Below are 72,089 nucleotides of genomic sequence, written 5' to 3' on the forward strand. Positions count from 1 at the left end.
AGTCAGACCCAGAATGATGTCATGGCTAGCAGGCACAGAAGGCAGAACTTATACAAGTATTTGGAAGTCTCTTTCTCTCACTTGGAAAAACAACACTGTGGAACTGAGAGAATTCACACTTTTATCATCCACATCTCTTAACCTACAGTGTGGTGCATTCAAGTTCACTGTAGTCAATATACTTTGGCTAGCCACAAATACCTGTAATAATGTATCCAACAACAGCTTACACAATCTCCCTTTATACAGGGTGTCCCATATATCTTGACCACCCCAAATAACTGTTTGTCCAGATTCAAATTACAAAATGTTTCAAGCAAATGTTCTTTAGCTGTCATGGGGACATCAATCAGCATGATTACCTTCAAAGTAGCTTTGTTTTTTACGAAGAAATGAACAGCGGTATGACTTTTTTCAATGGCACCCTGTATTTTTTATTTGGTAATTCATTTCCTCTCCTAAAGACCTACTCGAAAATGTATCACAGTGTACCATTCATGGAAACACAACATTATTAATTACATAACACAACACTGACGTTGATGCTCCCAGTGCTTAGTGCAGGTACTGGGGATAATGGAACACATCCAAGTGCTGACGTTGACAGAGGACAAATGTAAACATAAGCAGAATGCACACCCTTCATTCTGTCAACCATCGTCAGTTGAAGAGTTGTGTGAGTAGAATGTACACCAAAGAAGAGAAGGTAGAAATGCTACTTATCTATGGGGAATGTAAGTTAGCAGAACAGTAATTGCAATACTGTTTTCTTATGCACGGGTACATTTAGTACAGTAGTTTTGTCCTTTTAAACACTGTTGTGTAGAGTAGGCACACAGTAAAGGCTGTCCTTCCTACAAACTGCATTGCCATAAAGTTTCTTTTATTGTTGTTGTTGAAGGTAGACAAAATGCTTTGCAGGCAATGGAATTGTACAGAGAGCGATATCTTGACATGAATCCACCTTCCTGATGGATGTTTTCCCATCTTGTTGTGATGCTTCAGGAAACGGGAAGTTTCAACCCATGACAACACAGTCTTCATAGCACTCGCAAAGATGAAGCTGCCAAAGTTACTGTTCTTGCTTCTGTTGCTATGAATCCACATGTGAACACACGACAGTTTGAACATGAGATTGGCATTCCTAAAACCAGTGTATATCATATTCTTATACTTCACTGGTTCCATCCTTACCATGTACGCCTACATCAAGAATTGCATGAGAATGATTTCCAGAATCGTGTACAGTTCTGTCAGTGGGCACAGCAGCAAATCCTCCCCAACCCAAACTTCTTCTCCAATGTTCTATTTACCAATGAATGTTCCTTCTCAAACAAAGGACAGGTAAATACACAGAACCTGCATTATTGGTCCAGCAACAACCCACAATAGCTTAGACCAGTGGAACATCAGCATCAATGGAGAGTTAACGTCTGGTGTAGGATGCTTGGTACTACAACCCTTATTTATAAATGGGACATCCTGTATAGCTGAATAAACAAACGTATGCCCTTATTTCATCAATATTGGTCTAAATGGCACAGCACATGCCAACTTCCTGAGCCGAATTCTTCCCTGGACAAAGTGCTGCTAAGAACCAGAATACTTAAGTGGTATCAACACGATGGATGTCCAGCACATAATGCCTTGCGTGCACGTCACGTTCTGAACTGAAGGTATCCTGCCAGATGGATTGGTTGATGAGGAACAGTTACTTGACCTGCTAGGTCTCCTGATTTAAATCCTCTGGACTTTTTTCTTTGGGGATGCATTAAAGACGTTGTCTGCCATAATATTCCAACAACTCCAGACGACATGCAGGAAGGTATTGTGCTTGCTTGTAATTCTCTTCAGCAGGCAACACTGGAAGTAGTAAATAATTCTTTCATTCAACGAGTGCACCAGCGTATTGGTGTCCAGGGTCACCACTCTGAGCACCTTTGAATGTTCTACTCCTGGGCAATGGTACAGGAGAGTCAAAGTCAATTTTGTATTATGATTTTACTCGGTTTTCATTTGTTTGCTGACAGCTCCAGCAAGAGGACGAGTTTGTGATCCCGGGCTCAAAGTCAGTGTTGTGTTACGTAATTAATAACTTTGTGTTTCACTCAATGGTACACTGTGATACATTTTTGAATAGGGCTTTAGGAGAGGAAATGAATTACCAAATAAAAAAGTCATACCGCGCTGTTCATACCTTCGTAAGAAAGAAAGCTACAATGAAGGCAATCATGCTGATTGATGTCCCCCTGATGGCTAAAGAACATTTGCTTGAAATATTTTGTAATTTACACCTGGACAAACAGTTATTTAGGGTGGTCAAGATAAATGGGACATCCTGTATAGCTGAATAAACAAACGTATGCCACTGATGTTGCAACAGGGTTTCTCATTTTCAAACTTACTGGGAGCGCTGCATAGTGGTCACACTGCCTCCCATACTGTGTAACGCAGGAACCTAAGTGTTACACTGATTACACCTTCTAAGCTCCTGTGGACATTTTTGAACAGAGTGCTCCATTTTCTTGCACCTCTGACATAATGGCTTAGTACAGAAATGTTGAATGTGGCCCGGAGCACTACACCTGTAACATGTAATATCTGTATTATTATATCTCTATATTATTATATCTGCTTCTCCCTTGGTCTAGTTACAGAATCACATTCAGTCAAATCTACTGCAGTTGCTACTGCTTCGTCCAGGGTTCACAGAAACTCCAAGCATACCTTCCGTGATGTTTCAGAGAGCAGGTTCCACAAAAATGCATCAAGCATGCATTGTTCTGTCTCTTACAAAATGGCTTTATTGGTTCAATCATTGTGCGATCCACAAAGCCTTCTATTGATTCTCCCTGCTTTTGGGCTACATCATTAAACTGTGCTCAATGAAACTTTGAGGTATTCTTCTTCCTGTAATGATCCACTAACACTTCCTGGAAGTCATTGAAGGATTGGCCATCCCACAATTTCTATTGCACATCACATATGTCCTGGCATCCACTATAAATTTTAAATGAGCTACACTTAACAACTGTCCATCACTCTAGTTCCCTAATTTTAAGTCTGTATGCAAGTTATTCATGAGTACAAAAATATCTTCCCCAGATTTACTGGAAAATGGTGCCACCAATGAGGCCATATCAGAATCAAGGATAGATGAAGACATGGCTGAATATGATCCATCCCTTCTTCAACCATCAAGAAGTTTACTTCTCTACACAAAACTTCATTGTCAGCTCTAACCTTAGCTACATCGTTTAGTAAATTCTGAAATGGCTCCTGGGTTTTTGCTTTTTCAGGGACAGCCATCTCACTCGGCACTACCACCACAAGCATATGGTACACCCAAACTAGAAAGGAAAGGACAAACATAATGAGACAGGCCCAAAATAAAACACATGTTCCTGGGATCTACTTGAAAATGTACTGAACACCGCTGCTGCTGTACCTCCTTATCCTCAAGGCTCTGTTGGACAACCATTTCAAGCTCCAGTTTAATGAAGATTAGGAGTGGGCGAGTGATTCTCTGCTGGAGGTTGCCAATGGATTGAGTGAAGATGGCAGCCAATCAGTTGATACAACATTTTATTGATGAACATGAACAGACATACTTCAGCATGTCTTAAAGAGGCAGACGCAAATGAAGGGAGGTGAGCCCCAGCACACCAATATGGGCATGCTGACATAGGTGTTTCCTGTGGACGGTAGTGGCAGCCAGGCTACCATAGCAGCCGATGGCTGCGGGGTGGTAGTGCGGTAGCGAGGCGACACCCCCTGCACCCAGCTTGAACACTCAGGCAGAGATTCATAGCTTGGCAGATGCAGTGTCATTGATGCCGTGATGACTGACACAAGACTGTGTTTAATCAGATGGCACAGCTGTGATGACTCGCCAGCTAGGTGGTCCTGAAAAACCCTGTATTCATGTGCTGACAGTTGTTTATTGAAGACCAGCCACAAAAACCCTCAAGCAGAAGCACCAGCTGTGAGAGCTGTATCTGCTGATGCTGCTAAACTTGCAGGGCATTGACCTGTGCACTGTGGCCTGGTTTGAATTGCAGGGCTGAGAAGCTGGCTGTCGGTGTTTGAACTATTACATCACACAGTGGACACAGTTTCATGGACACCAGTTTTGTGGATGATGCAGGCATTTGTTCCTCTTCTTTAGAAGAGTGAGATGGATGTATGGCATCATCGTAACAGACAAACATGTGTCGCAATTTCCAAATCTTTGACAATGAAAGGATGGCATTGTCCACGGTATTGTGGGTTATGTGGCTGAAGTTCTTTTACGAGAAACTCATGTTTTTGTAGAAAACTTGTGTGGTCACAGGACGACTGAGTTGCATGGAGTGTTGGCATGATAAAGCCACCAGGATCCCATGGCTGGTCACTAAATACCAATGTGCCACCAAGCAAGACAAATCATTCTTTATGGCCATGCATAGACTGAACAGAGCCCATGGCAACAAATCAATCCAAGCATTTTTGTGGCACATGAGAATAGATTTCAGGGAGTGGGGCATGAGCTCCACTGTTCCATTACTGGCAATCAAAGAGCTTGTGCTATGAGTGTTATGACTGTCACAAACATTAAGTAGCTCACTGAACAGAGAACCCTCAAACTGAGGGCCGATGACCATAGGTATTGTAAGAGGAATATCATGGCAAGAAAGCCAGGCACCCACAAGTGCCTTAGCAGTGGGTTCAGCTGCGATATCTGCAAATGGTACAGCCTTTTGCCATCTGGTATAATGATCAAGTATAAGTAAGCAACGGTGACCGTCAATACAGGTAATGGGCCAATGAGATCCACATACATGTATGCAAAACGTGCCATCGGGAGAAGAAAATCACAAACCATTGCATGTAACTTTGGTTTTCTGGCGCAAGATGCAGGAGCATGCCACAAGCAGTAGTCTTTTTTAAGCTCAGGCCAGACCAGCCTGCTTGTCACAAGTTTCATTGTGGGTTTGATGCCAGAGTGAGACAAGTTGTGAATGACATCAAAGACTTCATGGTGATATTTTTGTGGAATTGAAGGTGTTAGATGGCTACCATTGCAGTCACACCACATATCATTTCTAGATCTGTCCATTGACACATCAGTCAAATGAAATGATGAAAATGCAAGTCACAGACAAACTGTTGCAATCTGCAACTTTAGCCCAGTCCACCATTGTAGCACTGGCAATATTACTGGAAAGGCAGGCTTCCTTGCCCTTGATGTGGTGCATGTCTATAGCAAACTGAGCTGCAAATTTGACAAAGTGGCACTAATGGAGTAAATCAGGTTCAGTCAGTTGCCGTAAAATAGCAGTGAGTGGTTGACAGTCTGTAAGACTGGCAAAATGTTGCCCCTCCAAAATGGGATGGAAATGTTTGACAGCCTGGTACATAACGAGCTGCTCCCTTCTACAGTGCTTCATTTAGTTTGTGCCTCAGTAAGATGCCTAGACGAAAATGCCAGGATTTGCCCAGAACCATGTATTTTTCACTGTGAGGCCGTGCCTTCCGTTACCTGGCTGGCCTCGACATAAAGTCCAGTAGGGGTGCTGGGTTTTGAATGTACGAGCAATGTTGCATGTGCCAGTACTTCTTCATCTCCTCAAATGCTTTAGATGATTCCGCAGACTGCACAATTTTTCTGTTCCAGAAGTGTTTTCCCTGGAGAGAAGCAGATCAAGATACTGCTGCACAACTGCAGGAGTGGTAAATAATGGCAGTAAAAATTGACTACACCAATAAAACGTCTAAGGCCCTTGTATGTGGTAGAACATGCCATATTTTGAATGGTTAAAAACTCATCACATAGTGGTGCTAATCCAGTGGAGAAGACCTTATATACCACAAAAGAAATCTCCATTTTTGCAAACACAAGCTTCACTGCATTAATGAGGATATCAAAGTCTTCAAGGAATTCAAAGAGCTAGCACAAATGTTGTAAATGTTCTTGCGAGGATGTATAAAAGATCAGTATCTCATCAAGACGGCAAAAACAAACTGGAGATCACATGACACACTATGCATAAATCTCTGCCACATCTATGCAGTGTTGGGCAAACTATATGGCATAAAATTGTAATGGACTGCACTGAATGGCATTATAATGGCCATTTTCTTTATGGCTTCCTTGGCCATCAGAATTGTGAGAACACTTTTGTGCAATCAATTACACAGAAAACAGATGCCCCACTAATAGCATAGATAAAATCAGCTGTGTCAGGTGCCAGACAGCGATCCAGTGTTGGACAAGCATTCAGTCATTCAATGCATTATAGTTCATGGCATAATCTCCACATACCATTTCTCTCTCTCTCTTTACAATAACATAAAACCTCAATTTATTCAGAAAATTAACTTTGAAAGAAACACTGGCAGCATAAACGAATTACAAAACATAAAAAAAGACCAGGGAGGTAAAGATATCACTTTGCACCAAACTGCATAATGCACTTCGATCAGTCAACCTCATGGTCACATAGAAGGAAATTAAAGCTGCAGTACTGTGATACTGGCATAACAGCAACTAAGAATAAACAAAGCTTGGTATTCTTTGTGTCCGCTGTTTTGAAACTGTTACTAGTCTCACTTAACTGCATAAAGCTGGAGTGATTCATCAGCAGAGTACACAAGTTCCGGATGCCATAAACTTCCACACAACATTTTGGTTCAAATTTCCAAACTGACCCAGAGTTCTAAATAACATGATTTCTCTTAAACTGCTTATAGGATTTCAGATAGTAAAATGTCACTTAAATTTGATAGGCACTTGTATTTTTCAGCTAGTGTAGCATACTCCCTCCTAGACCAAGGTTACACTGGCACATTTCTTGAATTTTCTTGCTGCCATAAACTCAACACTATGCATCATCTTGGTTAAGTTGGGCACATCACATGGGCTAGAGCATGCCATAAGGAATGCAAAGGAACTCAGCAAACAGCTTATTCAGTGGCATAGCCATTCAAGCTGTGACACCGAAAAAAAAATTGTCACTAAATTTGCCTCTTTCACATCTATGGTGCTAGTACCAGAAATTACTAGTTCTATCTGGAGACAGAAAAAAATTGAAGGTGACGCTAACATCACTGTGATTAACACTGCTTTGACGAGACACTAAAAAATCATTTGGTTACAATTTCATCCAGGTGACAATAAAATTACACTTCCTAAACGATTTCAGCAGTATTTAAGGTTAACTGCTCTCGTGATTCATCCACATACAGGACTGTTACCATCAACAGATGATAATTTACCTGTCTGAAGCTCCTTTTGCAGCTGAATATTTGATTTCCCATCTTCCGAGCACCTCACATTCAATGAAACATTGGGAATGGAAGGAATTAGGTTAAGATGAATTTTTCTTGAGTCTAGTGTCACCTGGTATGTTTTTATTAGTATGTTTCAGTTGCAGATGTTGCCGTATGTTTCTTACAATGTGTGGTTCTTACAATTAGCAAGTAGTGGCTTAGATTGTATTGTTTACTAGATCTTTTTAGGTTTAGTACAGATGACAATCCTTTGTGGTGACAGATTACAGAGTAGTATAGCCCATGCCAAGGTCAGTCTGTTTGAGGGTTGGTGGAGTCAAAAAATACACCACGACAATTTTTTTAATATACATCACATATTCCATAGTTACATTTACCTCCCTGTGCAAAACCCAACTTCCCCATTGCGATCTGATGTTTTCAAGTGCTTATATGTTTGAGAGCATTATCGTCCCAAATTTGATTATTTTCAGGGATGTCCCTTTATATTTCTGGATGTCATTTTGAAAATTTTTCTTATTTTGTTTTGACATGAACCATTTGTCGTTTCTCCTCTATCAGTGTGGTTTCATATTCTTAACTAATCTTGTTTTCTCTTGGCAACCTCAGCAATGACTGCACTCCATGAGCTTTCATGTTGCCAATCAGTATATGCCATACTTGACTCGTTTATGTTGAAGTAATGAAAATTTAATTTTGACTTCATTTTTCTTTGTTTCTTTTGCATGTGCACTTCTTCATATGTGCCGCCCCCCCCCCCTCTTTCTTCTTCTTATTATTATTATTTCTTTCCTTTCTCAGATGTTATGTCTGGTTAAAAATGGAAAGTGACGCGGACCTTGATCAAGCGTGACTTCCTTTTAGCTGTACGGTGTATGTTACATTGCATTTAGGAACTTTCGGGTAATTGAGCATGTATCAATAATTACAGATTTCTGTAGTTGTATATATACGTTTGGATGTAGCTGTATTGCGTTGATGTACTGGTGGGTATTGTGTGGTATGACTCCTGTAGTTGATAGTGTAATTGGTATAATGTCAACTTTATCCTGATGCCACATGTCCTAGACCTCTTCAGCCAGTTGGATGTATTTTTCAATTTTTTCTCCTGTTTTCTTCTGTATATTTGTTGTATTGGGTATGGATATGTCGATTAGTTGTGTTAATTTCTTCTTTTTATTGGTGAGTATGATGTCAGGTTTGTTATGTGGTGTTGTTTTATCTGTTATAATGGTTCTGTTCCAGTATAATTTGTATTCATCATTCTCCAGTACATTTTGTGGTGCATACTTGTATGTGGGAATGTGTTGTTTTATTAGTTTATGTTGTATGCCAAATTGTTGATGTATTATTTTTGCTACATTGTCATGTCTTCTGGTGTATTCTGTATTTGCTAGTATTGTACATCCATTTGTGATGTGATCTAGTGTTTCTATTTGTTGTTTGTAAAGTCTGCATTTATCTGTTGTGGTATTGGGATCTTTAATAATATGCTTGCTGTAATATCTGGTGTTTATTGTTTGATCCTGTGTTGCAATCATGAATCCTTCCATCTCACTGTATATATTGCCTTTTCTTAGCCATGTGTTGGATGCGTCTTGATCGATGTGTGGCTGTGTTAGATGATACTTCTGTATTTGCTAGTATTGTACATCCATTTGTGATGTGATCTAGTGTTTCTATTTGTTGTTTGTAAAGTCTGCATTTATCTGTTGTGGTATTGGGATCTTTAATAATATGCTTGCTGTAATATCTGGTGTTTATTGTTTGATCCTGTGTTGCAATCATGAATCCTTCCATCTCACTGTATATATTGCCTTTTCTTAGCCATGTGTTGGATGCGTCTTGATCGATGTGTGGCTGTGTTAGATGCTACAGGTGCTTGCCATGTAGTGTTTTCTTTTTCCAATTTACTTTCTTCGTATCTGTTGATGTTATGTGATCTAAAGGGTTGTAGAAATGGTTATGAAATTGCAATGGTGTAGCCGATGTATTTATATGAGTGATTGCTTTGTGTATTTTGCTAGTTTCTGCTCGTTCTATAAAGAATTTTCTTAAATTGTCTACCTGTCCATAATGTAGGTTTTTTTGTGTCGATAAATCCCCTTCCTCCTTCCTTTCTGCTTAATGTGAATCTTTCTGTTGCTGAATGTATGTGATGTATTCTATATTTGTGGCACTGTGATCGTGTAAGTGTATTGAGTGCTTCTAGTTCTGTGTTACTCCATTTCACTACTCCAAATGAATAGGCCAATATTGGTATAGCATAAGTATTTATAGCTTTTGTCTTGTTTCTTGCTGTCAATTCTGTTTTCAGTATTTTTGTTAGTCTTTGTCTATATTTTTCTTTTAGTTCTTCTTTAATATTTGTATTATCTATTCCTATTTTTTGTCTGTATCCTAGATTTTTATAGGCATCTGTTTTTTCCATCGCTTCTATGCAGTCGCTGTGGTTATCCAATATGTAATCTTCTTGTTTAGTGTGTTTTCCCTTGACTATGCTATTTTTCTTACATTTGTCTGTTCCAAAAGCCATATTTATATCATTGCTGAATACTTCTGTTATCTTTAGTAATTGGTTGAGTTGTTGATCTGTTGCTGCCAGTAGTTTTAGATCATCCATGTGTAGCAAATGTGTGATTTTGTGTTGGAATGTTCCAGTAATATTATATCCATAATTTGTATTATTGTACACTCGCACACACACACATATCCACATTTTGTCTGCTTGTGTCTGTGTATGTGCAGATGGATATGTGTGTGTGTGCGAGTGTATACCTGTCCTTTTTTCTCCCTAAGGTAAATCTTTCTGTTCCCGGGATTAGAATGACTCCTTACCCTCTCCCTTAAAACCCACATCCTTTCGTCTTTCCCTCTCCTTCCCTCTTTCCTGATGAGGCAACAGTTTGTTGCGAAAGCTTGAATTTCGTGTGTATGTTTGTGTTTGTTTGTGTGTCTATCGACCTGCCAGCACTTTCGTTCGGTAAGTCACATCATCTGTGTTTTTAGATATGTTAAATAATTTAGTTAGATGTGAATGTGTTCAGGTGAACTTCTTTAGACAGAAATTTGCTATTTTATCTTTTCCAGGGGTTTTCCAATTGTGCGTAGAATTAATTGCTCGGGTGACTTCATGTTGCCAAATTATCACTTCAGGCATTTGTGGTATCATCTTGTATGTGTCTGTTTCTGCGTGTATCCACCATGCATGTCTGTTATGTTTGGTGGATTGTCTATTTTAATGTGTGTGTTATCTATTGTCTGGTAAAATTTCTTTTGGTTTGTGTTGAATGTTTGGTTTTGTTTCCTTTTATTTTCACTTTTTTTGTATCTTCTAAGTCGTTTGGCCAATGCTTGTAATTTCTGCTTCTTTACATCTAATTGCTCTATCGCTTCTTGTTGTGAGATTTTAGCTAACCTTTTTCGTTTTTTGTCTGATATTTCATTTCTTATAAATTGTGTTAGCTTTCCAATGTCTTTTCTCAGTTTTTCTATTCTGATCTTTAGCCTGTGTTGCCATGCTGGTTTTGTGGGTTTCGTCTGTGTGTTGGTTGGTTCTGATCTCTGCCTAGTGTGTATATTTAGTGTAGTGAATGCTCCTATATAAAACAGTAGTTGTAACTCTTCCATAGTTGTATTTTCATTTATTTTGTTGTGTATGATTGTGTTGATAGTTGTTATTGTTGTTTCGAGTTGTGGGTTATTTGGTGGTCAATGCAAGAATGGTCTAATGTCTGTATTTGTGTCTTTGTATTCTATATATGTCAGCTGAAATTTTTCTTCTATATCTAACATGTGTGTCACTTCGTGTTCTATTTGTGCTTGTTCTGGTGGCTGTCTTAAGATTTCGTTTTCCTCTGATTGTTTAATTGATGCTTGTTGTTCTTTGTTTGTTTGCTCTGGGATGTTTGAGTCCATTGCTGTATTTTCTTCTTCTTCTGATTGCACATTATTTTGTTCCAGTATTTGTTGTACTTGTTGTTTGATGTTTTCTAATTCTGACTGGGGTATCCTGTTATTTTTGATTATTATGCAGATCTGATCAGCTAGTCGTTGTTCTGTTAAAAATTTTAATTCTGGGTATCTGGTAATAAATGTTGTGTACACTTGTGATCTGTATCCAACTGTGTTGGTTCCTAAGTTTGTTGCTTGGTAATAACAGAACATGAGGCGTCGGTTAACTTCATCTGACCATCTCATCCTCTGTCTTTGTTTTCCTTCTAGAGTGGTTGCAGGAAGCATATCCTGCAAAACACCTCTATTTGGATTTAAATCATTTTCCATGTGGCCAGCAGTGTTGTTACCATTGTGGACGGGCATAGGGTTCAAGCGCCGTCCCCGACCACGACGGCACTTGTCCGAGGCTTCATTAGTTCTGTCTTGAACCAACTAATCACACTAAAAGGGTGGTTAGCCCTATTAGTGGTTTGTTCTTTTCGTCACCTTTTACGACTGGCAGAACATACCAGAGGCCTATTCTTTTCACAGGCCTCCACGGGATTTATTATTATTATTATTAGTATAAGCATTTCTCTGTGTGTGGTCGTCCCCCTCTTTCTTCTTCTTATTGTTATTATTATTGTTGTTGTTGTTATTCCCATCTTGCCCCTCCTGTTCTGCATCTTGTCTTCGTGAATGCACATTGGTTGTAATTGTGATAAATAAGAAGTTGATGTTACTTATCTAAATACCTGGTAATTTTAAACAATGGGAAATCCAAGATGGAATAATATAATAATATTAATAAAATGGTGGCTCTGAGCACTATGGGACTCAACTGCTGAGGTCATTAGTCCCCTAGAACTTAGAACTAGTTAAACCTAACTAACCTAAGGACATCACAAACATCCATGCCCGAGGCAGGATTCGAACCTGCGACCGTAGCAGTCTTGCGGTTCCAGCCTGCAGCGCCTTTAACCGCACGGCCACTTCGGCCGGCTAATATTAATAATAATATAATAGTGTTACATTCCTATCTCATACTTTTTTTACATTAACAATATGTTATGGGCCCAGGTGTCAGGTTATACAGTACAATAAATGAAGGTGGAAAACTAATTAATTAATTCAAATCGTAATGCACAGTCATGGCTGTGGCGATGGAGAAGTACTGGATATCACTGTTCGATGACATGAATTTTAGAAACCATAAATTTAAGTGAGAGAGAATTATTGATCTTTTAGAAAAGTCCTACACAGAAATGGTAGAGTGTACTCGGGATGACACAGCTGAACAACATGCTTAGAAGAAAGCTCTTCTAGGAGAACTTAGCAAAAACGATAAGAAGTGTAAGTTACAAATAATCCAAAGAATTTTAGTTACTTGGAGTAAGCCAAGGACAAGAAAACTACATATGACTTGTGGAATTCATTAATTCAAACTTTTGAGTGAAGAGATATGGCTAATCAACTTTTTAAGAAAATGATGATACTCTTTAAAAAAAATTTTCAAAGTTTTTTAAGTTAATACACGATCTGAAAGCATCGGGTGCTAATAATGAAGCAACTGATACACGTGTGGTTTGTTACAAACAATGCCTTCAGAACACAATGTTGTTACTGTCTTGGAAACCTTGTCAAGTGAGTTATTGGGGCCAAATTTTGTAAAGGGTAGACTATTAGACAAAGAAGTAAATTATAATAATTATAAAGGTAGCAAAAGGTCATTAAATGAATTACCTTCGTCGACAGCATTTGTCTCACAGTAAGATCGAAGGAAGTAACAAGTGACAACCAAGTTTCAAGAAATGTATGATGCAACCAAAGTTTGGTCTAAATATAGGTCCATTTGTTACAGATGTGGGAAGCCAGATAATATTAGGGCACAGTACAAAGTTAAATTGTCAAAAAGACATCAAAGTAACAATTTTGTAAATGTAGCATAAAATTTACAAGAAAGAGATGGAAGTGAAAATAATTTTTCTTTCCCAACTGTTACCAGAAGTTATCCAGATGGCAGAGAAGAGTGATTTCTGGACTTGAGAATCGGAGGGGGGAGGGGAGGAGGGGGGTAGAGGGAGGGGGGGAAGCTACGGGCCAGGGGGGGCAGAGGTGGGGTGCAAAACATTTAGTTACTGAATCTACTTTTTTATGTAAAGGAAGTGGAAAGTCCAACAGTAATGGTTACCAAAACAGATACACTTTTGTTCACAGGAAGGTCGGAGGAGTTGATGTTGAAAGCATTGTCCGTGGACAGAAATTTTGAGTTAAAACAAAAGGTGTCCTTGTAGCATCAGGTTTACTAAACACTTTATTGTCATTGTGTAAACCAGAAATGGCCATGTACTTCAAGTCAACAGTACTAAGCTAAAGGAGTAAAGTTTTCATTTACCTCGAAGTAAATTTATTTACTCCATAACTGCTGGAGTGCACCATCAAAGAGCACACTACCACATTAATAATTTGAGGAGGAAATAAGACCAAAATTTACTCCTAAGCAGCAGTAAGAGTAAAGTTAGAGTAAGGTGCGTTCCTTCGTTTCTTCATGTCAGACATTGAATTCTGTGATTACCTGGACTATGAAGAATGTTTGAAAATGAGGAAGAGGCGTACATCACACAAATAGGGGTTTTATTGGAGAGAAGAGACTCCATCTGTGATTATAGCAACAATGATTTAGGTTTCGTAAGGAATTTTTTGAATCGCTGCTTGGTATGCTTGAGCCGTTACTGCATCATTCTGACAACAACAGTGCTTTGTCTCCTAGATTGCAACTTCTTTGTGGACTGCGAATCTTTCACAATGGTTCTTATCAAATCGTAGTAAGGCATGTCAACACAATCTAACATACTATTGCTGAAAAAGCTTTGAAACAGTCTGATAAACAGTTTCATCTACATCGACACTCCCAAGAAATTGTATGGTGCATGGCGGAAAGTACCCTGTACCACTACTTGTCATTTCCCCTCCTGTCCAACTTGCAAATAGAACGAGGGAAAAACAACTGTCTGTGCGCCTCCACACGAACCCTAATTTCTCGCATCTAACCTTCATGCTCCGTACACGCAATGTATGTCGGCAGCAGTAGAATCGTTCAGCAGTCAGCTTCAAATGCTGGTTCTCTAATTGCCTTAAAGCCACTGCATGTTTTCATGCCACAGAACAAAGAAAATATATCAAGGAAAAACCAGGATTTCTATTGAATTAGCAGGGTCCAGAGTGTCATAGAGGTTACAGACTGTGTACAGATTACCTGTACTTTGTCCTTCTGGAGTATAAGCTGAACTATACAGAAACTGCAAGAATTCCTTTTCTATCAGAATTTATTTCATGCCCAATTGCAGGTGTGGTCTGAATTTCTCTTATGTCATGTATATATATGACCCTTGACTCAAAAAATTGTGTCCTTTCACATGTCCTCATCTTGACAGCAAATAGTAATACCTTCAGTGTGGATACACAAACTCTTGTGCGAATTAGGTGAAGCTGCAAGTGATGAGGACAACGGACAGTGGACGCTCTTCGTGTAGTGTATGACAAGTTGAGAATCTGGGCTGGACAGAAAGCATGCCCACATAACTGAAGCATTTAAAACGACCACTCGGGTTAAGCAGGAAATCCAGTTTTAAGTCCTGGTCTAGCACTAATTTTCACTTGTCACCACTGGATTTATTTAAATGCCCTATTGCGGCTTATATATGAATTTCTCTTACATCATGTATATATACAGCTGCAAAGCAGACACAATATGTATTTCACCAATAATAGACAGTGTCAGCTGTAGATGGCAGGGTTAAGGACTGAACAAGTCATCCACAGCATTTAGCTTCTTTGATTTTTAATAATACTTTCCAGCAGAAATTATGTTAACACAACATTATTTTCAAAATGTGCAATAATGTCTGCTGGCAATAAATATTTTCAAACAAAATGGACGTGCCACCATGATGCAGAAATGGCTTCTTCTTTAGTAACAAGGTGTTACTACTTTAGTTACAATTCAACAAGTAAACAGAAGTTGTGCTCTTCAACAGTGTATTACTATGGGGTAACCTGCTAAAGTAGTCCAGACTAAAGTAAGTCACAACAAGAGTAATTTATACTAGTTTGCTGCTCACCACCCCTATAATTCCATGTGTAGTGATCGTGTTTGAGGCAGCGATGTACACTTGGGGCATAAACTCTCAGGATATTCGAACCTCAAATATATGAAGACGCCTCATTATGTAGCAGAGGAACTGGACAAAGCAACATTTTCTGAACTTGTAAATAAATGTTTGGTCTGCATAGAGGGGAAACAAACATGATTACCACATATTCAGTCTCATTTTCAAGCCAAACAACCACTTGAACCGATATACAGGTATAGTGATGTACTTGGTCCCATAACATGTTTCTTTTGATTGAAAGTAATATATAGTGACTTTCACTGAAGCATATACTCACTTTACAACAGCTTATATTCTCCAATCAAACACTGAATTGTTTCATTATTTTGAAGTATATGATCAAAGACTTAAGTGTTTTGTTGTTTTAAAGTATACCATGTAATGGCTACTGCTCATTTTAACATGAACATTAGCTGATTTATATGTGTCAAGTGTCGTGCACACATTTCAAATGAAATTCTTTGAAGAAAAGGGGGTGCAGTTCAATTTTATGAAAAGCTATAAAGCTCAGCAAAATGCAGTTCCAGAATGTCTGCATCATACTATCACTAAAAATTTTCATTGTATGATTCTGGATGCAAGCCTGGAAAACAATTTTGGCCAGAAGCAGTCCTACTTCAGCTTTTGATGGACAAATTCCTGCAACCCTATAGTATGAGAGGAAGCTAAATTTGAAGAAACTATGTGTTTATGGACGTGTCGCATGCATGCACATTTCAAAGCAAAAAATGTCTCAAAAAACTCTAAATTTCAAGTTTTATATTATTTTTGCTACCAGTTTCAGCGATACACTACACCATCTTCAGGTGTAGCAACCTGCGAGTGACGATTGAAGGGATCACTTCTTTAAAAAATAAACCTATGGATACCAACAACTGTATGCTGGCCACCATATCAACTGCACAGGAGGTGGGATTCTTCTCGCGTGTCAGTCAAAGGGCCTGAAGATGACATAGTGTAATGCTGAAACTGGAAGCAGAAATAAAATAAAACTTGAAATTTAGATTTTGAAGGTGTTTCGATTTGAAATTTTATAATGAAAAGCCAGAGATCCTGCAACCATCCTGTGTGAAGAAAGACTTACAGAGTAGTGACATGTATGTTTGACACCATGTCTTTAAAATGTTTCATGACTGGATATTGTCCCAATGGTTACACATTATGGTGCCCCAAACCACAAAAGACTGTATTTTGAAGAGATGTAATTTTTGAAGAAGATAAGTTTTTATTTGAAGGCTGAAGTAGTTATGATTGGATCTTAAGGGAGACTGTTCAAATGGACATTACAACACAAAACACAGCAGAAGATCAAGGACATCAGAATGAAATGAACTTTGAGGAAACTAAACGAACTGTTTACGACAACTCAGAGCCTATGATTTGATATGAAATGTGGGAAGCAGAACCTCTGCAGTAAAGTGATGGAATAACAATAAAATCTAGATATTTGGAGAATTATGCATCATTACCCTTGACTGCAGAAGCATTTGTGAAAACTCACCTCAGAATTTTACAGATGTGAAGGGTCAGGGTAAAGAAGAGGAATGAACAAAAGCAGTAAAGGTACAATTAGACACACTGCTATCTTATGGAATCTGGTCTTATGCACCACTTCCTGCACATAAAGTAAAATGAGCTGCATCTAGAAATACTGAAAGATATAAGGCACATTTAGTTACTAAATGTTATGTTTAGGTATCACGATATGAGATTCGCTCCAGTTGCTCCAATCACAACATTGAGGACTTTTCTTAATAGGGTGAATAAACACAATTTGTTGACAGAAGAAATGGATGTACAAAATGCATTCCTGCGTGCAGAACTACTCAAGAAATTTATACAAATGTTCCTCAAGAGGTTGGAACTCTATGTTTGATAATTTTATAAAGGAAATCGGGTTTTGACAATTTGAAGCAATAGATGTGTCTATGTTCAAAGCACTGATGATTTATAATAATTATTTGCTGCTATACGTAGATGACAATCTAATTGCTGGGAATCACAAAAGCAAAATCACCAATATAAAGATGATGTTAAAAATAAAATTTCAAATGCGAGAACTTGGAGAAAAATTATTTCTTGGAATAAGTACACAGAGGGCCAATCGGAAAATGTTTCTTAGGCAATGTGTTATCCTGAAAAGGGGACTAGTGCAGCAGGGGATACAACCCGTCGGCTTTGAACAATGACGTCACAAGTCGCCAGAGAGCATGTATTACAGAGATGAAAGAGCTGAGGATAATGTTGAGAAACAAAGGAATGCGAGAGAGATAAACATTCATCTTGTCAAAAGCATAAGTGTTTTTTGACTTTTTAAAAAAATATCTCACGAGATAGAATAAACTGATCCTACTTTATTAAGCAATATCTTGTCAAAAGCCGAGAAGCGATTGTTCTTAATGTTCTAGCTCCCTTCAGTACGTAATAAGTGTTTTTTGACTTAAAAAAAAATCTCACGAGATAGAATAAACTGATCCTACTTTATTAAGCAATAGTGTTTTTTTTGGCTTTTAAAAAAAAATCTCACGAGATAGAATAAACTGATCCTACTTTATTAAGCAATATCTTGTCAAAAGCCGAGAAGCGATTCTTCGTAGTGTTGTAGCTGCCTTCAGTAGCTGATAAGTGTTTTTTGGCTTTTTAAAAAAGAAATCTCACGAGATAGAATAAACTGATCCTACTTTATTAAGCAATAGTGTTTTTTTGGCTTTTTTTTTAAAAAAAATCTCACGAGATAGAATAAACTGATCCTACTTTATCAAGCAATATCTTGTCAAAAGCCGAGAAGCGATTCTTCGTAGTGTTGTAGCTGCCTTCAGTAGCTGATAAGTGTTTTTTGGCTTTTTAAAAAAGAAATCTCACGAGATAGAATAAACTGATCCTACTTTATTAAGCAATAGTGTTTTTTTTTGCTTTTAAAAAAAAATCTCACGAGATAGAATAAACTGATCCTACTTTATTAAGCAATCAGTAAAAAAACGAAATTGAAACATAACAGCAAAAGCTTATTAGAACACAGAACTGCTTTATTATCTATGCCTCGAAGTGAAGACATTACGATCTATGACTAAGGAATGACGTCATTGTTCAAAGCCGACGGGTTGTATCCCCTGCTGCACTAGACCCCTGAAAAGTTATTGAAAAGATTCAACATGGAAAACTGTAAATCCTGTAAATGACAATTTAATAATTATGATCTGACTTATTTTCTCTTTGTTTTTTCACCCAAGGAACTATAAAATGTATGTGTAATTTTATAAAAATATCTGTCACAAATGTGAGTTAAAATTATGTCACCATCCCTTTGGCTGAAACAGCCACAAGCAGATCAAAATGTACCACTATGCTTTATCCCTTTCCTAAAACTACTATCAATGTCTCCAACAAATAAGGGAAAGTCCCATTTTGTGGTGACCTGGTTGAAGAAAAAAAAAAAAACGTAATGACAGTTACAACACTAAGCATAAGTACATCAATTAACTATTTTAGTAGCCATCAAAATAAATCAACTGAATTCTACTGGTAAGATTTGAAATGAATTTCTTCAATGTGTTAATGGTACCCTTATGTTGATCTGTGTTACAAAAAGGGAAATTCAAATGTTCTTTTCTGCTAAACTGATTCTGACTGAGGAAGCGTAGAAGACAAAAAAATCCATAAGAGGATTTTGGAAATACTGTTTGTTGGGCAACAAGGAGACAGACATGTGTTTCACTATTAACAAAAGCAGAACATACACCTTTGACAACAGCTACAACAGACACTCCACACCTGAAGGATCTTCTTGAAGAATTTAAAATACTTGTGAAAACACCAACTATTTATGAAGATCAGTAAAGCATATGTATATCACAGAAATGGAACATAGATGACTACGACATGTGGATATTAAATACAGTTTCATATGTAAGCCATATAACAAAGTACGTCTGAATTTTCTATACATTAGCTCCAAGGAACAAGTGGTAGATATTTTAATTAAAGCAACTACGAGTATAGAGTTCCATAGACTGTGCTTGAAGATGGTGATAGTGAAATATGAAAATACTTAATGAAATTATTAAATTGGGGGGGGGGGGTGATGAAGTAATGACAATTTAATAATTATGATCTGACTTATTTTCTCTTTGTTTTTTCACCCAAGGAACTATAAAATGTATGTGTAATTTTATAAAAATCTCTGTCACAAATGTGAGTTAAAATTATGTCACCATCCCTTTGGCTGAAACAGCCACAAGCAGATCAAAATGTACCACTATGCTTTATCCCTTTCCTAAAACTACTATCAATGTCTCCAACAAATAAGGGAAAGTCCCATTTGCACACAACTGTAAATAAATGTCAGTATTTCATTTAAATATAAATAACACAATGGAAAACTTGTATCTTCAAACAACTTTGGGAGGGATCTGAATGTAATTAAAAAGAATATTTCACATAGTTAACACACTCAACAAACACATGAGAATAAAAAAGTAGGGAGCATAAAATATTTGTTTATTAGCGATTTTGTCACAACCACAGGCAAACTCAGTCGGAATCAGAGTAATCATGAACAGTTTGATTAAGTTCTTCTTTATATAGTTCCCGGAAAACCTCAAATTCTTCTACCGTCACTCCTGCAAGTTTTGTTGCAAAATGGATATCATCACTATCTATTATTTGCCTCAAACTCGGATTTTTGTTTGGCAAATGTTCTGCCGTTTTAGGATTTGGAGGAATGTAGTTACCAGTACGTTCTAAGAACATGTGTCTAGTCCTTAATTCAAGTAGTGAACAACTCAATAGATCACACTTGGATATTTGAATTCTGTTTATTTTCATCTCTTCTTCCACATAATTCACTTTAGCCAAGAAGTCATTCCAGTCTACGAACATGTAGTCTGGATAACGTCTCAGGAGTTCTACAACATTGTCCTGTGATGACAGTGTTTTCAAAACAGGAAATCTTCTATAAATTTCGTGGCGTTCGACGAATAACAGCTGCGGACATAACGTGAGCAATGAAATCAGCTTCTGTTCGCCAAGGACAGTGCTTTGCCAGTTTTTCACGCCCGATAATAGAGCATCGGGCTTAGTTTTCAATAACGAAGGTGATGCTATGAACATGCTTAGGCACTCCTTTCCAGAAAAACCACAAGCTCGTAATGCCTTCAAACTATTTTCCCATATTGAGTGGTGTACATCAAGCAATCTCGGTTCCTTACGAAAGGCTTTATTAAATGTTTCTTCATCGATACCAACGTCCTCAACAAGTTTCCGAAGTGTTGATTTGCTGTCATCTGACAAACTGATCTTGTCCTCAGCACTCGCTGTATGTAAAAATTTTGATGAAGAGTTACGGATAATATCCGCCGGTCGCTGCGATTCAGCTTGGTTATGCGCTTTTAAGCCCCATATATTATAGCAGAAGGTATGTCTACACGAGTTCCAGCAGAGGGGCACAATTCGCACGGCCACAATATGACTCACCGGTTGCATTGTCGTTAGTTTTATAGCTGGAATACACTTCTGTAAAAACGGTGCACATTTACATAAGCATACACTTCATCATCCTGCTCAACAGCAGTTAGCCAGTTAGTAACCACTAACCAGTTACTAGTGTAGCTCAAAGCACATAGAACTATCGTCCAAAATTGAATACGAATCACATTCCAAAGTCTCTGACAAGCTTCACGCCAATGTGTCTACAATTGTAACAATTCAAACACAACACAGTCATTCATTTCCGTGACTACAAAATATAAACACGCGTTCCGTCTCCAAAACAACAACGACCTATATAATATACATTATACACCTTTGCAATACTCATTCGACATATATCGAACTTCGCTTCGCCAGAAACAAAGATACATGAAGATTTTAAAATACGCGTTACAATAGAAAGTGTGCTTTCAAACCAAACATCCAAACATTGTTTCAGACAAAATTATTAAATTTAGCTGTAGTGGTCATTAATGAAAGTATAAAGCGTTGCCTCCACCAACCAATATACGGTTTGTCAAAGACTATACATTGTTTGAGCTTTGAATTGTAATGTGTGTCTGTACTGTAGTCTCTGTTGTTCATGTCGGAATATGGTTGTATAAACAGACTATATTTCACTGCCCTTCTCTGCCCGAACGCTTTGGCTGATGTCAAAATATTGTTGTTAATATTGACACGCAATAGAAGAAGCTGTTCTGTGTAGTCAACTGTTAGCACTTTGTACACGGTGAAGTTGATGAAATATAACCTCTCTGTCACATAATGAGTGAAGATCAAAGAACAGTGTTTTGTGGTAATATATCAGAAAAAGTAACGGAAGAAATATTATTTGAATTGTTTCTTCAGGTAAGTAAAGATTGTGGGTTAGAGTGGGTAATATTCAGATATATGTATATTTTTGAAATGACGTATCATGTAATATGATGTCAACGCAGTATCTGCTTGGTTTTGGTTTCTGCTCGTTTCATTTAAATACGCAAGCCTTTCTGTTTTACTCAACTATGATTATCACACTGGGTCATCTGAGTGAGAAAATTTTTGTAGTGAAGAAAAGTACGACGAACCTATTGAAACATTACCGTTAAATGATGATGCAACTATATAAAGAAGTGCCTGAGGAAGCCATATGCAAGAACTGATAGTTTTTAATGCTGCAGCAGATTTTATTTCTCTACTCATATCTGATGATTCTCTTTCACGGTATTCATGATATTCCTTTTTTGTTTGTTTTGCTAAACTGAACATCATTTTTTATGTTTCTTTTATGAAACAGCACTTGCAAACACTATGTTTTAAAAGAAAGTTATCAACAAAATAGTATTGTATTTGTGAAGTATTTAATAAATGATTGTGCTTGAAGTACAGTAAGTCTACGTAATGGCTTGGCACAGTTATTAGTAATAAATAGGTGAAACTGCAGTGAAACCAAAATTTTTTACCGGAAAATGAAGTCCGCTTGCCATATTTTATACAGGTTTTTTTTCTTTTCCAGTTTAGCTATATCAATAGCACTATTCGACTGTGTTCAGAAACAATCATCATTTTGAAGAGTGGGATACAGAGGAGATACATTTTTCATTAGATGAACGTCACAGTTTAAGCTAGATAGTGTAATGGAAATCTTTCACATTATTGTATTATTTCTGTATCTAGCTGTTATACACTCAAAATCTTTGTAAGAAGTCAAGAGTTGTCAAGCATGAACTGTTTTTAGTGTCTATCGGTGTATCGAATTTGTTGATGATTATGCATGTTTTTTCGGGTCGACAGAAGCGTCCGATCCCACGCGTCGGCTTTGACCCGTGACATAAGGGTGTTGTGTGTGACGTCAAGACGGCGCGGAGTTTGGTTTGAGTGTGGCTGTCTCCAGTTCTGTTTTATTTTATTTTATTTACTTTTCTTGTCTGTTCATTCTATCTTGTGAGATTTTTTTTTTTTTTTTAATTTAAAAACACTTATTACTTATTTTAGTCATCTGTTTCCTCGAATTTCTGTTTTAGTTTATTATATTTATCTTTCTGATCTGTTCGTTCTATCCCGTGAGATTTTTTTTTTAAGGCAAAAAACACTAATCAGCTACTGAAGCATCTTTATCTTCTATGGGTTGCAGGGGTTACGACCCCTGGGGAGGTGGGTGGATATTCATGCATGGCTGTCTTCACTTACAAGTTGTAGCTACGCAAGGCGTCTAAATTTGTTTATATTTAGTTTGCCCCCCACCCAAAACACCCCATTTCCCGCGCTTGTCCCGTTAGTGTCATTAGGCTTCTTGTGGAAAGTGTGTGTGTTTGTTTTTGTTTCCACCATATTTGTGACGTCATGGGTCAAAGCAGACGGGTGGGATCGGACGCTTCCGTATTTCCGTTTTTTCCTCCAGGTGTCAGAGCAACTTTGAGTTTTTATTAGGAGAAGTTATTTTTATTCTTATAGTATCTTTATAAATACAATACTGATTTTCAAGTTTATACCAGTTGTTCAAATCTCATAAGGTTGGTTGATGTACTGAGAATCTGTTGCTGGTGTGTGTGGTTATTTAGTTTGCTGTAGGCTGGTGCACATACGCTAAACACATTATATTATCATACACGTGTTATTGGAATAATATTTTATAATGATGTTGAATTGCCATAGAATATTATTGTGATTACGCTAGTCTTGGTGTTAATCAATGAAAATACACCATGATTTTCACATCCTGTCAGATTAAAACTGTTTGTGCCGGACCAAGAATTCGAACTCAGGACCTTTGCCTTTCGTGGCCAAGTGCTCTACCAACTGAGCTACCCAAGCATGACCCACGACCCAATATCACTTCCTGTCAGATTAAAACTGCAGATTAATTTGCCACGAAGTTTCATACCAGTGCACACTACACTGCAGAGTGAAAATTTGATTCCAGAAACATCCCCCAAAGCCATGTCTTCACAGTATCCTTTCTTCCAGGAGTGCTAGTACTGTAAGTTTCATACGAGAGTTTCTGTGAAGTTAGAAGGTAGGAGATGAGGCACTGGCAGAAGTGAAGCTGTGAGGACAGGTGATGAGTCATGCTGGGGTATTTCAGTTGGTAGAGCACTTGCCCGCGAAAGGCCAATGTCCCAAGTTCAAGTCTCGGTCTGGCACACAGTTTTAATCTGCCAGGAAGTATCGTACCAGCATGCACTCCGCTGCAGAGTGAAAATTTCATTCATTATGATTTTCATAGTTTTATTTCCCATATCATCAATCACTTCATAAAACTTCTATATGGATGTGTGCACCCCGATATTTCAAGTAAGTTTTCTGTAGTCAAGTGAGTGTAGAAAGTCGCTGTCAGTTTGCAGTGGTATCGCCAGTTTTGAGCTGCATAGCAGTAGCATCTATAGGCGAAAATTTTCTAAACAGCTGCAGCAACACTGAGGCATTGTAATAGACATATTTACAAAAAACTTTTCATGGTTTGTTTGAGGTTGGCATGTGGAGCTGCTGCATGCAGCCCACTGCAGCTGTCAGGGATTTTCTTACACTGACTCAACTGTAGTCTATCTGTTGTCTTTCCCCTTGCCCTGTAATTGATGATGTAACAACCCCTTTCATTTGGTTGATGTGCTATTCTCTAAGGTAAATAAACCTACCTCTGCAGCTGAGGTCACTCAATTTGTACCTGTGCAGTGCAGCTTGACTTCGATGTAGTGGTTCAAATCCTGAGGTTGGAAGAAATTTTCACTACCTGTATTTGGCTAGCAAGAAGAGGTGAAGTACCTAGTTATCAGAGTTAACATCAGTGCCGTGTATTAAATTCAAAAACATCTTGACGCCATCAAGGATGATGTGTTCTTTGGATGATAATGTTAAACTTGGCAGCTCCTTGGTGCTGTTCACGAGGAGTAGGCTATATACTGTCGTTGGATTTCACCATCTGTCTTCTGTCATGTTACATCACAAATATGACACTACACTGTGCATACATCCATTATGGGTCGACCGAAGCGTCCAATCCCATCCGTCGGCTTTGACCCGTGACGTAAGGCTGTTGTGGTGTGTGACGTCACGACGGCGCGGAATTTAGTTTGTGAGAGTGGCGTGTCTGTAGGTGTCGTTTTGATGCAATCGGTGGTGCTCTCTGGTGGTGTGTTAGGTGATGTTTTTGGTTTAGTTTGCGAGTGTGGCGTCGTGTGTGAATTTTGGTAAATTGCTTTCTTTATGTCTTTGGTAGGTATGGATATGACTGACAGGATCAACAGTTTTCGGTTGTCGGCTATGATGGGGGACAGTGCGTTGTCTCTAAAAAAAATTTCTTCAACTATTCGGATTTTTGGATGAAGTCGTGAAGTGTTCAGTATGTTGTGAAGAAATCAGGCATCTCTGACCAGGGACGGCTGTATGTGGAGATGTAAGGATAACAGGTCAAGGGAAGTGTTCGATCCCAATGTGTGGCTATTGGTATTGGGAGATGTTTTTGAGCTATATAGGTCAAGGGAAGTGTTCGATTCCAGATGATATTGTGTTTAGTGGTGTTTAGGGAGTTTGTGATGTCGGTTTTTTTCGTCGTTTTGCGTGGTTTTGTATGGGGGTGGGTGTCTAAATTTGTTTATATTTGGTTTGTCCCCACCCAAAAAAAACCCTATTTCCCGCGCTTGTCCCGTTAGTGTCATTAGGCTTTTTGTGGAACGTGTGTGTGTTTGTTTTTCGATGTATTTTCGTCCTCATAATGTGTAAGTAACGACTTTATATGTGCCATATTGGAATCGCGGTTTATGGTCGTTTCCGCCATATTTGTGACGTCTTGGGTCAAAGCAGACGGGCAGGATCGGACGCTTCTGTATTTCCTCCATTATTACAGATACCTACATTCATCAGATACACATAGAACGCAATTCCCACACAAGCAAGGAAAGAGCTGTAATGTGCGGAGGTAAAAATTCCTTTCCAATTAGGCACTTAAACCTTCTCCTCAAGAACCGGAGCAGAATTGTAACTTTTATAGTTTTGTTTTCACCCATGCATATTTCAGCACTTTTATGTACTATCTTCCACACAATTTTTGTTTATTTTCTTTCTGGAGAATTATTGTTACATATTAATCTGTTGTGTCGGTTATATAAACTTTTGTCTCTAAAGTATCTACATTTTCAGATGGAACGATTATGAAATGTAAATACTTCTAAGCCAAATATTCATGTAAACTACACGAGATGTTAATATGCAACAATAAGTTTTCAGAAAGAAAATAAACAAAAATCCCACTGAAAATGGCACAGGATGTGCTGAAATGTGCCTGGGTAAAAATAAAACTAGAAAATGGTTTCTTGCATAATGTGAATTCCTCTCCAGTTTTTATTAGTAAGCATAGAAGTAAGAAGAGCTACAGCACCCGAAAGTTTACTACCCCCCACATATTCATTTACTTCATCAATCAATTTGACTGTGTGTCATCAGGAAGATGGGAGGCTAAAAATAAACTGCAGTGGGTCCAGTGTAAAAAGCTGTGACATCCCAGTAATCCTAGCCGGAAGATGATCACTGTTGGGAACTTATGGCTGCCACATCTTTATTGTCACTCTGGTGCTCATCACATTCATGAACATCCTATATCACAGACTATGCTTGGCTAATCTGTTTCTCTCCAATACCCTTTTTTTGGGGGGGGGGGGGGGGGAGGGGGGAGTGTTAGGTCAGCAATTTAATCAAGAAAGCTTCTGTGAACTTAGGGAAGTAGAAGAAGGATAATAGCAGAAGCAGATTTCTGGATAGGTTAGTCAGTAAGAGCATTGCATACAAAAAATAAGGTTCTGTGTTAGAGTCTCAGTCCAACGCACTGGCTTTAACATGCAACGAAGTTTCAAGGACACTCTCCACTGCAGAGTGAAAGATTCATTCTGGTAACAGGCAATGTTTTATGATGTCTTCTTTAACACTTCTGCTTGTACAGCTCAATTTTAAACTCTAAAGTTTCTTTTTATAAACTGTGTAGTTGGTTTTAGGATATGAATACTTATCGTGCCTTTTAGGAAGAAAGGTAGTCATGTACTAGGAAGACATTTGTGAAAAGGGCTTCATATTTACAAGTTTTAAATTTTCATTTCTATATAATTTTTGATCAGTGTTTGAAGTAAGTGGCTATAATGTTTTTGTGAATCAATCCATTAAGCCAATACTGTATGTATGTAATTGGTGGTGAATTCCATGAATGAAACTAATTTCACCCAACAACCAAAACTGGCACATTTGGAAAAATGTCACAAATTCTTTGGTTGCATTTTCGTATGCAGCGTAGTGTTGTCCATAATTAGTTACGTGGGCTGTTTCATAGTTGAATCATACATCATACATAAATGATCTTCATTGTGAGCTCCTACTCTTTAAGTGTGTGGATCAAGAGGAATGTTCATTATCAATAATCATCTTTGCCCACTGACATAAAGTTAATGGCTGCTGTCACGTCACCTTTGGTGCATATATTCACAGTTTTATTGTTAGTTGGTGAAGATATTTGAATTTGAAAGCACAAAAATGAATAAATAAAGGAAACTGGTTGTGGCAACAGATTGCCCTGTAGCTCAGCCTGAGATAAGATTAAGTTGGATGGTGACAGTTTGATGGTGAGTTGGCAAAGCCAACAAATGTGATACTAAAAAACCCTGATTGTTGTAACATACTGATATGTAGCTTTGCCCAAGATCTAGGTTAGGTTGGAAGATGGCAGTTTGGTTGAGAGTTGGTGAACCGATTGTTGCATGTTTCTTATGCCACTGGTCAAACCTGACAACTCTTATTGAACATTCTTCCATATCAAAATTTTTCCTTAATCCACCAGTCTCTACACATATTCTGTCTTTGTGGCAGCCCTTGACGCTTGGTCATGAGGTGTAACATTGAATCCTCAAATGACGGCTCAGCCATGGCAGTCACATTCATAGGCAACTGGGATTTGTGAATCCATTAGATTTTTGTGTGTTGGATTGTTAGGACTTGTCTGTTATGTAAATGTTCATATATTAAATTAATTAGTGTCTCATATAAAAAAATATTACTTTAATGAAAAAATGACTATAGTCCGTTTAACGTTACATGATAGTTAGCACTTCAAAATCAGTGTTGCCCAAACCATTCACCGTTGCCAAACTGCCACAACACTAGGTCAGTTCACTACCAGTTTCTTGTTCAGCTTTCTTTCTTGATTTGTTTGGATCCTAAATCTTGGGTCTGGCACTTTTGTTTTGTGTATCACCACACACACACACACACACACACACACACACACACACACACACACACACACACACACACACACAAAATAGATTCTAATAAAATACACACATTCCATAAACAGCACTAACCGAACACTGCTGGATACTTCTGCACAAGATGCGATTCACCGTCACATATACAATTGTCATAATCACAGAGATCAGCTTACATTAGATAAGCTTCACATGACTTTGAATGAAGCCACATTTTTGAAGGCTGCAGTTCATCTTTGTGATAGTTATAAATGTAAATATAACTATTTAATTCAGAGTTGTGATGTAGCGCAATGGTTAGCGTATAAACATCGTGTGTAGAAGGTCATAGTTCAAATCTCGCCAAACTTAGCAGTTTCTTTTTTTTTTATCTAATCAAGAGTTTGATTATTATTTGTATTCAGTTAATTGATGTAAATGTAATTTTTTTATTTCTTATATTTTACTACGTCATTTTCATTATCACATTATCTTTCTTATTTGCTTTTATTTTTCTTCCTATCATTCCTTTTTCCTTTGGTATCTGCAGCCAAGTGCAAACAAGGACTGCTCAACAGTTGATAACATGGCAGCTCATGTAGAGTATAGTTCCAGGTAACCAGTGATAGTTAGAAATTAGTTTGCTTTTTGTGCTGAAATTGAATTTTTCATGTCTTGAGTTTGCTCATAGAGGTTAGCTTTAATTGCCATGGACAAAGCAATCATGATTTTAGTTTTGTCGCAGATTATTGACTACCATTTTATCAGTTACATTGTCCATCAAGAGGTTGTGGTCAGCTTAGGACATGTGTTTTCAATTCAGGGCTACAAAACATGTCATTTGCTACAGTTTAGTCATTGGTCACTTAAAATCGGCTGTCGACAGAGCATATCACGTTTCCAAAATACCTCTGGTTGCCCCTTCCAGCATTGCTCTGCATTACACATTTGTTGTGTCTGTCACCTATAAACGAGCAGTAGCTAACAGCCCGTATCACAACACTGTTGTGGCAAGTGACAGATGTCAACTATCAAGTAATTTTCATTGGACTTCAGTCAGTATCAAGCATTTTTATTACTGCTAACAGAACTCAAATGCAGTGAACCTTATGGTGGATGTTGGAAAATTTATTGTAAAATGTTAAAAATTGTTGTTACTATAATTTAATTAAGTTTCTTTTGTGATTGCTTATTTAGTTGTATATAGCTGCTTCTGTGCTTGGCAACCAAACATCATGAAATGCATAGTTATTGTAAAACAAATTTTTTTTAGTTAAAATTATTGATACTTGTAGGCTTACGCATGAATGGGATTAGTAAACAGCGTCACACTGTGCCAATAGACCAAAGAAAACAGTATCATGTCAGAGATATGAGCCTCAACACTATGATATAAGCCACTAACAACACACAAACTAATGAGATCACCTAGTCAGATGGCAGGAAAGGAGTGGATGAGGGCAGTTATTTTTGTTATTAACTCTTACAAATATGGCAGAAACTTGAAAAATCAGTAGGATTTTTCATGAGGGATGTAAATGCAACTGTCGAAAGCATGATGTAATTGAAAAAAGATTGTCACAACACATTTCGTGTTGCCAAACTCAAACCAATCCTTCCCACCTAACAAACATGAATAAAACTTTGTCACCACAACTGTGGGGGAAAGGGGGTGGGAGGTGTGTGGAATACAACACAATCCAAACCTTCGTTGTCCTCGGTTTACTGCTTGACCAGACTAAATAATACAGTGTATAATTGGGCATTACATCAGGCAATATGTATGTACTGTACAAAGCAACAGAAAAAAGTGATTTTTACACAAACACTGTCATGGGAAATTGGCTGAAGCACACTATAGGAAAAAAATAAAGAAAATAAGGTTTAAATTACATTTATTTAATTATGATGGGGGTTGGAACTTGATAGTGGGGAAAGGAAAAGAAAGAAAAGTAGTACGAGAACATGAATTGAGGGAACAAATTAAGAGGAAGCCAGCTAGAAAAATTTTGCCAGGAGCATTATTTAATCGTCAACAGTGCTTGGTTAAAGAATCATGAAAGAAGGTTGTACACAGGTACGAGACCAGAGGCAATGGAAGGTATCAGATTGATTATATAATGATAAGGAAGGAATTTTGAAACCAGATTTTAAGCTTTAAGACATTTCCAGAGGCAGATGTGGACATTGTCCATAATTTATATTTCAGGAGATGGTGCCTCACAGTTCATAAATATTTGAAAAGTGTCATTTTACTGCCTTGATCTGCTGATAAAATTCTTTGTAGAGGCAACTAGTTTTGGTAGACTGATCATTGGGTTGATAGAAGAATTCACTGCATCATGTTAAGCGAAATAGAAAGTTCTCAGATGATAAAGCCATGAATTAGACACTGTTATATTGTAATATAAATTACTTCATCAATTTGTAAAAACTGTGCATTCACGTTGTAACTGCAATCAATGTTAACGTTGTGAACTGACTCTTACTACAAGTAGTATGTGCACTCATTCACTAAAAAGTGGTGTGAATCTGTTCACAGCAGTAATGCCAATTGAATTTATAATATCAGTGAGTGCACTGCTTAGCACAGACTTTATAGATTATGATGTAGGGCCTAATTTATATTACGATATGATAACAGTGTCTTAATTTATGGCTTTATCAGCTGACATTAATGATTCTATATTTTGGTTTACATGACGCTGTGAATACTTTTATGAACCTGTTGATGATTAGTCAGTTGAAACTGATTGTGTAAATAAAGAATTTTTTCAGCTGCTCAAGGCTTCATTTTTAGTAATTATTCAGTTATGAACTGCAGAGTAAAATTGAAGAAATTGCAAAAATGTAAGAAATTAAGGACATGAGACCCAAATAAACTGAAAGCACTAAAGATTATTGAGAGCTTCAGTGGACCACTAAGCAAAGATTGTCTGAAACAGGGCAAAGAAATACAATACATGAGTGGGTGCAATTTAGAGATGGTATGGTGAAGGAAATGGATGATCAAATAGGTAAAAAGATAAAGCCTACTAGGAATCTTAGATAACACAAGAGATATCAGATTTAATTGATGAAAGGACAAAATATAAACATGCAACCCATGATGCATGTTGAAAGAAACATATACATTTAAAAATTGAGATTGGGCAGAAAGTGCAAAATGGGCACACAAGCGTGTCTAAAGGAGAAATATAAGGCTGTAGAAGCAAGCATATCTGGGGTATATTTGATGATAGAAAAATTAAAGAAACCTTTGGAAATAATATGAAGAGCTCAGATGAAGAACCAATGCCAAGCAAAGGAGAAGAAACAGACAAGGGTGGGGGGGGGGGGGTTGTTGTTGTTGTTGTTGTTGTTGTGGTCTTCAGTCCTGAGACTGGTTTGATGCAGCTCTCCATGCTACTCTATCCTGTGCAAGCTTCATCATCTCCCAGTACCTACTGCAGCCTACATCCATCTGAATCTGCTTAGTGTGCTCATCTCTTGGTCTCCCTCTACAATTTTTACCCTCCACACCGCCCTCCAGTACTAAATTGGTGATCCCTTGATGCCTCAGAACACGTCCTACCAACCGATCCCTTCTTCTAGTCAAGTTGTGCCACAAACTCCTCTTCTGCCCAATTCTATTCAATACCTCCTCATTACTTAAGTGATCTACCCATCTAATTTTCAGCATTCTTCTGTAGCACCACATTTCGGAAGCTTCTATTCTCTTCTTGTCTAAACTATTTATCGTCCACGTTTCACTTCCATACATGGCTACACTCCATACAAATACTTTCAGAAACAACTTCCTAACACACACACACACACACACACACACACACACACACACACACACACACACACACACACACACACACACACACACACACAGATTATATATATATATATATATATAAAAAAAACAAAGATGATGTGACTTACCAAACGAAAGCGCTGGCAGGTCGATAGACACACAAAATTGAAGCTTTTGCAACCAACTGTTGCTTCATCAGGATAGAGGGAAGGAGAGGGAAAGACGAAAGGATGTGGGTTTTAAGGGAGAGGGTAAGGAGTCATTCCAATCCCGGGAGCGGAAAGACTTACCTTAGGGGGAAAAAAGTACAGGTATACACTCGCGCACACGCACCCCATATCCATCCACACATACACAGACACTGGATATGGGTGTGTGTGCGAGTGTATACCTGTACTTTTTTCCCCTTAAGGTAAGTCTTTCCGCTCCTGGGATTGGAATGACTCCTTACCCTCTCCCTTAAAACCCACATCCTTTCGTCTTTCCTTTTCCTTCCCTCTTTCCTGATGAAGCAACCGTTGGTTGCGAAAGCTTGAATTTTGTGTATGTTTGTGTTTGTTTGTGTGACTATTGACCTGCCAGCACTTTCGTTTGGTAAGTCACATCATCTTTGTTTTTAGATATATGTTTCCCATGTGGAATGTTTCCCTCTATTATATATGGAATACAAAACAGTATTATGAAAAAGATAGAGTGCTACTCAACACATGGAAGAGACGTTGAGTCACAGACAGGCACAACAAAAAGATTGCTATACATTCTAGCTTTTGGCTAGAAGTCCTTCTGAAGTAGAAAGTACACCCATTCACCCAAGCACAATTCATGCACTCATGACTACTGTTTGGTTGCTGCAGCCCCTCTGTGTTGTAACAGCACATGTGGGAGCAGACGTCCAGTGGTGGGGGCAAGGAGGTGGCATGGGACGTTGAGGGAGGGGGGGGGAGGGGGGTGGAATGAGTAGTTCAGCTTATGAGAGTGTACAGAATGTGCTGAGAACAGTTTAGAGCTGCTAGATGCAGTTAGATGGTTTTGGGGGAGGGAGGGGGGAGGGCAAGGTGAGATATTGAAGGGGAAAAGGACTAGTGGGTGTGTTGGAGGAATGGAAGACTATGTCGTGCCAGAGTGGGAGCAGGGAAGGGGACCGGTGAGTGAAAGACAGACTAGCAAATGTTAAGTCCAAGGGGGTAAGGGAATGTAGGATATATTGCCAGGAGAGTGCCCACCTGTGCAATTCCTAAAAGCTGATGTTGGTAGGAAAGATCCAGATGGCACACCATGTGAAACAAATGTGAAGTCTAGCACATGATGATGTGCAGCATGTTCAGCAAGTGGATGATGCAGCTGTCTGTTGACCACATTTTAACGGTGGCCATTCATGCGGACAGACAGCTTATTAGCTGTCAAGCTCACATAGTATGCAGCAAAATTGTTGCAGTTTAGTTTTCACATCACATGATTACTTTCACAGGTAGCCCTTCCTTTGATAGGATAGGAGATTCCTGTGAGGGGTTGGTGAGATGGTGGTGGTGGTGGTGGTGATGGGAGCCTTGAGGCAAGGGGGTTGGGGGCAGGGTTGGAGTAAGGATGGACAAGGATATTGTGTAGGTTTGGTGAGCAGTGGCATACTATTGTGAGATGGGTGGGAAGAATATTCCTCATTTCAGGGCACGGCAAGAAGTAGTTGAAATGCTTGTGGAGAATGCGATTCATTTGCTCCAGTCTGGATGGTACTGAGTCAGAGGGGATTGCTCCTTTGTGGTGAGATGGTGATTATGTGCTAGGTGACGGGAGAGGCAAGGCACAGGAGATCTGGTTTTGTACAAGATTGACTGGATAATTTTGATCTGTGAAGGCCTCAGTGTACCCTTTCTATATTTGAGAGGGACTGCTACTCAATGCAGATGTGATGGCCACGGGTGTCCAGGTTGTATGGAAGAGAGTTCATGGTGTATAGTGTGATTGTGGCAGCTGTCGAAGTGGAGGTACTGCTGGTGGTTGGTAGGTTTTAAGAGGTACCTATGCAGCCATCCTTACAGAGGGAGGTTCTAGGAAGGTGGCTCAGATTGAGGACCAGATGAAGGGAATGGGGGAGAAGGTTTTGAGGTTCTGCAGGAATGTAGATAAATGTGTTCAATTGTGTTAAGATCTGGCGAGTTGGGCAACAGCGCTTCAATTCAAACTTGCCATTGTGTTCCTCGAACAACTTTATCAACCTACTGGCACTGTGACATGATGCATTACCTTGTTGAAAAATGCCACTGCCGTTGGTAAACAGGATCATCATAAAGCTGTGTACCTGGTCTGCAACCACTGTATGATACTCCTTGTCCATCATGATACCTTGCATTACCAGTCTCCCCAACCTACGACATCCAACACCTGTAATGAGGTGTGCCCACCCAACACCACGACTTCTGGATATGGTTCTGGTTTCACCACGTGTGGAAGACACCCATCACAGCACTCCTCGAACACATTCCAAGTTGTGCAGTTTCCAAAATGCTTGTGCCGAGCCTCCGGGCGATCACACTCTGTTATTGGTCGAACTCGGTTAAATCACATGCCGTCCCCATTCTACACAGACAGCACACTCACTGATACTATGTGCTGACTAGCAGTCATTGCTCGCCAGGTGATACTGCTATTGCCTGGACAGATTTATATTGATAGTGGGTCGATGGTTATAATGTTCTGGCTGATCTGTGTAGTGTCCAATAGCAGCAAGGCCATAGGCATTGGGGATGTTAGTGTAGAGGGAGGTGACATGAATAGTGACAAGCAGGGCACTATGTGGTAAAGAAACGAAATCTGTGAATAGTTGGTAGAGGATGTGGGTGGTATATTTTACTTAGGAATGTAGATTACAGTTAATAAGCTGAAGGTGTTGCTCCATGAGACCAGAGATTCTTTCTATGAGGGCACAGTTGCTGACCACAATGGGCCATCCTGGGTGGATGGGTTTATGGACTTCAGGAAGCATGTATAAGATAGGAGTGTGGGAAGTTATAGAGGTGCGAAGAGAGAGGGTCTCAGGGGAGATGTTCTGGGATGGGCCTAAGGATTTGAGGAGGTGTTAGAGGATCCTGTTCTATTTCTGCAATGGGGTCACTGTGGCAGGGTTTTGTAGGTGAATGAATCTTACAGCTGGTGGAGATCCTCCAGTTCAAAACCACACTGTTGCCAACCGCTAGACTCATGGCTCGTATCCCTACAGTAGATTGAGATGCAAGATCTGTCCCATACATCCTCCCACCACCACCTACTCCAGTCCGGTCATAGGCATTTCCTACCCCATCAGAGGCAGGTCTACCTGTGAAAGTGGTTATGTGATCCACAAACTAAGCTGCAACACTGTGCTGCTTTCCACTTGGGCATGATGACTAACACACTGTCAGTCCACAAACACCGACAAACTGTGGTCAAGAGGCAGCTGGACCACCCTGTTGCTGAATATCCTGCCCAACACAATGTACTTCACTTCAACAACTGCTTCACAGCCTGAGCCATTTGGATCCTTCATATAAACACCAGCTTTTCTGAATTGCATAGGTGGGAATTCTCTCTGCGGTATATCCTATGTTCCTGTAAATCCCCCTGGCCTGAACCTTCCCTTGTCCATGTCCTCCACTTCCCTATACCCTACTCTGCTCCCACTCCAGTATAACATAGCCTTCCACTCCACCAACGCACCCACTAGTTTTTTTCCCCTTCAATATCTCTCCTTTCCCTCCTTTCCGTCTCCCTACCCCAAATCCTCCCACCTGCATCGAGCAGCCCTATTGTGTCACCACCCTGCATGCCCCCAGAATCTGCACTAAAAGTTCTCCCACCCTACCCTGCTATTCCCCTCTCCTTCCCACCCCAAGCCAAGCCTCCCTCCACCACCAGACTGCTGCTTCCATCATGTTCTGGGACAACTCATTCTCCCATCCCCCCCCCCTCCCCCCACCCTCGTGAATCAGCATCTCCTCTATATGGTGAGTAGCAATCTATCTTTGTCATAAGATACTGTTATTCCATCCTGAACCTTTCATTGTTTGATTTTGCCTGAAAGGGGAGAGGAAGTAGATGAATATGAGATGAAAGATGCGATACTGCATGTAGAACACAGCGCAGAAATATCTAAGTCAAAACAAGGCGCCTGGGGTAAACGACATTCCCTCAGAATTATTGAGATAGTCTTGATGTGCAAGATAGGAGACAGGAGAAATACCCTCAGATTTCGAGAACAAAGTAGTAATCCAATTCCAAAGAAGGCAGGTGTTGACATTTGTGAATATTATCAAACCTTCAGTTTCGTAAGTCATGGCTGCGAAGTGCTAACATGAACTATTTACTAAAGAATGGAAAAGCTGGTAGAAGTCACCTCGGGGAAGATTAGTTTGTGTTCCAGAGACATTTAGAAACATGTGAGGCAAATCTAACCCAAAGACTTATCTTAGAAGATAGGCTAAAGAAAGGCAAACTTGTATTTATTGCATTTGTAGATTTAGAGAAGTCTTTTGATAATGTTGACTGGACTACATTATTTGAAACTCTGAAAGGTAGAGGTGTGTGTATGTGTGTGTGTGTGTGTGTGTGTGTGTGTGTGTGTGTGTGTGTGTGTGTGGGCGGGCGGGCGGGCGCGCGGGCGCGTGTGTGGGGAAGGGGGGAGATAAACTACAGGGAACAAAATTTATTTGTTCGGGGAAGGGGGGGATAAACTACAGGGAACAAAAGTTATTTTCAACTTGTACAGAAACTAGACTGCAATTTGGGGGTGGAGTGAGTGAAAAATAAGGAGTGGTTGAGAAGGGAACGAGACAGAGTTGTAGCCCATCCACAATGTTATTTAATGTTTACATTGAGCAAGCAATCAAGGAAACTAATGTGAAATTTGGGAAGGGAATCAAAAGTTCAGGGAGAAGAAATAAAAACTTGAGGTTTCCAAATGTAATTCAACCACTCGCTTTGAATATGACCCTTAGAGTTGCAGACAGGCACAACGAAAAAACTGTTACACATGCAGCTATCAGCCACACTGGCAGAGTTGGCCCCCAGGGGGATGAGGGAATGTGAGAAGGGAAAAGGGAAATGGGGCGGAAATGGTTGGGTGGAGGGTGCGAAGGCAGTAGGTTACTGTAGGTTGAGGCCAGGATAATTTCAGGAGCAGAGACAGTATTGTCAGGATAACTACCATCTTTGCAGTTCAGAAAAGCTGGTGATGGAGGGGAGGATCCAGATGGCCCGGGTTGTGAAGCAGCCATTGAAGTCAAGCATTTTGTGCCGCAGCATGGCCTATGTTGCTTTTGGCCACAGTTTGGCTTGGTCATTCGTCCTGGTGGACAGCTAGTTGCTAAGCATACCAATACAAAAGGCTGTGCAATAGTTCTAGCAGAGCTGGTACACAATATGGCTATCTTCACAGGTGGCCTGGCCTTTGATGGGGTCAGATAAACCTGTGACAGGACTGGAATGGGAAGTGCAGGGTGGTGGATTGGACAGGTCTTGCACCTAGGTCTTCCTTAGGGATATGATTTGTGTCACAAAGTATTGGCATGGGGAGTGGCATAGGGATGGACTAGGATGTTGTTGTGGTTGGGTGGGTGACGGAGGAATGGGAAAGATCTTGGGTAGAATGTCCCTTATTTCAGATCATGATGATAGATAATCAAAGCCCTGATGAATGATGTGGTTCAGTTTTTCCAGTCCGGAGTGGTATTTGGTGAAGAAGGGAGCAGTCTTTTGTTGCTGGCTCTTTGGAGCGGTGGGAAGATTGGGGGTTTGTGAGGAACGGGCAAGGGAAATCTGTTTGCGGACTGGGTCTGAGGGATAGTGACTGTTTGTGAAGGCCTTGGTGAGACCTTTGTTACACTGGGAAACAGAGTCATTATCAGCGCAGATACACCGCACCTGGGGAACAGGGCTGCATTGAAGGGACTTTTTGATGTGGAAGGGACAGCAGCTATCAAAATGTAGGTACTGTAGGTTGGTGAGTTTAATGTGGGTGGAGGTGTGGATGGAACCATCTGAGATGAGGAGATCAACATCTAGGAAGGTGGCATGCTGGGTTGAGGAGGACCAGATGATGTGGATGGGAGATAAGGTGTTGAGGTTATGAAGGAATGAGGACATTGTGCCATGGCCTTGAGCCCAGATCATGAAGATATCATCAGTGACCCTGAATCAGGCTAGGGGGTTTGGGGTTCTGGGAAGATAGGAAGGTTTCCCCCAGATAGTCCATAAAGAGGTTGGCATAGGAGGGTGCCATGCAGGTGTCCATGGCTATGCTGTGGATTTGTTTGTATATAATCTGTTCAGAACTCTGAAAGATGTTGCAATTGAACACTACCTCTCCCAACAAGACCATGGGCATGAGGGATGTAGGGAAGTGGTGTCAACAGTGACCAGTAGGGAACTAGGAGGTAAAGAGGTGGGGTGTTGGAGAGTGTTTCACAACCCCCCCCCCCCCCCTCACACACACACACCACCTTGTGATGCTGCACCTCGCAGTCTCCAGACCCTCCTCCCTCTGCCGACAGCACTGTTCGCTCCTTCCACATGTACCCTGCTCTCTCTCTCTCTCTCTCTCTCTCTCTCTCTCTCTCTCTCCCCCCCAGACTGCAGATTGCTATTCATGTAGCAGCCGAATTTGGATCGGAGTTACTGCTGGTGGCAGCCAAGTGTGAGTGAGATGTGCTTGCTTGTGTATGTTCTCTTTACTGAGGAAGGCTTTGGCCGATAGCTGCATGTGTAACAGTTGTTTCATTGTGCCTGTCTGCAACTTGGCAGTTCATCTTTACAGCGAGTAGCAATCTGTCCTGTTCCTAAAATTGTAATTTTGTCAGACAGCAAAGGACGTGGAGGAGCAGTTAAGTGGATTGAATACTATCTTAAAACTAGTTACAAGATGAACATAAAAAAAAGGATAACGGAATACAGCCAAATTAAGTCAGGTGACGCTGAGGAAATTAGTCTGGGATGTAGGACACTAAAAGTAGTTAATGAGTTTTGCTGTTTGGGTAGCAAAATAACTGATGATGGCAGGACTAAACAAGATATAAGATGCAGACTGGCTATAGCAAGAACAGCATTTCTGAAGAAGAGAAATCTGTGAACATATAATTTAAACTTAAATGTTATGAAGTCCTTTCTGAACGTATTTGTCAGGAGTGTAGCCTCACATGGAAGTGAAAGTCAGACGATAAGCAGTTTGGATAAGAATGGAATACAAACTTTTGAAATGTGTTACCGTAAAAGAATGTGAAAGATTAGGTGTGTAGATTGAATAACTAATGAAGAGATGTTGACTTATGATAACAAATGATGTTAAGGAACAACATGACCAAAAGAAGGGATAGGTTGATAGGGCACATCCTGAGGTATCAGGGAGTCATCAATTCGATAATGAAAGCAAGTGTGATGGGTAAAAATTATATATGGAATCCAGGTGTAGACTACAGCAAGCAGATCCAAATGGCTGTAGGTTGCAGTAATTACTTGCAGATGAAGAGACTTACACTGCTTAGACTAGTGAAAAGAGCTGCATCAGACCAGTCTTTGGACTGAAGACCACAACAACACTTCTTTCTGCACTCTATCCTTGCAAAATGACCTCTGGGATACCAGTATAAAAGAGTAAATTAAAACTACTGATAATACCCTCCATAAAAATGTTAACTTGTGTCCCATATCTTGTGTTGTACCAAGTTACATGTTTGTGTAGAACACGTCGTCATTATAAACATTTGCCATAGTGTTGTGATTGTCATTGTGGCTAAACAGCCTACTAGTATAAACCATCAGCAAGAAATCCATCTTCCCTACATAATGTATATGGTATTATTTTATTTTTATTTATTTGTTTTTGGAAGAAGTCTTGGCTGTTATTTTACTAACTAAACAACTATCTGCAGAACACAGGGTGAAATATGCAACTAAATTAAAAAAATGCTTGTATATGAACAAGTTTTTGCAGGGTAATGATTTTTGTGTGTGACATGCTCTCAGGAGTGCAGTGAAACTGTTATACTAGTATGAATATACAGTACTGTAGACAGTTTTGGTAGCTCTCTTTTCCTGTTACAGAAAATTACATTTGTATATATTATGGTTGAAGTTCAACAGTGCACGATTTGTGGTGCCTATTCTCAGATAGTTACTGAATATGCAGTATCTGTTGGTCAGAAAAACCGATGGTAAGGAAGAAGCCAACAGTAGAATTTCAGTCCATGACATGTAGTTAGTATCACAGCCACCTCTTCTGAGAGATGGTAATAAAGGTCGTAATGCATCAGGCCATATGGTTTGAAATTATCACAGGTTACACAAGGATTAAAGTGAGGTAAGAGAGAAACACATGGAAGTGTGCTCACAGTGGTGCCTTTCACAACCACAAATGACACAATAGAAAGGAAGATAATCGATGATGGCATGGCAGAACCTACCTCATACACTGTACGATGACTTGCATACTCTAAATGCATGTGTGTGTGACAGTTTTCTCTTGGACTGGATCTCCATTTCCAGTGATAACTTGATAAAGCAACTTTGTGCTTTTCAAATTATTTACTGTTTCCCGAAGTTTGACAAGGTTAAAATGTACTAAAGTGACTGGTTCTATTGGTGGTTTTATGTGAATTCACACTCGTGGCAGGTGTATGTAAGTTGACTAAAGACTACTAATAACAAATACTGAGCTTTCTTTACATTTGTATTTCATATTTTAATTAAGAGATCAACATAATTCATAAGATAAAATTTGCTTCCTTTCTCACCAATAATTTTGAAGAAAACATTGATTTTTGAACCTATATTAAATACTCTCCAAACTGTGGAATGGTAATGTCAAATCTGCTTTATATATAAAGCTGTGTGTGTCTGAGATCTCCCAAACACCTGGATCAGTGTCAATAAAATTTGCCTCAAAAACAGCAGGCCTCATGGGTATCAACACTGTTGGGTTTATAATCTCCTAGCTCCAATAGGAGTGGAGATATGGGCAAAAACATGTTTTTCCAACCCCTGGCTTATTGGCTGCCCTCCACAAAAGGCATGTTGTGTGGGAACAGTATTGGCCTGCCAAGTCAACCTGCTTTGCAGGGCAGCATACTTGTCAAGGGCACGAAACTTGTTTTCCAGGCCCCAACATGTAAGCCGCCCTGCATGACAGGCATGTTGTATTGAAGTAGTATCGGCTGCTGCATCGACATGCTTTGTGTGGTGGCCTGTATGTTATGGTGTATGTTATGGGCAGTTAAATGATTGACAAGCCCCTGATGTGTAGCCTGCCCTGCATAATAAACATGTTGTGGTAGTAGCATCAGCCTGCTTTATTGAACTGTGTTGCAGAAGCTACACATGCCAACGAACGTGGCTGGGGCAGGTTGAGATGGGTAGAGGAGAAATGGACAGGTGAGGGAAGAGGAAATTGACAGAGAGGGGGGAGGAGGGGGGAGATGCATGAGGCAAGTGGAAGGTGTAGAGCGGCAGTTGGCATGTGGGAAAGGAAGGAGGAGGTGGAAATGGGAAAAGATAGGAGTTAGAGGATATGATCAGAGAAAGGGGAGGGGAGGAGAAAGTGACAGAGAGAGTGGGGAGGAGGAGATAGACATATAGAGTTCGAAGGATGAGGTGGAAACAGAGAGAGGGAAGAGATGTGTTAAACACTTAGGAGGGTGAATCTGCAGGGCAAAAGACTAATAGACTATAAATGCTACTACTGATTTATTTCTAAGTAGAGCTTCCACTGTTGTCTTCCAGAATTTAAAGATGATGCATAATCAAGTACTCCAAACAAATCCTATATTGTCCGATCCAACACTCGGAAGCTGTTGTAGGGGCCTACAAATGTGTGGGACTCTAATCTGCCATCTGTTCGCAAGTCATTCGGGTTCTGTAACAAGAAAATGGAAAGAACAGTACTCAGCGCTCCTGCTCCCAACCAGTATTGTTTGTTAATTGTGAAAGGTTAAAATGAAGAAAAATCATCTTTTACATGTGTTTGTGTAACTTCCCCATACAACTACTTTCATGCCATATACTCAGTAATAACAAATGTATGGGTTGAAGTAATTAAATAAATTTAATTAAAATTTGATGTATCCCCCATTCTTCGGTTCAGGAGTAAAACTTCATACAAGCACACACGTCAAATATGAACTGGAATTTAAATCTGGCAGCTGTGATAGTAGACAGAAATGGACTTGACCTTTACAGGATGTTGTTGGGGATGTCTGGAATAGCATTGTGATGCTGCAGTTAGTATGCCATAACCACTAAAGTCAAGCCGCCATGTAAAGCTATAGGTACAAAAGTCGGTTGCACAACACATAGTCATCAAGTTTTCTGTGAAGGAATGTACCAAGTCTGTGGAAATTTTGAGGAGGCACCATGGGGAAGAAACCCTTTTCAAAACATTTGTAGCAGGATGAGTAGCTGTGAAAAACATACATTGCCAAAGACAACTGTGGACAAGCATCATAACAAAAACATTTGTGCAGAAAATTGGTGCGTAAATCTTTTGAAAATTTATCGGCAGTAGGAATGAGCTATGGAAGCGCTCTAGCCAATGTCACTGGTGAACTCAACTACTGGAATTTGTTTGCTACACATTCTGCTGTTTCAACGAGGAGAGACTGGAAAAAATTCATTGGGCAAATCTGAACATCCACCTTAGAATCCCAGTTCATCGCCCTGTGACTATCACGTTTTTAGACCGTGGAAAGAACATCTTGGAGGACAATGGTTTGGTGACAGTCCAGTGGAAGAGGAGTGTATGCACAAGTGGCTTTGCCTTCTTCTTTCTTCGAGGATAACAGCAAAAAGTTGTCATTTTTTTCGGAAATTGTGTGTAGCAGAGCCAGGAGCAGGGTGAATTTTTGTTTTGGTTGATTCAGTCAAGTTTGCAAAGAACAATTCCAGTTTATATAATGGCCTCTCCACATACTTCATAAACCTCAGCCAAAGCTTGAAGTGTTAGGTAGAGATTTTTTTCCTCACTGCTCAAGGTCCATGGTGTGTGTATAAAAAAGGAGACCTGCAACAAAGCAAAAGCCTTTTTTTTTTTTTTTTTTTTTTTTTTTTTTTTTTTTTTTTTTTTTTTTTAAATAAAAAAAATATACAACATTATAGGCTTAACTCATATTAAGGTTCTTAGTCTGATAGGATAATTACTCCTATCAATCATCAAAATGAGAATAAACTATGAAGGTGAGACTCTGGTTGTTAACGCAAATTAAAAATTGTGTATCTAGATTTAGTGACTTTTAAGCAGACCCTTCCTCAACAGAAATACGGCAAGCAGTACAGTATGCTAATGAGAGAGAAATTTTCTTCCATCACCTGTAAAATTTACTCTTTGTTATTACACAGGGTGTCCCAGAAATACTGTGACAAACTTAGAGGGGTAGTAGAGGGTGTCTTAAACAAACCGGGGATAGGAATCTATGTCTGGAAACTTCATTCAGCAATGCTACAGAGTGCCGAAGTTACAGGTGCCGGTACCTGCCACTAGGTCACCCCTTCAGCAGCAAACGTGACTTGGTACACCATCAGACTGTGGGCAGAATGTCTCGCAGTGTTGTTTGTTATTCAGTGATTGCAACTGATTGCCACAGATACTGGTGGAGAAGATGGAGTTAGCTGCTGTGTAGAAAAGGCTTTGTCTGCTATGAATGCGGTGCTCTGTTGTCTCAGTGGATGATAGTTTCGACACAGGTTTCCATCCACAATTTTTTTTTCTCCTGGAACCCCCTAAAATCATTAAACTTTTTCAGTACACAAGAGAAAAACAACCTGCAAATGAAAACCCATGTCTGAAACAATAATCCCTCAAGGCAACAAAGCAATACATTCATAGAATATGGCCTGTCTACACAGCATACAGCTCAATCTTCTCCAGGGGCAGTCACTCGCAATCGCTGTATAACAAACAACATTGTGAGACAATATGCCTGTGGTCTGTCCGCATATAATCTCGTGTTTGCTGCCAAATGGATGGCCTAGGCCCTACTGGCAGGCACCATCACCTGATATTTAACACTCTGTAGCATGAATGGAAGACATTTCTGCACACTGGTTCCTATCCTCAATTTGTTCTTCAAGACATCCTCTACAACCCCTTAAAATTTTAATAAACATTTTTGGAACAGCAATCAAAAAAAAAATTTTTTTTTTAATTTTTGTTTTTAAAATTCAGTCTTGATCACACAAGAACAGCTGCTGAGAAGAGTGCTCCACCTACCATCTTCGAAGGATGCCATGGGTCTGATGATGGTCATGTGATATGACCGAAACCGGTCATCTATGTTCTTGTACCGTGGTGCGATCAAGACTGAATTTTAAAAACCCTTAAAATTTGTCACATCTTTTCTGGTACACCCTGTAGATAGATCCATTTATCTCAGTGAAGGTAGTCTGTTTTTTGTGTGTGTGTGTGTGTGTGTGTGTGTGTGTGTGTTTTGTGTCCATCCATATTTCTTCATTTGTTCAGTTTTTGCAATTAGTAACTAGACATTACTATTCTAAAGTTGTTTCACCAAGATGTATCAGAAGAATCACTAAATATCATGTGGCAGAAGAATCAATAAATATCATTACTTTTCTGCTTCAGAGAGTGTAAGAGGCATATTAACATCATTTATTTTGAATTGTGTTTTCTTATTATTTTCTACAGTTATTTACTACTATGCTGCATTTTTGATAGTCAAATAATGTCTTTTAAATTTATGATGTAATCTGTCCCTCTCATCATCAGAAATACTTTTTTTTCTCCATGTTCTGAGATCAGATTAATGTCAATTTTATTGTGTCACTATTGGTAATTGGTGAAATATAATGATTACACAGGAAATACATACTTTTTGTCACTGTTTCTCTGATTATTTGTTATTACTTGCGTATGTGATCTAAGTTTCAGGTTACTAGGCCATGAAATGTTACTAGTCTGTTGTAATATCCTTGATGTATTTAGTTTCCACTTGTCAAACAATGGAAGGTCAAGGAAGGAAAACAATAACATGGAAAGGATATATTGCTACTCACTGTACAGAAGAGGCTTTGAGTCGCAGACAGGCACAGTGAAAAAGACTACTAACTTATTAAGCTCTTCCAAAACAGCACTGAGAGACAGTGTACATGTGTGTGTAAGTTGTGTCCCCCCCCCCCCCCCCCCCCCACCACCACCACCACCACAAGAAGAAGATCTTTATGCAAAAGCTTAATATTTTAGCAGTCTTTTTCGTAGTGCCTGTCTGCTACTCAGTGCCTCCTCCTTCTGGTGAGTAGCAATCTGTCCTTTTTCATATTGTAGTTTCCATGTGTGCTGAATTTAAATTGCTTACCCATTCCTTTGATATTTGTTATTGAAATTAAAGTAGCAAACCATCTGTTGAATACGAGAATTTGTGTGAAAGTCGTATAATGTTTCCCCTATGTTTACACTGTTGAAATAACCCAGTGTTAGTAGTGAATGTTTGCTAAACTTGTTTTATGTGGTGCAGATATAGGTTATTCCTATCATCAGGTATGTGAGTGTTAGTGCAGTGATTTGATTCAATATCAGCAATGCATTGTAATACTAATAGAAGTAATTGTTGTACCAGAGCTCAAAAATAAATTGAAAAGTCAACAGATTGTCATGTGTGGCACAGAGTATGGTTGATAATATTCTCTATTCTTAATGTTCAAATATATTGTTGTCTAAATTGGCATTTAACACCAGTAAAGTGACAGTGGACATGAAACATAAATTTTAAATTAAATTTGCATAACAATTTTAGGAATTTTATAGACAGCATTTTATCATGGACATTTGAGTTCGTTTCAGTTGATTATTCTGACTGCGGATTATGTAAGGAGTTTTTTCAGCATTCAGTCTGAATTTTACAATCTGAAGTTTAGTAACGAGACTAATAGTTTTGTACATAATTACAAAGTATTGTTCTCTCTAGGAACAAGAAATTGTTTGGTGTCACCACTAGAAATTATGTAGATTTTATTAAATGGCTCACCTATGTAATTGATAAATAATCTGAAAAGACTGCTACACAATTAACTCTTCTTGTTAAACCCTGAAAACAAATAAATTGATGCCATGTTAGAAGTTTTTATTGTTTTGATGATTTCTGCTGCAGGTAATCTCATAGCTTAGGCTGGCTTTTCTGACCACACACTACTTTCAAATTTTTTAATGAATTTGCCTGCTGATGTAGACTGCAAGTACATGAGCTTTTTTTTGTTTCATTCGCCATCATTTATAACTGAACCTTTCTCTACTTACTTGAAAATAAAAAAAATGAAAGGAATATATCAACTGAATCAAAGATATACTATTCTCAACCTACAAGCATTGAGGTACTCTGAAATTAATCAACAATGTTTACATTATTGGGTTATGCAATGAACTTAAAATGGATGTGTCATTTAATATGAAATAGGGGGTGTGTTAATATTTGCAGCAACTGCCCAGAGTTCCTAACTTCAGTTACGTTTTATCATATGAATAATAAAAATAGGCAATAAAAATTCTGTCTTTTGTCACTGAATTTGTTCAGTTGCAAAAGATGATATTTTTCTTATCTTTGTGACAGAACATAATGAAATAGTGAACTTATTTTCGTTTGGTGCATATGTTGTTCATGGTTGATTGTATGAATTTTCTTTTGTATATATGCATACTAGATTAGACATCATTTTACAAAGGAGGTTTGTTCAGAGTTTTGTTGAAACAATCAAGTTATTACTGAATAAGATGTGACGGTTTTGGGACATGGTGATATGTTGCATACGAAATCTTTTACGGTTGTACCGTGTATATCCCCCCACACACACCTATTCAGTTACTTTGTACTGGCTGGCAATTGTTAATTTCAAATTTGTACTTATTCGTTTGCATAAATTTTGAGTGTTATATGTTGTGACAGAGGTAACCAAACTTTACCTAATAAACAAAAGAATATATATTTTCAAAAAAATATTTATTTTTATGCAAATCGCAGCATAAATAGCATTTAAACTGTGCTAAAAATGGTAAGTTATACTTTTTGAGAAAATTGCCTCTTGGACTATCTGGGTCACTTTAATCAGTTGTGAATAAGAAATTTTGATAAAACACACCATAACTGCTTTCACATTCTGTAATGTTTTCCCAATTTTTTTCCTACCTGTCTGTGTAACAGATGGAAATTGATTTTCGGGTTTTTTACATTATGCTAAATCCTGGCTGTAATTGATTGGAATCAGTCTCCAGACTTCTCAGACAATTTATGTTGAAATGACTTTTCAATCATTTTCCAGTGACTGTTACCCATATAGACTTGTTGATCCATTGTGTATTAATACATTTTCTGTCTAACCTGCACGGATGACCTTAACCTAATGTGTGTACCACCACTGTTTCATACTGTCACCCAAATTATTGAATAAAAGAGATAAGTCAGATGAAACAGATATGGGCTGGCCACACAGTCTAACTAGTCACAATTTTAAAAACATAATGTTACTCTGTCGTAGTGTCTTTGTAAAAGTTTGGCATTTTGATGAAAGCCTATATTGGGCAGAAAGTGCAACATTCAAGTCATTTCACAAATTTAAGTGGTGAGGAAATCACCAAGTACCCTTTGAATAGCTAATAAACAGGTTTCTATTATTATCATCAAAGTTTATTCAACAACTGCATATTTATGACACATTATTGACAAACAAGTAACAGCTTCAAAACACAGCAGAGTAATAAGAAGAGAATTGTCTCGTTATCAACTGTCTCATATCATTTTAGAACATGATTTAGAGAGAGAGAGAGAGAGAGAGAGAGAGAGATGCACCATGAAGAAGATATGCAAATTGGTTACAAATTGATATTGATACAGGTATCAACAGTATTCAGCATTGTTGGTAGAAGTCAGTGATCCATGACCAAACACAATGTCAATAAGAAACCGGTTGATGTCTGAGCAGTGATGAGAGAGGCACTCAGAGCCCTTGGATTCATTATTATCGTCAATCCAGTTGGTGCTTCAGTGATCAGAAGGGTCATTAATAGGCAGCTCACAGAAAGAGGCTGAGTTCATGGTGCCCTTATGCCAACTGCCATTTACCTTTGAAGCCAAAAAACTTGTTTGCTCATTGACTGGAGCAGAATTGTGTTCAGTGATGAGTCTTTGTTTCAGATTGAGCCCCAATCTGATTATTCTACACCCAGTTTTACTGTCCTTAATGGCAACATGGCTTATATTTCAGCAGGGTAATGCCTAGGTGCACAGAGAGAGCTTCTACTACTTGTCTTCCTGCTTAGCTAATCCTGTCTTGGCCAGCAAGTTCATCGAATCTCTCCCCAATTGAGAATATTTGGAGCATTATGGACAGGTCCCTCCAACCAGCTCAGGATTTTGATGATCTGATGTGCTAATTGGGCAGAATTTGGCACAGTATCCCTCAAGAGGACATGTAAAAACTCTGTTAATCAGTGCTAAGCTGAATAGCTGCTTGCATAAATGCCAGAGATGGTCCAAAGCAATCTTCACATCTACCAATTTCCATACCATTTGGATAATTCCTTCATGGCGCATTCTTTTTTTCTGTCTTAGAGTATATAAGAGAGCTCTTGCAGTTTCAGAACAACACCTAAGAATTTATTGATGTTCAGTACAATCCTCAGGCTACAACCCAGTGTATATTTCCAAACCAACATGTACAGCAGTCTTGAATCCACTAGACGAAGATGTCAATGCTTTTTTTGTTTTGCTTGATGGGACCATTTCGAAAGCTGACTTTTCAATAACATTGTTCCAGTTTTGACATCTTCAAACAATAGAAATCATAGAACAAAATCTCTCATCCCACAGCAACCTCACCACAGATGCAATAAAAGAAATAACAGATATGCTCAGACTGACAACTGAACAATACTACTTTCAGTTTGAGAAAGAATATTACTTACAAAAAGATGGACTGCCCATGGGATCCCCAATATCAGGAACACTAGCAAACATTTTCATCAGTCACCTAGAAAATCAGATCTTTGAAAAGATAACCACTAATGAAAATTTCAAAATCATATATTGGTACAGATACATGGATGACATTAGTTGTCTGGTAGATGAGCCAAGTGAAAAAATAGATGAACTCCATTCAGAAATAAACAAAGCTCATCAGAACATAAAATTCACACTTCAAAAAGAAAAAGAAAATCAAATAAATTTTCTTACAGTAAAAAAATAAAATGGCAAACATACATTTAACATCTTTAGAAAACCAACAGCCACAGACACAATAATACATTCCACATCCAACCACCCCCACAGCCAGAAACTTGCAGCACTAAGACACATGTTACATAGATTAAACAGAATCCCACTCAGCAAGAGAAACTATGAACAAGAAATGAGTACAATCATACAAATAGCTAGGAACAACAGGTATGACACACATGTGGTAAACAGGCTCAATCAAAAAATAAAAACACAAATACAAAACAAACACAACATTTCCAGAATACAAAAGAACTCACAAACTGAAAACTTACAAACACACACAATGACAACACCACACAGAAAAGAACCAGATGGTACACCATGACCTACACACATAAATTAACACACAGAGTTGCAAACATCCTAAAGAGACAGGGCTTCAAAATAGCATATAAGCCTGGGTAAACCCTCCAATCACACCTAAGCCAGCCAGCTACCAAGAGGGACAAATTCCAACTATCAGGAATATATAAACTTTAATGTCAAAGTTGTGGTGCAGTACACATAGGCATGACATGCAGGAATTTTAAACAAGATACAAAGAACATATCAGATGTTGGAAGTATGAAACAAACCATTCCACATTTGCAGAGCACTTAAAACACAATAACCATCATCCTACAAACATAGAACAAGAAATGAAAATAATGAGAATAAGCAACCATGACAAACATCTTATACAAACGCAAGAAAACTTCCACATCCAGAAAGCCATAGCAGAAAACAAACATGTGATAAATGAACACACACACATCAGCACAGGCTTCCTACTACACCTAATAAAGGAAATGATGACAAAACAAAAAAAAAACTCTTCCCCACACACACACACACACACACACACACACACACACACACACACACACACACACACACACACACACACACAGCGCCACAAAAAAAAATACACACAAACACAAACAGGTATATAGACACACACATCACAGATACTTCAATAATTACACTCAAAAGTTTGGCAGTAACATTCGATCTTTGGTAAAAACATTTGACAGTCGGCAACAGAAACCAAAACATTGCATTGAAACAAGCGTTCAGTTCATAGTGCTGTGGTATGTGGGAAAAAACTGCAAATTGGCATTCATAAGAAGAACAACAACACCAAAAATGCAACAGGAGCGTAATATGTAAGAAATTGTCCACACAACCTGTAAGTATAGTTCAAAACATTACTACTTAATAGGAAATACCAACCACCAGAACTGTTTATAGCCTATAGGCACAGTGACAAAAATGTAAATTAAATAGCTAACATATGTACATATTCCAGGCCACTGATGATGCCTTGCAGAAAATAAAGGCGAAACGCGTATGGCACTAAAATTGTGTTTTATTCAGTTGCTGTCAGACGGTCCATAAGTAAAAATTATCAATATACCGTAAAATTGTTCCAGTTCCTTGTCTGCTGTAACATGTTGTTGTGCAATATACAACTGGACAATTCCATACAAACAAGTAAAATATGTCTCTGTAACCTTGTACATTTCTCTTCTTTTTTGATGAATGCCAAGATTATCAAATTGGAGGCATTGCATGATGAATCTGAAGCACTTTATGTCCATCACAAGGATGAATTTTTCAGTTCCTTTCCTCATTGATTCCCCACAGAGCTTCGAGTTTTGTGTTTCTTTTGCTTACCTCAATTAAAACTAAAGGACTAATTAATGCCTTTAGTTCAGTGATATGTATTGTTGTTGCACCACAGTCATGTTGAAATGAATCAGTTATGCTCTGAATATACTGATTTGTATACTGAACAGTGAGATTCAACAAATAATTATCTGTAAGACTTGCCATTTTTGCAGTGCATCAACTTTCCAAAAACGTTGTAAGATTTGAAGCATATTCTCTGTGTTGTCAGCATATACAGTAATTAATTTTTTCCCCTCACAGGTGCTTGCATGTCATTCTCACTGTCTTCTTTGTCCATTTCTGAATCTCCCTGGGGAATCACAATCCGTATGTCCTCCATGTTCATACTCTTCTTCACATTTGGGAGGACAAAGGTGCAAACTCATGTCCGGCCATCCTGAGTTAGGTTTTTCATGATTTCCCTAAATCACTCAGGCAAATGCTGGGATTCTTCCTCTAAAAAGGCATGACTGACTTCCTTCATCATCCTTCCCTAATCCAATGGGACTGATGACCTCATTGTTTGGTCCCCTCCCCCAAATCAACCTACCAACCATTGCATTGTTACCATCGAAATGCAACACTCTTTTTAAAATTTCCTTAATGCCTTTTGAGGTCAGGGGATTATATGTCAACACATTGTCTGTCATGATAAACTGTGCCGTACATAAAATATGACAGCGGGTCACTTTGAAGCCTGTACATTAAAAATGTTCAAACAACAAAAAAAATGCCTGCAGAACTAGTGCTGTATTACTTATGATGGGGGTTTAGATAAGCTAAGTGTAATGTTGAAAAATAAAAAGAAAGTAACGCCAGGAACAGGTGTGGTACATAAAGTTTAACATTCAGCCAATCTCTGTGTGAAAAGTGGTCACTGGGGCAGTAAAACTTGTAACAGCAGAGGAGACTGGGATACAGGAACTTTTTAGGAAGAAGAATAAATAAAGAACCTAGAACTTATATATGTATCATTATGAACATCAGTGTCAAATGGGATGATAAATTTATTGCACATAGAGTTGACCAATAGAATGGTATAAATAGTTCACAGGTGTGATAAAACAGCATATATCTTCCACCATGCACTAGTGAATGCAGAGAATCATAGGAATTATTTTAGCCTCGACCATCTAAATTAAGATTATTTAATTTGTAGTTAGCATTTTGAATGTTTTAAGGTCGCCTGTAACCTTTCATCTGTTTATACAGTATGCACAATCCCATACTCCATTTTGTATTGCAAACTCAGAGAGAGAGAGAGAGAGAGAGAGAGAGAATTTAGGTACTAGAAATCCATATACGCGTAGACACGTTCAGTGTACCAGGTAGAAGGACTGGTGGCGAGCGTAAACACATTCAGAGAATACAGGGACAGGTGCAAAGGCACATGAGTTAACACGTCCAGAGCAGTTAAAGGGTTAACAGAACTTTCCAGTTTGGAATGACATAGCACCAATTATCCAACAGAATGTCACCAAAATGCTGTGACTAATTCACTTAAAGTGGACTGAAATAAAGGGAGTAAAGCTTGCACCAGTACAACTTCTGTATATGGCACTGTGACAACAGCTTGTAGATCTACCCTAATGGTGAAACAAAATTATGACAGTTCTATACATAACTTAGACTGCTCTGTCTTATCCAAGCTCTTTATTTTGAAATCTGGCATTACACATTCTGAAACAGTTGTAAAATGAACTTCTGTAGACTTCAGGTCGGCATATCATCAAACAGTACTACGTTCATTAGCATTGTAGTAGCCATTGTTGTATTATAAGTTTATTATGTATCGTCTTTTAATTACCAGTACAAATACGTTTTGAGAATCGATCCATAATTTGTAGCAATACATAAATTTATTGAAATGTCACTGTATTAAGAGATTTTAGCTTTAATCACATGAAAGATTTAGGCATTTCCTTATTGTGTAGTCTTCTAGTTTATAGACACCTGGACTTGCTACAGAGCACAAGTATGGTGCTTGCTTTTGTGAAAAGGTAGAGCACTTTTCCTGGACACCATTTCTTTCCCTTGTCTCTGTATGTGGGGGCCAGGAGTTGCTTCCATTGTTTCCAGACTCACCTTCCCAAAGTTATCAGAGTTAAAGTGACAGATAACTTCAAACTCATTTTCGTGCAAGTCATATTTTGGTTGCTTGCTCTTGTGGACGTAACTAAAGATTAAATCCAACCTCCTGAATAAGTGCATGCCACGCTGGCATCTATTTCTTTTTTTGGTGTACCACTTAATTGCGTGTCCCGTGGATCATAATTGAGACCCCTCTATATGATGTGAAACGGGTCAGTTCTACAATTATAATACACTCCCTCAGTGAAAATTACAGCAAAATGCTTATAATTTACAAGAGATTTAATTTTAACAACATACTGTGATTTATTCCTGTCTGTCGTAAAATCTCTCTCTTATAAATAAAAAAGTATTATTACACTTTCAAAAATAGTTACATGGTTTAATTGAAGTTTTCAAGCAAATGGCAATACACAGAACATTGTTACGGAGCTGCCATTATGGTAGATATGTAATAGGGCATAAATACATAAAATGATAAGTTAGGATTGTCAGGTTACAGGATGGTTAATATATATTATATTTCACGATTGTCCTGTAGCCTCTCAGTTTTTCCTTATCATTTTAAAAATGTTCTCTTTATTTCATTTCTTCCAAGTGGTTTTTTCAGATATTGACTGTCATGGTGATCTTCCTCGATTGCACATAAAGACTTACCTTTCCTAATAACATGACTGACTGCCTGCCTGCACTATCTTTCCTGCTTCTACTCTGCTAATATTACAGACATCAATACCATAGACAAACATTAACTCACTTTTAACAAGGACCACGATGGCGTGAAACAAGTTGTTATATGCTGAATCTTGCAACTGCTTTCTCCTGAAGGATTTCTTTTGTCTGTGCACTTATGTTTTGGTCACGACTTAGTCAGTCGCTGCGATCAATAGTCATTTCGTTAATAGCATACTTTTGTTGCTGATATTTATATTTTTGTTGCCACAACTGTTAAAAAGATGCACTAGTTGAATGCTTGCAGCTCAGTTGGCATTATAACATATTGTTTAAAACACTTCATTACAGTACAGTATATTATGCATACACAACAGCTTCTAAATTAAACAGCCATCTGTTTAAAAACTACGGTATATATAACTGTTCCATATGAGTGTGCTAAGTGCCCTGTTTCAACAGGTATGCGTGTTTCTTAAAGTGTACTTTTATTCAAATTTACCATAGTTGATGACTTTCAGTATCAAAGCTGACATACTCTCATGAGCAATTGAATCAGAAAGACATACTTTATAGTGTGTAGCATCTCTTTACACCCTGACAACGGCAGTAATGTATCGTGATGGATTCCACAAAACACTGAAAGCAAGAGGGAGTCATCCACATCAATGACCACTCAAACTATAGCTTGGTGTCTATGGTGCACACATCTTGCTCAATGGAATCACAAGTGTGCTGAGAGTGATTGGGGTCAGGTAATCTGGGGAAGGGTGCACAATCACCTCCATGGCTTTGGGGGTGGGGGGTGAGTTACAATTTTCATACAATTTGAGAGTGATAGAGAGGTAAATTAGCTTGCTTTAAAGGTATATGTCCCCGCAGGATGCTGTAGATGAGCAGATGGATGCATGTGATCATACAATGAGTACCCATTTCATTCTTTTGTGAGAGACAATGACCGATCCATCAAGGCTCAATTTCATACCATGTAAACATCATCCACACAAGAATATTTACAGTATCTGGCAAGCATGACACATTGTCATACATGGTTTTCTATATATATGTGCTGTGCCATAGATGTGTACCAATGTGTGTGACTCATCAGTCCCAGTGCCCTTTCTCCATGCGCTGATCATGCACAGATGATTTTCCTTTGCCGGTACAAATCTGTGTGCCTTATAAGGTGTGAGCAGACACACTTGTGACACATAGTGGCTTCTGCATTCCACAGTGAGAATGTGATACTGATGTTATGGGCAGTCACTGGTTGAAATTTGTCAGCCACTGAATTTGTAAGTTTTGGCCAATTTGTTCACTCCTACTGTCAACCACAAGACAGTTAGCCATAACAGCAACACAGCCCATAACAATTCTCTCTTCGTGCTGGCAGTTTTCCCTGAATCAATGTCATCATGGTACATTGTTGACTTGGTAGCATGTGAAAAACTCAGTGCCTGCAAAACCTGAGAGATGAAGTGTCCCATCCGTTGGCCATCTCGAATTTGGCCCCAATCAGAATTGCTGATAACTTGACTCTCAGTCATCCTGCACTCATCTGCCTTGGCAGTGCAAGATCTGATGACATCCCAATCATTCGACATTTTCCATGGCAACAGGAGTGGATTACAGGAACTATCACAATTGCTCATGAGTGTACATAGTATTGGATAAATTATTGTGCCCCTCTGCCACTATAAGCTAAATATCTGACTGTTAATGTTGAAATATAAAAGAGTGAGCTTGGTACATTGATCGTAAAGAATGAGTGTTAAGTATCATGTACATACTTACTTTCTAAACTAGTTTTCACACAGATATGTTTACAAAAAAATTGAGCAATGTATTTAAATGTCTGATTGCCATCGTTTACAGATATATTCTTGTACACATGATGGTTAGTATTCACACCTTTCTGCTGTAAATGCAGAAATTCCAAGTATTCAAACTGTTGAAACTGTCTGTAAAATTGACGCACCATCAACATTGTCATAATCTTTCTCATCATTGTCCTCCTTCACATTTTGAATGCCCAGAAAGGAAAAGTAGGATATTGTTACATGCCAGGAAGACTGATCACTGAATGAATGCTACTTAAACACATTCATTGTTCATTCTTTGGCATAGAAGTCTATATGTTTCTCTCTTCTTATGTATTCCATCTTTTCAAATGAATTTCACTGACTACAGATAGTTTACTATATAATTTGACTTTATTCTTATTCTTGCAACTGAAATGAACACAATGTTTTGTCTTTTTTACATGTAGGCTGGTCCATTGGAGGCAGTGAGGATTCCTAAAGATAAAGATGGCAGGCAGCGTTCATTTGCGTTTGTTGTCTTTAAACACGAAAGTTCTGTACCTTACGCGATAGCATTATTTGACGGGACTGCATTGTATAATAAGGTTTTACAACTCAAATCAAGGCAGGTACCAAACGAGAAAAATTTTGGAAACATGTCCCATCAACGTGCATACTCTGCTCCAGTCAATTCAAATTCGAAACCAAGTGCTTCACCGGACTTTCACCATTTGCTTCAGTTTGGACAACAGATGCTAAGCCCAGGAATGAGACCTTCAGATCCAGTTACAGGTCTAAGGAACTTATATGAAAGTCAGAGGGGAACTTCAAATTATCTTGGTGCACCTTTTCATTTAAACAGCCTTCAGGGAAATTGGTCCAGTAGAAATCATCCTTATAGTGTGCATGGAAATGGACAGAAACGAAAAAGTTCTGATCGTGACCGAAATTACCGGAGAGAACATAGGAACAGTGACAGAAAAGGGTTTAGTCGTTATTAAGGAATCAGTTGTTGCATTGTGCAGTTGGTCATTGATTAATTGTAAGGAATGAATGTACAAATATTTTTACCATTTTTTAGGATTGTAATGTAGACAATTTTCATACGTCCAGAAATGTCTTCACTAATTTAAGATGTGTGAATTTTCACCTTCTCACTGAGGGATGCATGCAAATGGACACAAGATTTTAAAAATCAGCAGTGCGATCACAGTTTATTTTGTCACAATCTGAATTTATAACTTTGTCTGTACTAAAATTGTATATTTTATTTTAATACAAAAATAAATTGTGGAAGAGACATAACTTTGTTATTTATATGTATTGCTCAAGATTGGAAAACTAAAGAAGTCTCATACAGCAAACACAATGCTTAGTGAAAGTTTCCATTTAGTACATATTTGTTAGCAAAGGAAACATCAGTAAACCGATATTTTGTTTCCTTTAACAAAAGTAATAAATGTGTTCTACTTCCCTTTAATAGTTTAACTGTTCACTCTCTTTTTGTTTTTTGCTAAAAATACAGGGAGTCAGTTTTCCATGTAGAAAGGAAGATAGCTGATAATAGGAAACTATCCAATAGTATGGAAATGTAAGGCAACACACAGTGCTATAGTAACTGTAACTGAATTCTCTCCAAATGTATTTTTGTGTTTAGTTTGTTCCTTGGTCAACTTTTTGTTTTGAATGTCCAGTTTCTTCAAGCATCTGGCAATCACTTTAACATTGTTTTTGTCTGATAGATTGACTACACATTGTCGCACTGTTAATAATTCCTTGCCTCTTCTTCTTTGTTGTCTTTTATTTTTTTTAACAAAAAGAGATTTATAAGCAATGATAGACAGTCTGCAGATAATTGTACTGTGATTACATCAGTGTCTTTATGTGTATCATAATAAGTTGCTTATATTCACGCAGTATGCATATGTGCAGTTAAGAGAAATACTGTCCTCATATCCACTGCATCCACAAGTCTTGTATCCACATCCGTGGATATTAAAATTTTGTAAACTAGTTTAATTTCCAAAATGGAGACTACGTTATTCAGGAAGAAAAGACAAGGCAAGGCTGGAGGCTTTTGAAATGTGGTTGTGACGAGCATGGGAAGAATAAATTGCATGGGTAGAGTGAAAAATGAAGAGGTACTGAGAAGATTGGGAAGACAAAGAGAGTTGCTGGATGTAATTAATTGGACGACACGATATTGGATTGAACATATTAAGATTGAAGAAGGAGGTTATAAAAACAGTCTTAGAAGGGTATGTGGAAGGAATGTGGAGATGAGGGAGGAAGAAATATCAGATCCTGGATGATATAATGGATGGCAGCACAGACACCGTCATTAAGAAGGAAGCAGTGGATCACATGAAATGGAGACAGAAAGGACCTGCTGCTATAGCAGAAAACTTATTATGATGATGATGATGATGATGATGATGATGATGATAATTATGATTATGATGATGAGTACCCCTTATGATATGCCAAAGCCGAAATGATAGGCTTGCACTAGCCGGAATTTTTTTGCTGATGTCGGTCCTCATAATATACATCCCACTGAGTAGAAACATAGAGGCTGATAATGACTACATTTTAATGCAAGATAGCCCATTTATTCTTGATATGTTCTATAAGTTACAGTTTTCTGTCATAACTGCCCAAAATGATTTTGTGATTATTGACAGAATATTTTCACAACATGCGGAAGTCAGATGAAGTTGTTACCACTCATTGCTTACTGCCAAGTGTTTGTAATGTAGTTTGTTTATTAAAAATATGTTAATTCACAATAATATTAAATTATGTAAATATGCCACACTTCTAATGTAATAAGTATTGCGATTTATGTTGTACTTGAAACACAAACAGGAGTTAAATATGGAGCAAAGGTTTCGAGTGGAGTGTCCTAGAATAGCCTTCTGTCGCTTTGTACAGCTTTTGGTAATTGCGTAAGCGACAGCTGCTAACGTAAATGAAACAGATCTAAGACTGCTCTGAAAACAGAAAGAGGATGTGCAAGTAATTGTGCAGAAAAGCAGGAAGAATGTCATGTCACCAACTTCATCCCTTGCAGATGTACCAACAGTGCATTAACTCTTTCCAGGTTACTGCATTCCAGCCAACAAAGTTGCACTCCATCCCAAATGGGTGATAAGAGTGACAATAATAATTATTACTGTTGATCATACATAAATATTGACACTTTCCTTTAACTTTGAACTATAAATTAATCATTAGTAAGGGTAACCACAGATGTATCCAAGGGCAGAATAATGAACTCAGTGGCTACACCTTACTGTTTATGGCATTGGTTGCACGGATTCAAATAAATCAATAAAAACAAGAATGTTTCTGCATTTGGTAGGACTGGCAGCCCACTGGAATTATAAATTACATAAACATGGGTGTGAAGTGGAACATGCAGAGGTGGAGCTTTCATTCACTTGGTTTACTTGGTTAACAGAGCCCTGTACTGGTGCAGATTAGAGGACACGACAAGTTTACAAATGATATGAAGGCAGTGGAAAGGAAATGAAAACTATCGAATAATACATGGGAAAAATTTACCCGAAACATATGTAACTGGCTGTTGTATCATCTATAGTTATTATTTTAAAACCGTGCATGTGGATTTGCTGTGAGGTTATTAATTAGGCAACCGTGACTGGCCAGTTGATCACATTGTTGATTGTCAGGTGAACCCTCGAGTAAGCACACCTGTATATAAAGTGTGCTGAACACAAATAAAATTGTTTTGCAACTTTCCTTATTTGCTTCACAACTGCAAAACTATACCTGTTCCTTTATCATTGCTTCAACTAACATAGCGATAAATTGTGTTGCCATACATCCAAGTGAGCAGCTAATATAAAATAACTAGCGAGCTTTGTCAGAAAAAAAAATTATGATTGGTGCTGGAAAATTACCCACATTATAAGTTAGCAGGACAGTTTCACAATGAGGTAGCTGTCTACAAATTAATATGCAATCAGATGAGCAGTTGACTGGGATCTGATGCAACTGTGCTGTTTAATTCTTCTAGTGGGGGTAACACCTGTCCATGGCAACAGTCATATAATGGAAGTTTTATTTCATTATTATTTAGGTAAACAGTGCTTTAGTGCATATTATGTAAGTTTATTTTAACTTTGTTCAATTAAACTATGATTTGCCACCTACATATGTACTTGATAACATAAAGACAGCTATTCTTTACATGTGTAGAAAGAAACCCGCGCACCCATTCGTGTTATGAAAATCGGCATGCCCGCTCAAGGGTTAAATTAAAAACACAGTTATGCTGTCCAGTTGTCTGCCACTGTAGGGATGAACAAGTAGAATATCAATAACACCATACTGTAATAAAAAACAACATGACTAATTTGGCAGCATGCATAAATGGCAGTTCGTTGTTTATAGAATATTTCATTGCTTCAGTAAATGCAACTGTGCTATATTTCCAATATCTGTTGGGAATCGGTAGAGATGTGGTCAGCACTCAAAATTTGTAAGCTCATTTTCTCACAGCTGCAATACCAGTCTCTCAAAGTTTGAAGAATAGTTTTGTTCCTGACAGCCATGACAGTTACTACATCTTTCATATTTGTGCTTGATATTACAAAAATAAGTGATCAGTCTATGGGTACCTTACGTCCTTTGTTGATCGGATACAGTTTCCAACTGCAGCTGTGCAGGTTAATTTCAGCAGATAGAATTTGGATAGGCAGGCATCACCATTCAGAGAAAAAACTTGTCTATATTCATTACAGGCTGACAATAATATTGTAATGCTAGCTGCTAAATAACAAAATACCGTGCTAATAAAGTGGCACTCAAAGCCTAGTCTCATCTGTATATGATTATAAGTTGGCATGATGCTTACTCATTGGCATTTTAGGAAAATATTGGTTTCAGGTGTCAAGATATGTAGTGCTCTGCACCCCTTTCTCCCCAATAATCTTACCCAATACAGACTGACTTGTGACCTTTTTTTATGATCCATCATACTTGGATATAATGTTAAGCAGGTTAAATAAAGTTACAATTGCAGTCTACTTCAAATACAATACATATGTTTGCAAAGACGTGGCAAATATACAGGCCAAAGAGCATCTGTTCTTGAGACCTCTATATCAACACACTGCCAGCAGTTTACTCTATAACTACTGAAGCAACACGCTTGTTTCAAAATTGTAAGTGTATATGCAGTAACCACAAATTGTCAGAAAGCTTTTAAAGATAAAAATTTTCTCCCCGTCTAATGATGATAGGTCATAACTCCAGTATATTCACATGTCTTGGATTCAAGCAAAATCCTCCTTTGTCCATCTATCAACTGGCCACATACTCACATGTCCGACTATCTTCATAATCATATTTCCAGTATAATCTGTTTCCTGATCCTACAGTTTGTTTTTCTGTCTTCCTAGTAATTCCCACCGTATGCCAGTTGCTGAGAAACACAGTTTTTTAAATTACAAATTAATTTCTTAATGCAAAACAAGTAACACACAGTGATTGTAAACTTTCAGGCACATATAAAAATAGTTTTGGAAATTTTGTTTAGTGTACTTCAGGTCATTTAGTCATGTGAGAGTCACAGGAACATATCTGCAAAAATGCTGTTACCGGATTTTTTAGCACATATTCTCACGGTAATCAGATGGATGTTGTGTCAAAACGATGTGTCTCTAGCTCTTCTCCTGGCGAGAACCAAGTGCTATGTATCTCAAAGTTGTGAGTTTATTTGTTTATTTTAGTGACAGGTAGCTGTAGTGGCACTCCTGTTATTTTGTCTGGAAGGGGTGCATCTCAGTTTTGGGATCAGCAAAATTCTTTCCTACTGTTCCGTTGCTTTACTGCCGACAGAGCACTGTGCGACAGTTCTTACCAGGAGATCTGAATGTACAAATAATGCACTAAACGTATAAAAAACTGTGCGAAGAGCAACAGGTTACTGCTCAAAAATGCTAACTCTACAGAGAAACACTCAATACAGAGTTTAACCTCATCTTTCCCTTGTGCCTAGAAAAGATTAATGTGACCAATGCTATCGCTTTCAAAATCTCTCCATAGAAAATCATTTAGCAGAGAAAGACAAGGACTCGGAACACCTAAAGAGAAAAGAGGCAGCTAGAAAAAAATGGAAGAGTGGGCCAAGCAGGAGAATGCCATTTACTGGAATTTAAGCTAGAAGAAGTAAGATGCTGCCCAAACATAATAACTAAGGCCATTTTCTACAAAAGAATAGTAGCTGTTTTAAATCTCACAGTATACAGTACTGGTACCAGGAAAGACAGAAAATATGTATGTCATAAAGGTGCAGCTAGACTTTGATCAATTAAAATAGCTCAACATATACTTTAAGAATTCCTGAAAGCCATCCAGTCATTTTGTTCTCAGACAGCTGTGGAGGACAAAATCAAAATGTTAATGTGAGCGCCATGTTTCTCTATGCAATACAAATATGAATGATCCTATGATACAGCAATGCTTCTCTGAGCCTGGCCACTCTTTAATGGAGTGTGGTTCAGTCCATGCCAGTACGGAGAGGGCTGAAAACAAATACTGTATGAACTCACTGAAATGGACCAGAATGAGTTCCTGGATCTTGGTGCTATGCAGAAAGAACAGTGGAAAAATACTAAAATTGACAGTAAAGGAAATCAGATACAACCTAAGGTGACACAGCTTCAATATTACAAAAGCTATGTCGATCAAATGTTTTTTCAGAAATTTCCAAGATCAAGAATTCAAAAGTTTGTCAGTTTCCAGATAATTCTGAAATTCCAATACTGTCTTCCAGCTGGAACCAAAATACCATGGAACACGAAAACTTCAAGGAGAGAAAATAACAGACCTCATGAAACTTTGCCACACCAGCATTATCTAGGAACTGTATCATACATTTTGCAAAAGTCTTCAGAGGAAGCTGGAGATTCAGACAGCAGTGGCAATGTTTGTGATGGAATTAGTGAGAAAGTGAACAATCAAAGGTGACATTGGTACAAAAATCCACTAATGTGCTTTTAATTTAACTGGAATTGCTCTGTTTTAATTTGAAGTTAACTTTTTATACTATATTTTCTCAGCCAACTTCATATATCCAAATGTAAAACCTCTATATTGATTCACTTAGAATCATAATGACATGTCTACTCACCACTATATTAAACAATAAATAAAGGTGAACCAATGATGACCATTAAAGATCTATCACCATCTGACAGCTTTTTAAGGGTATTCTTTAGTGATGTAGAGATTATGTCACTGAAACACAAAATTTACGTGTTAAAATACCTTCTTTCATCTCTCCTGTAAAATAGCTAAAATGGAGTTATGTTCTGTGATCCTCACACAGCGAATTATACTCTCTGTTTCTTTGTTACCTTCAACAGCCCTTAATAAAGAACTTATCAAATTGTTGTAGCACTTTTTTAGTGGTTAGTATGAAGTTTCTACAGCTGATTACACATTACTTTAGACTTATTAGGACTGATTTTCAGGCTTTTCAAAATTGTTCTTAAAATAAATAGTGACACTTGGCTTGTAATGTGTTTACAATCTTTTTGTAGTTTCATACAGTGAGCATATTGAAGTTCATCACATTCAGCACCTGGGCAAGGAGAATGGGCTACTAGTTAATGCATACCAGGAAAAATGGAGCCAGTAACCTCTCTAGCCACTTAAAAACTGGTCTTTTAATAAAGGAATGTACATGTGATTTCTTTCAAGCATATGAATTTTCATCTCCGAACAGATTTAGTCAGTAAATATTTTTTGTGCGTTTGTACCTCTAAATTTATTTCCTGCAGTAAAATTGAAAAACAAGAGTACTGAACATAAGATCTTGAACATAACATGAATCTTGAAATGATTAAATGGACTCACAGCTGAGAGATACATTTTACAGGAGCAATAGGTGATTTAGACCGAACTAACGTAGTCTGAACAAAGGTGTTTTAGTTTTTGTTGTGATTTGGAATTATTGTATTAAGCAATCATTTAAAGCCTTTTTTTTAATACCTATTTTGAGAATGTACACTGACCTGACAGGTACTGGCATAGTAACAGTGAAGGGACTTCATCACCTGCGAGCACGTTTTTTACTTGTCTTCCATGAAGTGAGACCTGCTTATGGCAATGAGACAGTGACCAGAGCCTCTGACATCCACTTTTCAAGTTGAGAAAAGACATGAAAATTATTGTTGTTGGGCAGATGGGCTATTGCACTTTGTAATTTCTGAGTTCATTAATTAGTACCATCAAGCCATCCATGTATCAAAAATACTGCAAAATGCATTAGCACCCATTTCATCACTGCAGCAATTGACCATAAATACCTAACAATTGTAACAACAAAATGCAAAAATATAAAACTGCCGAAACTGAAGCACACAAAAGGGAATACAGACATCTAAAAAATTAGATTAATGGAAAATGCAAAATGACTAGATGACAAATGCAAGGGGGTGCAAGCATGAATTGTGGCCAAGCCCCAATTTTATTCAATCCAAACATTGAGGAAGCAGAAAGAGAGACAAAGGAGCAATTTTGAAAGGAAATTAAAGTTCAGCAATAAGAAATTAAAACAAGTTTGCCCATGACATAGTAATTCTCTGAGACTGCAAAGGAGTTTCAAGAGCAGTTGAACAGAATGGACAGTGTCTTGAGTTGAGAGGAGATGCACATCGACAAAGTGAAACAAGGATAACGCATTGTAGTCAAATTAAATCAGGCGAGGGTATTAGACTTAGAAATGATGCACTAAAAAGTTGATGAATTTTGTTATTTGGGTAGCAAAACATCTGATGATGGCTATAGTAGAGAGAATATATAATGCAGATTGGCAGTAACTGGAAAAGTATTTTCAAAAAAGGGAAATTTGTTAGCAGTGATTATAAATTTAAGTGTGAAGAAGTCGTTTTGAAGGGAATTTGGCTGTGTGTAATCTTGCACAGAAGTGAAACATGTACGTCAAGACTGTGTCTTATCAGTATTAGTGTGATGGCACAAATTGCAAGTAATTGATTTCTTCCCAACACTTTAAAGAATGATGCAGAGCAATAGATGATAAGGAAGGCAACTATTTGAGAGTGTAAAATGTCAACCACTAAAGAAGCAATGGCAGGTACTGTCATTTCGTGGTTGTTGAACTTAGTGTTGATGCTATAGAGGAATTGTGGAACTGAAAAAGATTGGAAAAAGAACACTAACAGGCAACCTTTTTTTTTTTATTAATTTAAGGTTACTGATCAGCTTCATTATTTCCAGCTATTAAATTTGGAAACAGTTAAAAGAGGTAAGTTCATAGTGAACAAATAATAACTGATTGATATTTAAGGTATTTACTTTTTTCTCCATTGTTCTAAAGCAATTAGTAAACAAGACTACATCAGATCAGTTTACTATTTATTTATGTACCAAATGCATGCAGCTGAAAGATTAGTTTTTTTAGATTGAAAATCTGGAGAAATTAACCACTTAACATGGGGTTGCATTTCAAATATGCTGCTTTCAATTACTCTGGTTAATAGTTGTTATACATGCTGCAGAATTAGGTGCACTGTCATTTTTTCATTAGCAGGCTGTCCCTCTTGTTCCTAAGGTGAAGTATGTGTCACTTCAACAGTAAGAACAGCAGCTGTAGGGGTGCACTGAAAAGTAGGTACAGTATCCAAAACTGAACAAAATGTAAATGTTACAATCTAATTAGTAGAATATGCTTAGTCTTGTGACCCTTATCTCACTTGTATTGTGTATGCCCAGTTCCTTAAATTCTTGAGCCTTTACCTAAAGTAGTTGAAAGGAGCTTTTTTTCACCTAATGACAATACAAAAAATCTAAATAAGTAATTTAGAGTGTTAGTGTCAAAATGATGAACATGATGTAGACAGGACACTATTCAATTGTGGTGATGATAAAATGTGCAAACATAATTGTTCTAGATTTTGGTTAAATTCTCAGTCACTCTTAAGAAGTAAAACTGGAACAACTATTGTGGATAATAACTAGGACAAAAATCTACTCTTGGTCAAAAGCTTCATGAAGCCTGTCGTTCATACTTGCTGAGAATTTCCCCCACATTATGTTATTGTAACTTACAAGCAGCTTTGTGGAATTTACAATTGGAGGGGGGCATGTAGGGAAATAAATATGTACTCAGTTTAAATACAAGGGCGGGACAAAAAACAGAAACACTGAAAACACATCCCCATACCTGATATGGTGTAGGAAACTAGTTGGAATTCAAAACGGGTCCTGTAGGGTTTTAAAGGAAATCTTATACTGTTCGTCCCGCAAAAGAGTAGCAAGTTCAGGTAATGATGATGGAGGTTAATAGTGATCACACAGCTTTCTCTCCAAATAGACCACAAAGGCTCAATAGTATTGAGCTCTACATGGCCAGGGGAGATGTGATAATTCATTCTCGTGCTCACAAAACCAGTCCTGGTTTGTGCAAGCTATGTGAACAGCTGTTGACTTGGAATACAGCATCACCATTGGGACAAACACTGTACAATGCGATGGACCTGATCCGACAAAATTGTCACATAAACCTTAGCAGTAATGCCTTCTTGCAGAGCAACAATGGTGCCCATGGAATACCCCAATACCACTGCCCAAATCACCACCAAACTCCCCATCCCCATGTTTCAGTCTTGAGATGCAAACTCAGCCAGAAGTTGAAAACAGTGTAAAACAAGACTCATACAACCAAATTATTTTCTTCCATTGCTTCCACAGTTCAAGGTTATGGCTTAGGCACCACATTTTCACGTTTAAGGCATTTGCAGGACTTACAAGTGGTTTTGGAATTCCTGCTCTCCCTGCAGTCAGTTGCTTATGGAGCTACCTTTGTATTGTTTGGTGTTGAATGGGTTCACAAGTGAGACATTCAGCTCTGTCACAGTCCACTTTAATGACTATTTGTCATTATCACTCAACACACACACTTTCGTCCGCATTGAGACTTAGTGAACAATGTTTTTTCTCTTTCCCCACATGCAGTATAAAATGTCTTTGACATGGTGCCTCTCGAAACCCCAAACACTTCAGCTACCATGATTATCGTAGCACCCACCATACAAACAGCAGCAATTTGCCCTGACATAATGCACTCACAACTATACTGTTCTGATTATGACTAACACTTTGCCAAGTACTGAAGGCATTGCACAGGTGCCGTTCATGGTCAAATATGACAGCTATTGACATATTTACTATATCCATTTATTTGCACCCTTGGAATTAAGATCCCCTGTATATCACATGATGCTGTATCTTCTCGTGGATAAGAAGAAACAATTTGGGATTTCATGCAATGAATATTGAAACACAATATGTGCAAAACCAAGGAAGATGTAAGATGTAATGCAAGTATGTAGACATATACACTAAAATATCAGTTGTATCAAAATGTAAGCTGCCATAACACCTCAGCACTATAGCCAATGAATGGTTCGATGTTTCAATTATAATATGGGTCACATGTCAGACTTTTCCTCACAGCCTACCATATTACTGTGATGTAGCACAGATTGATTGCTTCCCCTTGCCTTACTCAGATTAATCGTTAATTATACTTATTTAAAGAACAGATCAACCAGCCAAAAATGTTGTTATTGGTATAGAAACAGTTATTCAAAACATCTGCTGAAATTTTAGAGGCTTATTTAACGGTGGCATAACTGTGCTGAAAGTCGTTAAATTTTTGGCACAATCCATAGTTTTTCTGTGTTATTCGCAAAACTTTTTAGACACTTTGCATAAGCATGCTTTTTATGTAATGGTCAAAAACACTCTGAATAGCTTTTAAGGATGTTGCAAGGTAAGTTGCACTAAGAAGTAATTGTTAGGAAAAAATTTGATATTGTGCCAGTTCTGAGTTAATTGGCATTGAAGTTAGCCAATCAGGCCATTGGTGCACATATTCATGTGGCTTGCCCAATACAGTTAGTGTCAGTTGTTCTTCACAAGGATTTAAACTCACTCTTGTACAAAAAGGTGTGCATTATTCAGGAACACACCAGCAGTCATACAAAGCTTAACAACCAAAGGCATTCAGTTTAAGAGAAGCCTAAAGGATTTATTGGTGGCCAGCTCCTTTTGCTCCTTTGATGAATATCTCAGTAGAACCAATGATTTTGTGTGTGTGTTACAATTTAACTTCTGCACCATTTCAACACAGTAATGTAGTCATTATAAATAAGAATTGTAGTAGTTCTATTATATGTTTATTTCCTTATAAGTAGATAAAAACATTTTTTTTTAAATTCAGTGGCATTAATGCAATCTTAGTAAATGAGTGTTGTAAAATGATCCTTTCATACAGTGTTAAAAAAATATATTTATTTTAGTTGTAAATATTGTCATGTATTATTGTTATCCTGACATGTTCTACGTCCCTGAGGACCTCCTCACTCACTAGGATCAATTGGAATGAAAGTAAATCTAATCCAATCTAGTAGCGTAAATTATAGCACATGAGACTGCTTGGCATTTGGCTCGGGTTCTATCCTTACTGCTGTTGTTTGGCGACACCATCTCCGGCAGGCCACTTGGATTTGTGTGCACAACAGCATAGGTGGCTAAATTCAATTCTAATGAACTTGGAAGTGGCACAACGTATTGCAATCTTGTCTTGATAATAATTTGTCAGCACCACCTACCCCATAACACCCTTACAAGCTTAACAGTTTATGGCCATCCTGTATGTTTATTAGTTACACTGACTTGACTATTCCATCCTGCCCATTACATGACATGTAGTCTTTTGTTGATTGTAAGGAAAAAGATGTGTGTGTGTGTCAAACATACACACACAATTCTAGCTTTCGCAACAAACGGTTGCTTCGTCAGGAAAGAGGGAAGGAGAGGAAAAGACGAAAGGAAGTGGGTTTTAAGGGAGAGGGTAAGAAGTCATTCCAATCCCGGGAGCGGAAAGACTTACCTTAGGGGGAAAAAAGGACGGGTATACACTCGCGCACACACACACATATCCATCCACACATATACAGACACAAGCAGACATATTTAAAGACAAAGAGTTTGGGCAGAGATGTCAGTCGAGGCGGAAGTGCAGAGGCAAAGATGATGATGAATGACAGGTGAGGTATGAGTGGCGGCAACTTGAAATTAGCGGAGATTGAGGCCTGCACAAGTTACCCACCATATATATAAAAATAGAGGGAAACATTCCACGTGGGAAAAATATATCTAAAAACAAAGGTGATGTGACTTACCGAACGAAAGTGCTGGTAGGTCGATAGACACACAAACATACACATGAAATTCAAGCTTTCGCAACAAACTGTTGCCTCATCAGGAAAGAGGGAAAAACCTGTGGTGAACTTGGGTTGGTAGACAACGATGTGCACAAATGTTATGTGGTTGTGTTGCCGCCAAAACACGTTAAAGGGTGGAGCAATTCGGGAAAATTTCGAAAAAACTGCGTGTAAATGTATTAAAAGGAGTGGTTTTGTGGTGGCAGATTGTGAAAATGAGGCTAGCAATTGTCTGACGAAGAAATAATGACGTTAAAACCTGTGGGAAGCAGCTAAAAAAGATCAGTGATGTGGGAAAAACGGAAATGGAAAAAAAGCTAAAGTTGTTGGAACTAGCCGAAATGGCTGTTTAGTAGCTGAAAGGAACTGTTTGTGAATTGGAAACGGTGGATTTTGTAGCAGCAATATTGTTGAAAGCGGAAGAAAAATTTTTTGGTTATGGTTTGGAAGTGGGTTACGTATTATTGAGTATATATAAGTGGGATAAAATTGTATGGTAGATTTGGTAAAGAGGAGAAGGTGAATACAAAGTGAAACTACTTGCAAAAACAGAAGGAGAAAATAAAATGACAGGAAAGATTTTGAAATGCAACAGTGACAATAACAAACGTAATTGTTGGGTTCAACTCTTTCCTGATGAGGGAACAGTTTGTTGCGAAAGCTTGAATTTCATGTGTATGTTTGTGTGTCTATCGACCTGCCAGCACTTTCGTTCGGTAAGTCACATCATCTGTGTTTTTAGATATATGACTTACCAAACAAAAGGGCTGGCACGTCGATAGACACACAAATATACACACAAAATTCTAGCTTTCGCAACCAACGGTTGCTTCGTCAGGAAAGAGGGAAGGAGAGGGAAAGACGAAAGGATGTGGGTTTTAGAGGAGAGGGTAAGGAGTCATTCCAATCCCGGGAGCGGAAAGACTTACCTTAGGGGGAAAAAAGGGCGGGTATACACTCGCGCACGCACACACACACACACACACACACACGCACACACACACACACACACACACACACACACATATACAGACACAAGCAGACATATTAAAAGGCAAAGAGTTTGGGCAGAGATGTCAGTCGAGGCGGAAGTGCAGAGTCAAAGATGTTGTTGAATGACAGGTGAGGTATGAGTGGCGGCAACTTGAAATTAGTGGAGATTGAGGCCTGGTGGAAACGGGAAGAGAGGATATATTGAAGAGCAAGTTCCCATCTCCGGAGTTCGGATAGGTTGATGTTAGTGGGAAGTATCCAGATAACCCGGACGGTGTAACACTGTGCCAAGACGTGCTGGCCGTGCACCAAGGCATGTTTAGCCACAGGGTGATCCTCATTACCAACAAACACTGTCTGCCTGTGTCCATTCATGCGAATGGACAGTTTGTTGCTGGTCATTCCCACATAGAATGTGTCACAGTGTAGGCAGGACAGTTGGTAAATCACGTGGGTGCTTTCACATGTGGCTCTGCCTTTGATCGTGTACACCTTCCGGGTTACAGGACTGGAGTAGGTGGTGGTGGGAGGGTGCATGGGACAGGTTTTACACCGAGGGCGGTTACAAAGGTAGGAGCCAGAGGGTAGGGAAGAAGGTTTGGGGATTTCATAGGGATGAACTAAGAGGTTACGAAGGTTAGGTGGACAGCGGAAAGACACTCTTGGTGGAGTGGGGAGGATTTCATGAAGGATGGATCTCATTTCAGGGCAGGATTTGAGGAAGTCGTATCCCTGCTGGAGAGCCACATTCAGAGTCTGAGCCAGTGCCGGAAAGTATCCTGTCACAAGTGGGGCACTTTTGCGGTTCTTCTGTGGGAGTTTCTGGGTTTGAGAGGATGAGGAAGTGGCTCTGGTTATTTGCTTCTGTACCAGGTCGGAAGGGTAGTTGCGGGATGCGAAAGCTGTTGTCAGGTTGTTGGTGTAATGGTTCAGGGATTCCGGACTGGAGCAGATTCATTTGCCACGAAGACCTAGGCTGTAGGGAAGGGACCGTTTGATGTGGAATGGGTGGCAGCTGTCATAATGGAGGTACTGTTGCTTGTTGGTGGGTTTGATGTGGACGGACGTGTGAAGGTGGCCATTGGACAGGTGGAGGTCAGTGTCAAGGAAAGTGGCATGGGATTTGGAGTAGGACCAGGTGAATCTGATGGAACCAAAGGAGTTGAGGTTGGAGAGGAAATTCTGGAGTTCTTCTTCACTGTGAGTCCAGATCATGAAGATGTCATCAATAAATCTGTACCAAACTTTGGGTTGGCAGGCCTGGGTAACCAAGAAGGCTTCCTCTAAGCAACCCATGAATAGGTTGGCGTACGAGGGGGCCATCCTGGCACCCATGGCTGTTCCCTTTAATTGTTGGTATGTCTGGCCTTCAAAAGTGAAGATGGTGTGGGTCAGGATGAAGCTGGCTAGGTAATGAGGAAAGAGGTTTTAGGTAGGGTGGCAGGTGATTTAGGTAGGGTGGCAGGTGATCGGCGTGAAAGGAGGTGCTCCATCGCAGCGAGGCCCTGGACGTGTGGGATATTTGTGTATAAGGAAGTGGCATCAACGGTTACAAGGATGGTTTCCGGGGGTAACAGATTGGGTAAGGATTCCAGGCGTTCGAGAAAGTGGTTGGTGTCTTTGATGAAGGATGTAATGGGTTGAAGGTGTTGATCTATGTAGGCAGAGATACGTTCTGTAGGGGCTTGGTAACCAGCTACAATGGGGCGGCCGGGATGATGGAGTTTGTGAATTTTAGGTAGAAGGTAGGGGTGCGGGGTGTCGGTGGGGTCAGGAGGTTGATGGAGTCAGGCGAAAGGTTTTGTAGGGGGCCTAAGGTTCTGAGGATTCCTTGAAGCTCCGCCTGGACATCAGGAATGGGATTACCTTGGCAAACTTTGTATGTGGTGTTGTCTGAAAGCTGACGCAGTCACTCAGCCACATACTCCCGACGATCAAGTACCACGGCAGTGGAACCCTTGTCCGCCGGAAGAATGACGATGGATCGGTCAGCCTTCAGATCACGGATAGCCTGGGCTTTAGCAGTGGTGATGTTGGGAGTAGGATTAAGGTTTTAAGAAGGATTGAGAGGCAAGGCTGTAAGTCAGAAATTCCTGGAAGGTTTGGAGAGGGTGATTTTGAGGAAGAGGAGGTGGGTCCCGCTGTGACGGAGGACGGAACTGTTCCGGGCAGGGTTCAATTTGGATAGTGTCTTGGGGAGTTGGATCATTAGGAGTAGGATTAGGATCATTTTTCTTCGTGGCAAAGTGATATTTCCAGCAGAGAGTACGAGTGTGACAGGATACTTTCCGGGACTGGATCAGACTCTGAATGTGGCTCTCCAGCAGGGGTACGACTTCCTCAAATCCTGCCCTGAAATGAGATCCATCCTTCATGAAATCCTCCCCACTCCACCAAGAGTGTCTTTCCGCCGTCCACCTAACCTTCATAACCTCTTATTTCATCCCTATGAAATCCCCAAACCTTCTTCCCTACCATCTGGCTCCTACC

The 72,089-nt window shown here is 38.8% G+C and overlaps 2 protein-coding genes across 2 annotated transcripts; one reads left to right on the forward strand and one right to left on the reverse strand.

Annotated features, from left to right (window-relative positions):
- Nucleotides 1-19,860: 19,860 nt before the first annotated feature.
- Nucleotides 19,861-21,169, reverse strand: LOC124802442 (transcription termination factor 4, mitochondrial). Its single transcript, XM_047263225.1, has one exon. It carries the CDS (start codon nt 20,859-20,861, stop codon nt 19,911-19,913), a length of 951 nt encoding a protein of 316 aa, XP_047119181.1. The 5' UTR covers nt 20,862-21,169; the 3' UTR covers nt 19,861-19,910.
- Nucleotides 21,170-21,387: 218 nt separating this feature from the next.
- Nucleotides 21,388-56,620, forward strand: LOC124802444 (RNA-binding protein 7). The gene is made up of 2 exons (XM_047263227.1): nt 21,388-21,716; nt 55,788-56,620. Exons 1-2 carry the CDS (start codon nt 21,633-21,635, stop codon nt 56,319-56,321), a joined length of 618 nt encoding a protein of 205 aa, XP_047119183.1. The 5' UTR covers nt 21,388-21,632; the 3' UTR covers nt 56,322-56,620.
- The last annotated feature ends 15,469 nt before the right edge of the window (nt 56,621-72,089 follow it).

Source organism: Schistocerca piceifrons, chromosome 6, assembly GCF_021461385.2.
Source record: "Schistocerca piceifrons isolate TAMUIC-IGC-003096 chromosome 6, iqSchPice1.1, whole genome shotgun sequence".
Lineage (NCBI taxonomy): Eukaryota > Metazoa > Arthropoda > Insecta > Orthoptera > Acrididae > Schistocerca > Schistocerca piceifrons.

Coding starts and splice junctions, on each gene's coding strand:
- LOC124802442 (XM_047263225.1), bottom strand. CDS start 20,861: ATGCAACCGGTGAGTCATATTGTGGCCGTGCGAATTGTGCCCCTCTGC.
- LOC124802444 (XM_047263227.1), top strand. CDS start 21,633: ATGAGTGAAGATCAAAGAACAGTGTTTTGTGGTAATATATCAGAAAAA. Junction 21,717..55,787: donor TATTTGAATTGTTTCTTCAG/GTAAGTAAAGAT, acceptor TTTTACATGTAG/GCTGGTCCATTGGAGGCAGT.